Below are 70,485 nucleotides of genomic sequence, written 5' to 3'. Positions count from 1 at the left end.
CTTTGAATTTGGGAGCCTTATATCATGTAAATACATATGAAAGCCTATTAGCTCCTTTGATCATATTAACCTACTGCTGTTCACAATTAGTTTGAAATCTTTATCTGAAAAGCTCCATATTAGTGTAAGAGGAGGCACAGGGGAGGCATTCAGCCTGTCAGAAGAAACTGACTCTCGAGAAGATGAAAATTTTATATGCTTATGTGATTCAAACAGTAGTCTCACTAGTCCAACACGGAAAACAAATCCAACTGTAGCACAAAGAGCTCTAGGATGTGACTGAGCCCTCTGCAAGGCTTGTCTTGGGGCAAACACACTCTCTGGCTATGGGAGGACACAGCATATTAAATATTAGGGTGACAAATGACAACAGCACAGAAGAGAGGATGAGGTCAAGGTCTTGATATTAAACAATTTATGATCTAAATAGACAAAGGTTTTGGAGAAATAAGCGTAATGTTGTTCCCATTTTAAAAATCTTATCAGTAGCTGGTATAAAAAAATTTCCAGGGGAAATGCTGGGTTTCCAGCTCAATATCTTCCCTTATCTGTGAGATGATCATTCCCTCTCTGGAGAGACATGGTTTTGTGTTCTTCAAAAATTTGTTGATCAGCTCATCTGGTGTAAGACTTTGTATAGTGCAGTTTCACCTTGTCTGTTGACTGTATCAATTTCATTGCCTGGAATACCCTTCTCTGGAAATCCAAGCACTGCCTGACATCTTTCTTTGAGTAAGCTACTGGGGACGCTCACTATCCTTGTGAGATCTCTGCTGGAACCCATCTCCTCTGTCCCACGTAGACCATTCACCTGATAATTTATGATTTTTAGCCTCTTCAGTTAGGTGAAAGGATCAAGGATCAGTGACAGCATTGTTTCTCCTATACAAGGCATGGGAATTAGTGCTTCTGCTCATGGATTTCTGCGTCTGCCTTGGTCTTACTGCTTGAGGCAGCTGGAGCTGCAGCTTCCCAAAGGAAATATAAAAACCAGCCACTTCTCCACTGTGCAATAGCAGCAGTGTCTCTTATCTGCAAAGATCATATAAGTGGTAAAATACTCCATCTGAGCCAGGCACAGCCAGGTTTCCAGTTTAATTAAATGTGAGGATCAGATGTAGGGGGAAGGGAAGAAATCTAACCCTGTTCAATGAGGGTATTCCAGAGGGAGGTGGTTAAAGTTATCCATGAGGCTAATTAGGCATTTTATTTTCTTGTTATTTCTGTATCCTCTGCATGGTATCAGATGTTTATAGTGGCTATACTCCAATCACCAGCAAAAGGAGACAAAGAGCATCCTGTAAACACAACACTGGAAGAAAGTTTGCTGTACCACATCTTTGTCTGTGCAAGATCTGGGGAGATCAGCATCTTTACAGAGCTCCTTAGTCTGTCAGTGCTACCAAAATACAGTGATTCTCCAATTTCCATGTGTCTGGCAGTGCTGACACACTCTGGTATTCCTGGAAAAAGCCACACTGCTCCACACTGCTAGAAAAATCTGTTAAACTCCTTGTTCTGCACTCACCCTGCTGTCATCCCTTAGCTGACAGCCAGTCCACACAATTACAGTTAAGTGCTTTCTTTCTCAAGAGGGAGACAGAGGCAGACAAGAGAACTACACACGCTGCATGTTTTGTGTTTGCACACACGCTGATTTAGCCCTTGCAATGGTTTAAGCAGAGCAGCGAAGAGGCTCTTACGGTTGCTCTGAAGGACCTTGTTGGCAAAGGGACATGGCCTTATCGAGCCACCTATGTATTGTATGGGGCAGAAGTGCACCAAGGTGGTGAGAGGAGAGTGTGAGTCCACTTTCAAACCTAACTGGAGTTTGGGAAACCTTCGCCTGAATGTGACATCCTGGTTTGTATCAGACTACAAAATTTTGGCTTGTAATACCCCAGCCAAATATTTTGGTGCACAGAGCCAAACGTTCGGAAGTGGGAGGAACTGGACATACAGGTCATCGGTTACTTGGTACCTGGCTCTTTCAGGGGATATGGGATCTCATCGTAGGCAGAAAACATGCACGTTACAAATTAAACCCAGTTTCAGACCTGTTCTTGCCTTTCTAGATGAAAAACACAGTGTCACACCAGGCAGTGAGCAGCTGCAGGGACAGAGGAGATGGCTCCCCACAGTTGCACGCACTTTTGGCAAAAGCAGTGCCACTTTGTACGGACTGTGGAAAAGCTGTATTCCTTAGACAATTTGATAGAGGATGATAACAGGAATAATGATAGCATCTGAGCATTGCCATGCTTCTCTCCTAACTGAACTGAGTGACATGTACACTTTTTTGGCACTATGAAGGACTGCCTGCTAAATGAGACAACAGCCAGGTGTTTCCAGGCTTGTGATAATTTGGGGAATTATAAAGGAATAAGTTGTTTAGCAGTTGAATACAGAAAAGAGAGAAAGAGGGAATGCTAACACTTGAGATATCTCTTCTCTGCTCCCCTGTTAGTAATAATTCTCTGAGCAGTGATAATTCAGGAACAGCCCTTTACCTGATTGAGATGATTTTCCAATTAGCCAAACTTTCAGGTTGTCTCCTGTGAGCTCTGAGGAGAATTCACTGATGCATTTTACTGCCTGTCATTTCTACCCTTTCAACTCACCTTGCTTTCTGATCTTCAAAAACCAGAAGAGCCAGGAACAGGTTCATACCTGGACATGATCTGTATCCAGGAAAAGGCCAGAGAGCTGCTTAAAAACAATTGTGGCAATAAGGAAGAAATGAAGGTAAAGGAAACTCTGCTGGTCTCTCTGGGGTTTATCCTGAGTGTTGGACCCTTGCAAATGCTAATGGATCATTGCCAGTCTTAGGCACTGCTGCAGCAAAGGAGTCAGGTTCAGGGAGAGGATCTGCTTGTGTTCAAGCAAGGAGGCACCCACTGAGCTCAGCTGTCCCTTGAGCTCAATCAGCCCCTGCAGGGCTACACAGAAAACTTGGTGTCCAGTTGAAAACTAAAGAAACCCCCTGCCTCACTTCCCACAGCGATTCCTTGCTGTTGGATGCAAATCACCACAGCCTCATGGGTGGATCTTGCTCTGAGTACATCTGTTCTGTGAGTACCAACTTATCTAACACATTTTCTTCCCTGAATCTCAGAGGCTTACACATGGCTTTTCCAATGCAACCTGCAGGACCTTCTGCACCCACCAAAGTACCCTGGCTGAGCGGATTGAGGTCTCCATACAGGCTGAGTTAGTCTTGGAGCTGCAGGAGTGCCAGGACTTTTCAGGTTTGCAGATGTTCAACATCCTGAACACTGATGGGAAACCTCTCAAAAAATATAAGGTCCATTCAATCAGGAGTGCTCACTGGATTTCTGGGTGGAGCTGTCTGAACTGTGTAGTGCAGAATGTCAAAAGAAATTATCAGATTAACATTTCTAAACTTAAGAATTTACTAAAATCCCCTGCTTCTCTGTTGCTTGGCTTTCCCTGACCAAAGACCAAAATGCAGCCAGACTTTCTACTGCCATTTATCTTCCTGAGACTCAGAGAAATAAAATTCCAGGAACTGCCTTTCACTGTTTTTTTAAATAAGGACTCAAACTATCCCTTCCTTGGGGTCTGTGAGGATGCTCACTCTGGTGACCTGCCTGGGCAAAGGAGAGTGCTCAGGACAGGAAAAGAAATAACCATAAGGAGGCAAGTGTCACCCAGTGAAAAATTGCTCTGTTCTACCAACCTTTAACTTTCCAATGAAACAGTCATCTCTTGTGCCCTGCTGATGGGTGGCCCCCAGCCAGTCTCCCTCTGTCATGGGCTCATGGGGCTGGAGTGGAGATATTGCTTAGAATGTTATCACAGAGTTAGGATCTACTTGTGTGCTTGGTCTACAGCCTGTTTTCATCACTGCTGAGAGTTGACACGTGGCAGCAGCAGGGAGAGGAATGTGTCAGGGGTTCCTCTCCTTGGGCACTTCTGCTTGCCTGAAGATGTAGTCACGCAAAGTGGCCTCTCAGCATGAGGCATGTACCTGTTACTGAAGCACTTTGTTCTCATTATTTTCTGAGCCTGGCGATAGTGCTGTTTCTTCATCTGAGACTGTTTCTTGTGCTTCTGAGGAGCTGATAGGAGCCCACCCACTCTCATTTAGCAGGGAGAGCTCCTCAGTAAGCACCCTGAGGCTGAAGCACCAGCTCAGGGCCCAGCCTTACAGACCAGGATTGTATTCATAGCACCAATAAGCAACCATGTAAGGAGGATCTGGAGAATATCCTGGATACCTAATCATGGCTTGATCTGTGCCAAAGACAAGCTCACAGCCCACAGTAGCATCTCTAGCCCAGGCAGCCTTTACTAAATGGATACTGGAAGGCAAAAAAAGGTGGTAGAGAGAAGCTGGAGGCAGGGAAGGACTTCAACTATAAGATCAGAGCTGTCTTGGTATTTCCTTTAGGTATGGAAATTGTAATTAAACTTTTCTATTCGTCCATCGATGGGTTTTGGTCCGAACCCTCTAGGTCACTGCTGAAGAGACAGTGAGTAACAGACACTCAGAGAGTAATAGACACACAGACCTCAGAGAGTAAATGATGTCTCTGCTGGACTATTTGCTGTAGTGGCATTTAGTAACATTTCTCTCACTGTCAGACCCGTCAGTTGTGAAGAACATCACTGCACAAATACTGTAAATCCCACTGACCCTGGCAATGGGACTTTCAGGGTTGGGTGTATGCTATGGGAAACCAGAGTCTGAGAGAGACACTGGAAAGCCAGGCTGCAGGCTGCTGGTGTGCTAAAAGTCCCATTACTAAAACCTTTTTTTCTTGGGCATAATGGCATGCTTCCCAGTCATGATCCCTTATTTCCATTGGCTCCAGAGTTTTGAGCCATGCCAGGTACATCAAACGCTCTCAGATCTGCATACTGAAGTGTCTCAGAGATGAATTACCATGTGCAATTGCTGTGATGGATAACACAGCAAGGTATTGAATGGGGCCCTGGAGTCATTCAGGACCTACATTCGCCCCTTTTGTTCAGATTGAAAATGAAATGATTCTTAAAATAATAAATGTTCACCCTGGAGAGAAATACTCAGCTGCTCCCTCAAGAGGTGCTGTGCTGTTCTTGTGTTGAGCAAGGAATAACGAAGGTAATTGAAAAATTATTACTTTGGGGGCAAATTTATCTTGGCTTGTATCGCCTTGCAAATAGACTTGGTTGGTGAAGCAGTTCATGTACTGCAATGGGGGAACAGCCGTGCTTCAGAAAACCAGGCCATCACAACTGGGGGCAGATTTTGCATTGCCTTGTTCTTTGTGTGGTCACAAAGGTATTGACATAATCCCAAACCACGACAACTGGTTGTGCGGTGCTGCCTGATCCAACCAGAGCGAGACTGTGCAAGCTAACCAGTGCCATCTGGGCTGGGACAAAGACCAATGCAGGCCAGGTCACAGGGCAGAGCTCACTATGCTGCAGGCGACTGGTCAGGGAAACAGTGTGCTTGGATATAAACAGCAGGATAAGTTCTGTACAGGAGAGGTTGGCCCTGGTCAATCTGTTGGCGTTACTGAATCATGTCAAGGGAGACCACAAGGATTTGGCCATGCTTCCTCTTGCTGTTACCAGCCTTTCCATCTCTTCTATGTCATTTTGTCTTCTCTGTGGCCATAGCCAAATGGTGGATGTGAAAGCAGGATGAGAGGACTGGTGTGGGGAGGACTGGCTGGACCATCTGGCTCAAAGCCCAGTGAGCTGGAGAAAGCCTGTGAGAAGCCACTGAGATGGTGGAGGCAGATGTATGAGGTGGGGTGAAAGGGTTTAATTTGTTTGAGCCTGAAGATGAGAAGGATAAGGAGGATCTCACTGTTAGCTTCAGCTACTGATAACGGAATGGAAAGGATGTCCTCAGGGATGGACAGGAACAGGACAAGAGACCATGGGCATGTTGCCCCACAGGGGCAATACCACCGAGGTACAATGAAATGACACCTTCATAACATGCAGTGTGGTCCCAAGACAAGGCAGCAGTTGTGGGAATCTGTCTTTGGAGGTATTAAGAACTCAGTAGAATGAGACCCGAAGCAACATGATCTAACTTTGATATTGACTTCTTTGTGTTGGGGGGAGGACTAGAGACCTCCAGAGGACCCATCCTGCCTCAGTTGTGCTGTAATTTTGCTGCTGGTTTGAAAAGAAGAGGAAGTAAACCTTGCTAGTTCTGCAGAGGTGAAGAAGCTGTGGGAGCTGCACTCTGCCTCACTAGAGAGTTATGTCTAGCACTAAGGTATAGTTGATAAATACTTTATTGGTTGTTCTAAAGGTCTTGAAGGGTTTTTCTTGTCTCTTGGATGAGGAAATGACAGCAAATTTGTCCCCTGCAGCTCAGAGAAGGGTGGGAGTCTCCTACAGAATGTACATTGACTTCTTGAGATATTTTCAGTGATAGTGCAGCAGTGGCTGTCTGAGCATCCAGTGTGCAACTGGTCACCCCTGCCCTGCACACCCTGAAGAGAGAAAAGCAAGAGAAAAACAAAAGGGAAGATATGTCCCAGGTCTACCTGGGACCTGATCTGGCTGCAGGGAATTGGAAAGCAACACTTTAAAAAGGGACTTTTGCTTTTTAAAAATTTGTTTGCCTTTTCCTGTTTCTTTTTAAAAATTAATTCAAATGAAATTAAAGTTTTCACATAACAGTTTTCTGTTTTTAAAAAGAGCTCTCAAATAATTAGACTACTCAGAGTAAACAGTCTGTTCATGCTTTATTACCTGATTTGTGTTATGTCTCCATTAAAGCACTGTTGCACTTCTGCCATTTTCCGTATTTCAAAATGCTTTAAAGATGGGACTCAAATCATCAACATCAATTGCTAGCCAAACAGAAATGAACCTTCTAAAAGGGAAATAATTTTATAGTTCTAATTTGATTAAGTAGTAAAGCACATTGTTTCCATCTTAGGTGGACAGTATAAACATACGTAAAGTTAATATTTATTAATCTTAATGTGCAGGCCAGGTAATTACACAGCCCACAGCAGCGGTGAGGGCTGCGTGACTCTCACTTACTCTCTCCCAGTATGTTTGCACACCCTTCAGGTAAACAGGAAAGAGAGGGGGGTTTGGTGCTAATGAGATGAAATTCTCTTTCCAAACGGCTCTGGATTTTAATTGTGTTCTCAGGACTATGGATGCAGGTAGGTAATTTTTTGGTGACAATGGCCAAAACCCAGGAGTGGATGAGCAGCTCTGGAAGAAGCTGTGACTTACACACACAAAAGTACGTGTGTAGACATGCACACACCCACTCACCCACCCACACAGAGAGTCACACACATGCTCTCCCTGTGGAGTGGTCATTTCCCACACAGAAATTTTTCCACACTTCCAAAATAATTTTTTTTCCTGCTGTTTTTTAATTCTTGTCCCTTTCCTTGCAGTCTTCAAGCAAACCCAGCTGATATGAGCATCCTAATGCTGTGAGCAGGACCAGCACTGCACTGTCACCAGCATGAGCTGTGGGACAGACATACTGAGGCATTGCTGGAAGCTGAGACTTGAGTTCAGGAACTTTAGGGTCTGTTTCTGCCCTGCTGTGACTCTCCATGTGCAGATCATGACACAGGGACAGAGTGAAGGCAGGGTCAGGGCAGAGCCATGCATCCTGGCTGGCAAGGAGAAGAGGCTGTAGATCAGTAGAGCTTTAGCAGGCAGAGGAGGACTGCCTCTACATGGCTGTGGATTCAAACTCACCTCAGGACAGACGTGTCTGAAAGGATTTGCCTTCAGCAGTTTTACTTGCCACATATCTGTAATTCTGCTTGCTTCCATCACTGCAGCGAGCTCCTTGTCAGAACCTTGGCTGGTAGACACTGGGCTCTTCCATAGGAAAGAAGCTTTTATAGGGCAGGTGGAGTTACACGTGTGGGAGAAAGGCCATGACAGTTGCCCAGGGCAGATCAGACCCGTTGCTTTGCTAAGCCAGAATCATGCAAGGTGCAAAGAGCTTTCGTGTCTCTGACTTGCCTGTGCCTATATCAAGCCCACTCAAGCCATGTGGGCTTCACATGGCAAGCTGAGCGTTGCCTTCAGCCAAAACATCATGGCTGTTTTAATACCAAGCCTGGCTGGCACCTACCAAGCCAGGGCAAGGTTGGTCCCACGGCCCTGCAGGCCAAGCGAGTGACCTCTGGCTCAGCACTGACCCAGATTAACACGAGCTACTTCCAAGACCATTTGTGCTGGGCAGAAGAAGATGTAGAAATTTTCTAACCTCCTCTCAAGTGACTCAGTTGAGAAGAAAAGAGCCCCAGGACATCACAGGTCTAACATTTGATTTCCCCACCAAGCCTGCTCAGCATCTTGCAGGATTTGCCCTCCTGCATCCTGCCTTTTAATTGCTGACTGATTGTAATATAGGATTTTATTTTCCCTATAATGACTCTTGGGGCCCCCAGATGTTCTCCTCAAGTGTGGTTGCGTCAGCACTAGAGATTGAATGACTGATACCAGCAATTTTTACAGCTTGAAAGAAGAGAAATATGTGAAGGGGATTTAATTTAGCTCCAATATTGTGTCTTCATCTTCAAGACTCTACAAGAAAATGACACCAAAAGGTTATTTTACAATGAGAGGAGGGAGAATTAGCCCGAGAGAGGGAGAGATCACCAAGCTGGCTTTCTAATATCAGTTCATTACAGAGAACACATTTGCACAGCCACTTCACTGCTGCCGTTAATTTAAACCTGGATGATTAAAAGCTGTAATTGCACCATTTTAAATAAATGTCCACTATCTTGATTATTATATTTTTAATTAGTGTGGCTCTGTCGAATGTTTTTATCCCTCTGATTGATTTGTTTATACTGTATTTGTTTATAATTTCTTGATCTCCCTGACCCTGCTATCTCCTGAGCACACAGTCTGGCCGTGATTCCAGCAAATGGAAGAAAACTGAACAAGGAAAGAGCAAAAGGTACCAGGTCAGCTCTCCCTTATGAGTTCTTCGCAGTTCTCCTTCTTTGCCTCCTGACCCAGGTGCTCTTCTGCTCTTTGCTCTTCCCCAGGGCTGTGAGGGAGGATGAACAGCCTGGAGGACTGGCTGGCTGGGAGGCAGGAGTGGGGAAAATTGAATTACCATTCAGCAAAGCTCAGGCTGTGGTGCTGGCAGGAGCATCATCCTGTGTGTTAGGACCCATTCCTTAACTGTTGCTTCACAGGCAGGAACCTGCTTCTCTTTCTCTGGGGTAAGATCCAGAATAAGTACCTAGACCCACACTGGCCCATGATACCCCATTGCAGGCTGTTCTCTGCCAGGGGCAAGGAGGTGCAAGCAAGAATGGCTTGTAGATCATCATCTTGATGCTCAAGGAACTCCTGATTCCTGCTCAGGGGCTGTGCTGAGGGGCACAAGTGAGAACACGCTGAGAATATTCAGGAGGCCACATATTCCTGTAGGACTCCAAGGCACCTCTGCTGATGTACTTAGCTCCTGTCACATGTAATATCTGCAGGACAAGGACTATCACTTGCTCTGACTTTGTTTTGCACCCACTACAGGGGGCTTCTGACTGCTGACAAGGGATCTGAGGCACTCTGATAACATGATGCATCATGATGCCTAGACTGCCTGCCAGGCAAATATTGCAAAGCTTCTGAACACTTGACTTTCCCCTGTTTTCTACAGCCTCTGAAACCCTTAGGTAATGCATCGGGCCTTCAGCATTGTAGCAAAGGAGTCTCTCTGTGTCCCCTGGCTACAACAGAGTGTGTGGCCTCATCATGTCAGCTCTGTCTGCTAATTGATGGCTTTTCCTCTAGCAGTGAGCCAGATTTATCACTGCAGCCTCAGTGTGGGGCAGGAGGACAGCCTAGTGAGAGCACATGGCCAGAGAGGCTTTTGCAAGGGGAATGATATTGCTGGGCAAATTTCAGTGTGGACTGAGTGATTGTAAATGGACAGACTTCTCGGGTAACTGTACGTGAATGATGTTTGGGCATCTGTACAGAGCATTTCCAGGAGCAGCTGCTCACAGGGCCCTGGCTACCAACAAAAAACATTGTACAGCATTGAAGGAAACCTTCTGGAACAGCACATCCAGTTGCCTGACCTCACAGTTCAACAAGGATATGAATTTGCTTTTGGAAGACCACATAAAGGGCAGCCAATTATGTTGCATGTACGTGACACATCTTCACTTCAGTGTATGTCCTTTAGCACAAAAAGAGAGGGTGTCACAAGGACAGAGTGGGAAGGAATCAAACCTGTACCATCACCCATGTTTTCAAAATGAATCCTCCAGCTACAGAGCCAGAAAATAAGGCAGAAACCACACATGGCTGTATCGGAGTGTGATTTCATGGGTACTGGAGCAGCCCCTGGACAGGTACAGCACTGGATAAATGGGGTAGGGGAAGGGGTGGCCTTGGCTTTATAGCAGCATTAGAGAGAATTATAGTCTTCAACAAACAAGTCATTTTGGCCATTCAGAAAGGGTAATTACACTTTGAGAACTCAGGGTTGTAATTTTCTTGTTGGCTAGCAATCAGCCTGTGTGTTCCTTTTTTCTTATTTTAATTAAAAATATTGGTTTGCCATGTTCACCAGGCGGCTAACTCGCTCTGGCTGAGCACAAACGCTTAATAGCATTCAGTGATTGACTGAATTGTCTATTAGTAAAAAAGCCTTGTAATTTAGTAAGCATCGTTGAAGTACTTACTTTTATACCTGACACAAAGCTAAGGACTCCCACCTTAAGAACTTACAGACAACAGGGGTGTTAAAGACACATCAAGGCAATTGTACATGAGAACAGCAGCGTACTCCTTGGGAAAAGTGGAGCGGATGGAAGGGGCTTGAGGCATAGGCATTCTGCAGTTGTCCGTAGCAACTCTGCTCTCTCGAACTCTTTCAGTCTGACAAGTGGAAGTGGGTTTGAAAGTCTGTGTCTTATTGATTTTACCTAAGAGAAAACAGAAACTTGTACAAATCACTTTCCTTAATAAATTTCCTCTTGTAACCTTTGTCTTTGGCAGGCTCTCTGGGCAAAAAGAGGTAACTCGCACGGTTGTTCATGCTGGAGTTTATTCTTTATTAGTTCGTGGTTCACACCATTTGCCCACTGATGTGTGTGTGTGGAAGAGGCATGGATCATTCTGAGGTCCCAGTGCTATTTCTGCTGGTAGTTCCTCATGCCCCCAGTGACATCTCTGTGCAGCCCTGGAAAGGAGGGAGGAAGCACGACGTTGGCATCTTTCAAGGTGACCTGGCTGGCAGGGAGTCTGCTGTGGGCTGCCTTGCTCTCAAGTTTGTGTTGCTGCTACAGGTGAATGGCAGGTTCTCCAAGTGGCAGGATGGCATCAACTCCTTCCCCTTTAAGGATCCTCCTGGAATCTCTGCTGACCTAAGAGGATATTCCTTCATCTAAGGATATGTCCCCAAAGGAGGAGGAGGAAAAAGCTTCTCTGGTGTCTTGTTCTGTCTGGATGATGGCCAGGCTTTGCTTCACATAGCTCTGCAAGAAGAGGAAGAGGTTTTCTAGGAAAGATTCTAACTTCCTCCTGGCCATTTTTTCTTACATTCATGTAACTCCTCTAGACCTTCAAACTCCACTTGGAGCAAATTTTCTAGAAGATGATTTTTAAAACATCACCCGCCTTGTTTTTTGCAGCTCTGTGAGCTGCCCTGGGCACCTCCCCTCCTGCTCCTACAGCTTTTTCATTTGCCCTGTGCTTGGCAGTAGGACTGACTGTGTTTTGGAGGTAAGCTTCCACCTGGGAGCCAGCTGCATTCATAGTCAGGGTGAGGTCGTCCAGGATCCTCACTTCTTTCAGCTTGCACAAGTTATGAAGCAGTTTTCAGGGTCTGTAGTGGGAGTTTGTTTGTGTGCTACCTCAGTGCTTCCTTTGAGGAAGTCTTCACGAGCATGTGGGCATCCAACAGGATTTCATCCAGGTTGATGGTGTCGATGATGTTGATGGTGCCTGGGAGAAGACATGTAGTCCTCCACAGGTAATAGGCCAGCAGGTCAGAAAACTTACCTAGGCTGCCCTCAGCAGTCAGGCTGCCTTGGAGCATCCAGCAAGGCACAAAAAAAATCATCCTCTGGTCAGATTTTTCCAACACCCTCTTCACGAGGGCATTAATGGCTATATTAGCTTCTGATATTTCTCTAAGTCTCCATCCAGGAATTCTAGCAGTAAGGTAAAGAGATTGTTCATTACGTCCTTAAGCACTTCCACTAGGGCCTCTTGAGCCAGTTTCTTGTCCTGGAAGACACAGTTACGGGCCTGGATGACACAGTTACATCACAGAATAATTTGTTCCATCCTTCATTTCTTGTCTGTTTCCTGTTGCTGTTTGATAAACTTGACTGATTGAAAGCAGGCTACAAGGAACTCATTAATGTGCCCAGACATGGTTTCTGCTTTGTTCCTCTGTCTGAGGATCTCCTCAATTTCTTTTATTGCCTGGTTGCTGGTGTCAGTATCACCACTGCTAATGTGACAAATAAGGGAATTGATGGTGGAGGTGATGTTATGACATGTGTCATCATTGTCTGGGGAGATAAGCAGGGTTTGGAATTCAGGTTCCATATCTAGCTGAATGATATCCTTCAATCTACAGATGTGTATTTCCAGAGATCAGCCTGTTCACTTGCTCACCTACATGTGGAGGCAGTTTCTGGAAAGCCACATCTGCCACACTGAAATGTCCTCCTTGAGAGCAGGTGGGCCCTAGCTTCGAGGGTGCACCTCCTGCATGCTGGCAGGAGACTTCAGATACTGTGTTTGAATCATGCTGAGGTTTCTCACTGAAACACATTGTTGAAGAAACACTTGATCTGCCAGGTTCCTGTTTTGCAATATGACCCGGCATCCTCATATGTTCTTCAGGAAGAACTCCAACTGTTTTGAACAGGACACTTCCTTCCTCTGCCCCTGCCATTGCTACTTAGACTGTGAAGTTTCAGAAGAGCTGAGTGAATAAGAAGAGGATGAACAACAACAAAAAATACTGGGGGAAGAATGTTTGCATGGCAGCAGATTCTTGCAGGTTGCCATTAGTACAAAAGCCACTGCATTTAACCCTAGGTAGAACACTTAACCTACTTTCATACTATTTAACTTTCTTCTAACTCATTAAAAATTGACAACTCTGACATAAGAAGTGCTCTTTAGAAATTACGAGCAGCACTGCCTGCATTCTGACATGGTCTGGTCTACAAAAGTGCTGCTCCATGGAAAGCCCCTCTTTGCAGGACCCCTGACTCCGGCTCATCTCCCTGTGGTGAGGTCATAGTCAGAGCTTGGAGAGCCCCTGGCACAAAGGACCCACATCCTGAGCATCTGCTTTTGCAGACACAGACCATGAACTGGGCAATCTGTGCACTTTGGCTCTCTCTGCTGGCTGCAGCACACCCCGACCCTGGGCTTGTGCTCTGCACTGTCCCCTCACACTTCACCCTGAGAGGAACAGGCTGGCTTGGGGGGGCAGAGACACAGGTGAAGCAACATTGTGTTTAAGCCTCTGGGAAGAACCACAAACCCTGACAGTACAAGAAGTAAAACAGGGAAGAAAAGAGGTGCCAGAAAAGATTTATAAAAGAGCCTTGCAAATGTGACAACCTGTTTCCATGTGGATCCTTTTTCTTCCTAAACCTTGGTCCTGAGCAAGAAGAGATATTTTTCTTCAAGGCAGAGCACAGAACAGTGTAAGGGAGAAAATGCTCTACCTTGGGGCAGAGCAGCACCAGGCTTATTGCTGGGCCAGAAGAGGTTCACCAACTTTGGCTCTGTGCCCAGGACATCTCCTAACAGGACTTGAGGGATGAGCACGCAGGGCCTGAAGCATCTCTCAGCTCACCTCCTGGGAATGCTTTGCCAGGGCTGCAGGTCAGGAGCGTTTCATCCCTCTGCACATGCAGCACAGCAGTCTGTTGGCTGCAAGAGCCAGTTGTACAGGAGGAGGAGGGAGGCAGCGGAGAGCATCGGGAGGGAGGGATGCTCTGTTTCTGTACCCAGGACTACATCCCTCTGTCTCTGGTCCAACAACCAACCCAGGTGATGAACAAAGTCTGGATTTGCATTATTTTATGCTTTCTCAGGGAATTTCTTTGTAGGAAATGCTGGGGACCTTCGTTAAATTAATTTTGTTCATTAAATGACTAAGTGTATTTCTTTATCAGATCACGTTGGAAATAATAGGTCATGGCACAAACTGGCATTTGTACTATACGTATGAGGAAAACTGAACTTGGGGATTTTTTGGTGACATTGTTAATATTTTTTTGGTGTTCTACAAGTTGTTTATGGGGTAAGTTTCCTAAGACTGGGATTCAAAAAGTCTTCTGAGGTACTCACAGCATCTGGCCAAACAGCTATTCTCAGAAGTGGAATTAGGTGTTGGTAAAAAGTAACAAATAATTCCCTAATAAAGACAAAGGAGAAGAAAAAAGAAGAAAAGTGTGCTTTATTGCATTATTCTGGTGAGAAGCTGTCAAAGATTCAGAAGGTGTTCAGAGAGCAGAGAGTACAGTCTGTTCCTTTATCATAATAACTTTTATTGCCTAGGTATAACTTTTCTCACCCTGGTCAATAAACATCCTGCTGCTTTTCTTGCTGAGAATTAGGACTCAGTTGCAGCAGTGAATGCTTCTTTCCAAATCCCTGGTGCTGACACATACAGGGGCTGGGGATTGCTCTGGTGCTCCCCAGAGATGCTGGAGTTGAGTGGGATGAAAGGGAAGAAGATTCCTCTGGCGAGAACAGAGTTCTGGGAATCTGAGATGCTTTCAGTCACTGTGGTCAGAGTGCTGGTGTAATGCTAGGAGCCACAGAGGCAGAGTAAAGGCAAAGGCAGTGCAGAGCATCTTATGGGCTGTTCTGGGTGGAGGATAGTTGTGCCCATGGGTCCAGGCTCTTGGTCATTTCTGCGGAGCCAAAAGGAGTGAGCTGCTGCCAGAGTGGACCCAGGCTATGAAATCTGGGTCCCACAAGTATTTCCTCTGCACCACAGCAAGGATCACTTCAAGCTATAAGTCACAAACAAGCCTTCTGGACCAAGGCAGACTTGCCTTTTTTACCAATTTGGGCTGCACATAAAAAAAAAAATAAATCCCAGCCTGCTTGCTATACCAAGAGACACCTCCTGGCATCACTGGATGCTTTGCCTTTGGGGATGGCTGAGAAGCTCCTCACTGACTTCCAATAGAGGATGTGTGTTTCCAGGCCTTAAAAAACTTTTTCTGGTTTTCAATAAAAACAACTGTTCAGGCAGCAGATTCCAGCCTTTATGTGGTTCCTCACTGACATTTCTCTGCACTGACTCAGATGAATCACCAGGTTGAAGGTACCTGCTGGAGTGGGATTGCTCTGGGTCTGCCTGTGGCACCAAGTGCAGGAGGGGAGATGAATCAGCTGAGTGTGGATCATCGCAGCCCCTAACCTCCCCCAGACCCTTGCTGAGGCTGTTTCTCCATGGAGCCTCAGCTCTGACCTGCAGAGAATGTCACCTGAAAACCTCTTACAAGAATTGCTCTCGCCTTTGGCAGCTCTGGCCTGTAGAAGCTGACCATACCTATGTGCTCATCCTAGAGTCAGCCTTGCCCAGCAAGAGTGTTCCCAGCGTGGAACACTGTTCCATGACTGTGTGTCTAGGGATTAAATATAGCCATTTAATCTCTTTAGCCCATAACTCCCACCTATCAAGAAGAAACAATAAATCTTTGTCTTTCTAGTCTTTCTAGCTCAGCATGGCAAGGCCATCTCTTGCACTGTGTTTGTACAGCTCCCAGCACCTGGGATTGCTGGAGCTGCCACAGTACAATTACATGTAGTGATACTGTATTTAATGCCTTAGAAGCCACGTCTCCAGACTCCAGGAACTCCTGAGCTGACAGAAGGAGCAGGTTTGTCTTTCTGTCTCTGAACTGAGAACATTTGCATGTGGCTCCACCAGTATATCTTCATTAAGCTTCCCAGAAGCTGCCATGCCGTGTTGTGCCATCAGCTGTATTGAAACAGGCTGCTGTAGCATGTGAATCACCGTCTTTAATTCCTGCTTGTGCTTGAGGATCATCCTCATCCCTATTTGGGATGTTTCACTCCAGCAATTGGCAGGATTAAATTCCTTTCAGAAGCCCTGGTTGAGCATTATGAACAAGGGGAAAAGCCTCAGGCAAGTAGTGGTCTATTTATATCCTGTGAAAGATGGACTCAGTGCATAAGAATATTCAAGCCCCTGGCACCTCCACCCCCTTCCTGTTCCTGTAGCCTCTCTCTTGAGACTGTCTCAGCATCGAAAAATCAGCTGGTTTTTGAAAGCTAAAAGGAAGCTCAGTCAACAGAGGACTGAGCAGCCAGGGATGAGGAGGTGTCTCTTTACTAGATTCCCTAAAATCTGGTCCCTTGACACTACATAGCAGTGCAGGAATCAGATGTGAGCTAGGAGCTCTTCACACAGTCTGTCTCCACACTTTCAGATGGGGTCCTATTCTCACCCTATCTGCTTTTAGGGCTGAGAATTGATCTGCATTACCTACACTTCTCAAATGTCTTTTTGGAGGCTTTCCCCTGCACAGTGCCAGCCCTGTCCCTCTCCCAAGGGTGCGATAATCCTGCACCCTCCACAGCTGCACCAGCCACAGAAATCCCCCAGGGGGTGAAAAAGGGCAAGGTTCTCACTCTGTCCTCCTGAAGTGCCAGGAGGATCACTGTTCCCTGCCCAGTGTGCAATGCATCCAGCTCCAGTAGAGAGGGCAGAGCCCCTGACCCCACGGCACTGTGTGTAGGGCAGGGGAGGCTGAGGGCTGAGCATTTCCCCAGGTCACACCACAAAGCCTATCCCACTTACAGGGAAGGAGGAGAGGAGGCTCACAGGAGCTGGGGAGACACAGGATCATGTCACAGCAAGTCTTCTCTAGCAGATGCAGGATCTAGCAGTAGACCTTAGCCCAGCCTGCAGCACAGGCGACAGCCGCTGCTACCCTGTTCCAGGGAGGGAGGGCAGCATCCAATCCTGCCACTGGTTCCCTCAGGGTTGATACCAGCAGGTCCCCTCCCTGTGAACATTCTCGCTGCTCTCGCCTGTTGCTAGTCGGCTGCAGAGCAGCCCAACCAAGCTCTGCAGGGAGTGAGCATGGCAGGGCTGGGATTTCCTGCTGGCACTGCTATAGTTCCCAACAGCAAAGGATTCACCTTTCCCCCAGCTGGAGTCTAACAACCCCCTGCCCACAGGGAGAGGAGTGCAGACTAAGAATAAAAGCAATGGTCCATATGAGCCATCAAGAATGATGCCCCACGGAGAGCTACACTCAGTACAGACCAGAGACAATTTAACATGCATTCAGCTGGGCAATCCACCCCCACTGGGGTCCTGCTCAACCCTCCACCCATGAACATCTCTAAGATACCCCATTTTTCATCTTTCTTTCACATATGATGGCTACAAAATATTTGTTACCTTTAATCCTGAAGGATGAATTTCTCATCAAAGTGGCATTTGTCCCCTGTGCAGGATGTATGGCTCCAATTCACCTGAGTGCATGTCACAAACCAGCATGGCCAGAAAGCAAAGACTCTGCAAAAGCATGAAGAATTTCTCTTCCCTTAAGAGAAGAATACCATTCCTCTGATATCTCCTACCCTGCTGAACCTCTTAACATTGCCTTTAATGATGATGAGGTAGATAGAAAAACTGCCGTGACTAGTTTATCAGATGAAGAGGGGATGATGGCATAGGGTTAACATCTCAGCTTTACAGGGATGCAAAACCTCTCCCTGCACAGCAGAACAAAGAAAAACTTCCCTGAGGAATCCCAGAAGCAGTGTTTGTCAGAGATGCTGCAAGGAGTAATATATGCCAGATAAGAAAACCTTTCAGTGTTTGTGGCTGAGGAAGGAGTAAGATGTGTGGTGTAAATTTGTATGGTGAACCACTTTTATCATCCCTGTCACTTGGAATACACAACTGTGATTTATAGCGATGCCTCTGGTGATGGGTGTAAATCCTCTAGACTGACTAGGAGTGACAGTGATACAGACTTGATTCAGCCACAATTTCAGGGATTTGATATCTAAAATACCACTGTGACTCTAGATCCTTTAGTAAGACCACAGAAAAAATATCAGATTAAGAGATACCCTGTGTGTGTGCCTATGTGTGGATGTGGATGGTGTTTGCTGCTGCTGCCCTGAGACGGGCGGCATTTCAAAGATGAGAAGCCTGAGAGGTTACTTAGGTTTTCTCATTGACACTGAGCCTCAGCATCACCGTTTGAAACATAAACTTTATTGCAACAGAGAATTAAAAATAGTACATTTGAAAGAGTTGCGGAGTGCATGTCATTAAAGAACTAGTCAGAAATCACAACTCAAGCGTATCATGTACAATTGGAACAGAAAGTTTTATTAAAACAAGTGGAAATCAAATGCAAATTTTCCTTGTTTGTTTAATTTCACCATAACTGTGGATTGTGTATTTACAGTCTTCGCCTCTTATGGTGAAGGTTCTGCTCAGGGCAAGGGGCTAGGAAGAAGGCAGGGATGAATGGGGTGGAGAGGTGGGTTTCAAAAGCTAACAGGATGTGAAAGTTTTCCAGAAGAAGTTCTTGCAGCCTGCTTTGCGTTCCCGGGGTGCCAGAGCGGGGTTTGAGTTAGCCGAGCGCTCCAGCTCCAGTCTCACTTCATCCTGCTCAGCCCCTCGGGACAAGTCCTCAGACTCCAGGGCTTCATTTTCTGTCTGACTTGGCTCTGAGAGCAGTTCTGCCAAAAAGTACTTGGCCAGTTCCTTGGGAGACAAGAGAGAGAAAGGGAGAGGTAGAGAGACCACAATTACTCCTTGGTTTTTGAGGGCTCACTACTCTGTCCCCCTAAGACATCTTTGTGCCCAGATTAGAGACATTCAGGATGCTGGAGGAGAAGGGGAGCCCTGGTTTTCCAAAGAGCTCAGCCTGACAGCTGCTACGCAGCGGCTGCATCTGTGAAATAAAGCAGAGCAGAAGAGCACTGACATGTACCTGGTGTGGGGCAGAGACTGCTGCCCTGGCTGTGACAGGGAATGGACTCATCCAAGCTCCACATCACTTGCCCTTCCCTTCCCACTGCTCCATCACACAGTGCCCTACTCAGAAAGGATGCCATGGGGTTGCTGCTAAGGTAACACAGGAAAAGTCTTTGGGCGAGCTGACAGGGGAGGTTGAATTGAGTCACTGTCTCACTAGGACTTATTTTTCTTCTTGTCCCTCCAAGCCTTGGCTGTCCCCTGCCATGGATAAGGACATCCTCCTATGCACTGGGGCAGCTGCCTTAGTTCAGTGACCCAGAAAAACCCTGGAGAGCTTCAAGAGGGGCTCTGCCGCCTGCCCCAGCAGCATCAGCTCCTCATTCCCCACCAGCTCCCAGCTGGGCTGTCTCACTTCCCAGCCCCAGCTGCCCAGCCTGCCGCTGGGTCAGCCCCAGCGGGGAACCAGGAGATTTGTCAGGGAACCAGGATCTGCAGCAAGGAACTGGGCGTCTGAAACGGGGACACTGGGTAAATTGGTGAAGAACTGGAGGTCTGCACTGAGGGTACTGGGAGGTCTGGTGAGGAACTGGAGGGGGTCTGCAGCAGGGGTGCCAGGCGCTCTGCAGCGGGGAGTCAGGGGGTTCTCTGGAGGAGAAGTGGGAGTCTGCAGCAGGGCCGTCGGGGTGCCCAGCGGGGTGCCCGAGGGGTACCCGGAGTGTCCGTCCCGTCGCGGGGCTCTCACCTGCTTCCCGGCGGCAGCAGCCAGGGACTTCTGCAGGAACTGCCGGAGCCGGGGGTCCGAGGGGGCGGCCGAGACGGTGCCGAGGGCCAGGGCGATGGAGAGCAGGGCCAGGGCGCACTGGAGACGGCACGACAGCATCTCGTCGGCGGGTCGGACGCGGGAGGCGGCGGCGGGGAGGCGCTGGCGGCTCCGCTGCGGCTCGGCTCCGGCGTTGGGGATCTCCTCGCCGCCCGCCGCCTTTATAAACCCTTCTCCTGACGTCAAGGTGGGGGCGCCCCCCTCGCCCCACGCCACCGGGGGTGGATCTCTGCCCGGGACCGGGCGGGAGGGGGGGACGGGACTGGGGATGCTCCGCTCTGCCCGAGGCCGGCCCAAGCATCCACAATGCCCCTCGAATTCCAGCTCTCCGGCCGCCCCCCGGCCCCCGGCGCGTTTTGTCCCCTAATCACCACCCCTCCGGAACTCCCGACCCTGCTTGTCAGCTCCGTTCTCCCCAGACACGAGCCCCCCGTAGCGGCGGCGGTGGGTCCCGGCTGTGCATCGACCACCTCTGTGCCGAAGGTCTGAGCCCCTCAGCAGTCCCTCTACCAAAGCCCCTCACCCCAGCGTCCCGCCCCGTCGGGTAAGAAAGGGCTGCAGAGTCCGGGGAGCTGGAAAGAATCCCCTTAAGTGTGGATTGCCCCCGGCTCTTGCAGGGAATGGCGCGGACTGAGGTGCTCCCGAGGGTCCTTTCAGTCTCCTCGGCCCCTGAGGGTCTCTCTGGCTATCGGTCCTTGCCCAGACTCTCTCCGACGGGCAGCTCCGGAGGCAGCGGGAGCCTCCCGGAGAGTGCCCCGGCTGTGCCATGGCTCTGCAGCTCGGGGAAGCGATGATAAATCGGTGCCTCGGTCGGGGCGTGCTGTTCCCTGGCTGAGCCTGCGGGGACCCGTGTGTCTACCTCAGGGTCATTGGACCTGCTGGTCCCGTGAGGAATGCACCTGTCCCGTTGGGATGGCCAGTCTCCCCCACTCCTCCAACTTTTCCCCTTTAGCTGGCTGGTACCCACACCGGGAAAAGCTGCTTCAAACCCCCCAGCTGGCAGGAATAGAAGCAGGATGTGCAAGGAAGGGGCTCTACTACTAACCAAAAAAGGGATATCAGGATTTCTCCTATCTCAGTATCCAGCTGAGGAAAGTCAAAGATTTGTGGGGGCAAGAATTTAGGTGCTGCACAAAGATCTCCAGAAATCTCCAAAATGACATTTTGTTTCATGTTGAATTAATGTGTCCCCCGCTCTTCCTTCAACCCTGGTGTTGCTGGCTGGGTTTGCTGAGGCTGACCTGGGAGCATGAAGTATAAACCAAGGTGTTCCTTCTCTGCTTTACAGTCAGACAAGAGGAATTGGTGCTGGTTGCTGGTTCCAGACCAGGCAGAACTCTGGGCTGGACTGCCACTGCCCTCCCTGGATAGTGCCTCCCTTCCTTTGTGCAGACATCTGCAGCCACACATAGCCTTCATCCTCTGCATCCTTCCCAAATCAAGGAGCAAAATTAATGAGAACCATGAGAGAATAAGCCTTCATTTGTATCCCAGGAGACCCTGAGTATTGGGTTTACCTGTGCTGCTTTTACAGCCAGTTTTTCCACGGCTGCCTGACTCTACAAGGCCAAGCTCTGCACTCCTAGGACACTGTCTTCTAGCACTGGTCTTGCTCTGGGGAAATGGGTAGAGAAGAATCAGCCCTTGCTCTGGTTCAGACACATTCTCTTGCTTTGGGCACAGGACACAGGCTCCTGCCAAGTCTAAAGGGAGTGATTTGGACAAAAAAAGAGCAGATTATCCCAAGGGCCATGAGTCCCAGAGCTTTTCTATCCATGATGTCCCTGTGTTAGCAGCTGGACCAGCATCTCTCTCCTCCTGCAGTCAAAGTAGCAGAACCAGTCCTGGTCATGGCAAATGGCCAAGGCAGCAGATGCCAGGGCATCAAACCTATCCTGGCCCTCTTGCCTGCCTTGCAGAGAGGTTTCCTAGGAAAGGTTTCTGCCAGCAACAGTAATTTCCCCACTTTTCCCAAATGTGCCAGTAGCAGTAAGCTGAGCTCTCTCCATTTTTTTTTTTTTTTTTTTTTTTTTTTTTTTGCGCTGGGAATAGACTTCTTTTGTAGCCCCTAGGCTCTCCTCCTTGGTACAACACAACCCAGCTGTTCCACACTGCAATGCAAGCCTGGACCAGCTCTGGTAAAGGCTCTGACTCCCCACCAGATCATCCCAGCTCCCACAGCCCAGGTCAATGCAGTCTTCTTGGGTTCAATATTGGAAAGGAGCAGAGATGGAAATGGGAGGCAGCATTGGGTTATTTCAGATGCCCTTGTGGCTACTGGAAGCTGTTACCTAATGACCCCTTGCCACTCTAAACAGCAGGCAACTGTCCAACCTGGCACCGCTTTTGTATTCAGCTTGTCACCTCAAAGGCGTGGGGGTGCTGGGATCCCCCATCACTCCTGAGTGGGAAGGAATGGCTACCAGCTCCTTAGGCTGCCACAGCTATGGATCTGCCCTGATGTGCCACAGGGATCAGTTCAGCATCTGTATTTCCCAGGGCATTGCAATGGGCTGGAGTGCAGCCTTGGACTGCTGCATAGGATGGAAAACTGTGCTACATTTCAGCACCCTTAGAACCCACCTGTACACCAACATGGAGATGAGAACTGTAGGAGCTGGTACAGTGCAGGAACAACCTCCTTGGTAAGCTCTCCATTTTTCTTGTTTCTTGACAATTTCGTGTGTGGCCATCAGGACTTAGACACATTTAATGGGATTTTGCAGAGTTGCAAAGCTTAATCTGAGATGGGTGGCTTCCAGGCAGGCCGGCAGGGATGATTTTAGGAAGTTGGTATGGTCATGCTGTCATAAAATGGGGGAAGATATCAGACTTGAGTACTTAAGGGGTTTTGAGAGGTCATTCTTGATGTCCTGCCCAACCCCAGGCTGCTCACAACCCCATTCTTCTCCTGCTGCCTGCTGCACCTGTGTCCATGAGATCAGCCCGATTAAAGACTTTCAGCCCAGAGCTGTTTCTTCCTAGTCCCTGTCTTCACCCACACTTTGTTTTTCATTTTTGCATCTATCCACCCCTGCCCTGCACTACCAACCCTCCCTGGCCATCTGGCTGTGCAGGGCATCCTGCAGCAGAGCAATAATGCCCAACAGATCTTTGGGCTAGGAGCAATGTTACTGGAGTTGTTATGCTCCCTACAGTCTAGTTCCAAGCAAGCACACACCCTCGATCACACTGAGCTTTGATGTTCACTGGCTACTATGGCTCTTCCAGTCACAAGGGGACAAGATTTGGAAGACCAGGTTGGCTATGACTCCACTCCTCCATACAGCACTGGAGCTGGGTGGCTGTCCCCCTGTTCCCCCATCTGCCTGGGGAGGCTGGGGGAATTACACCAGTGTCCTCTAGCAAAAGGGAAAATATTACTACAGAGAAATGTCTTGGGTTTGTCCCACTGAATTTCAGAAGCTCAGCTGAGGGAAGCAAGGGTGTGCTTGTTTTCTGCTCTCTGATCCTGTGCCTTACCAGGAAATGACTTGGCTCCTGAGCAGGAGCAGCATCAGGAAGTTCTGACATCTACCTCAACTGTTTTTTTCTGTTTTGGGGATTTGGCTGAGATTATGAGGCTACTGGAGGCAGGACGAGAGACAAGGCTCTGGTGGGAATGTTCCTTTAGAAACATCTCAGCCTGTTTAAAGAAGAGAAATTGAACTCCCATTATGTCTGAGCCCTGTTGATAGAATGTTGAATGGACCAAAGCTCTCAGGTAGTGATTTCAAGAATCACTCCGATGTTCTCCATTTGAAAAGTTTTTAGGTTCCATTTCAAAGAAAATCCAGAAGAAAAATACCGCAAGCTTTGGCTCAGAAAACCACCTTGTGCTGACCTGAAGGAACCAGCAGTGAGGTAGTGGAAAAGGGAAGTCCATCTGGTCCATGTAACTTCAGATTTTTCTCCCACGGAGGACTCCTGGGGAAGGGGTAAGGGCAGACCTCCAGATGTTTTATGACTCTGCTGCAGGTATGGTGCGGCAAGTAAGTTGCAGATTGACTTATCGGTTCCCTCTCCCCCAGATGCTCTGTGGGATCAGTGTACTCTGAATTTTTGTACATTCATTCCCCAGCCAGATAAATCCATCATCCACTTGGCTGTGGTGAAAGCAGTTCTGTTCCTTTCTTTCTGCCGCAGTACTGTGGGGCATGTGGTTTTGCAGACGCTTAAATTGCATTGAATTCCTGTGACTGATTCCTTGCCCCCATGTTTCCAGATTGCTCCACAGGTCCAGAGTAGTCCAACAATGCCCTGGACTGTGTGCACAGGCTGTGTGCTCAGCACTGTACCAGCAAAGTGTGCCCTCTGCTGTCACTGCAACCGCCAGCCTGGCTCCCATCGAACCTCACCTCCCTCGCTATCACCTAGAAAATGCTCTCCACACTCTCTCAGCTCAGCTTTCACAAGCAGGACAGTTTTGTCACAGAACACTATCTTGCCAGCAGGGAAAACCTGTTTTCCTTATATTCTAGCACTTTAACTGGTATAGCTGAGCTGTGATCTGGGAGCCAGGACAATGACATGCCTCATTCTGGCTCTGGACATGCAGCTGGTAAGGCAGGGCAATGCTGAAGCTGTCACAGCCCCATAGCTCTATCAGCTTGCTGAAAACCTAATAGAGAGGTTCCTGCTTGCTTAGGGGTGATGCTGCCCCAGGAGATACAGATGAGTGGAGGAAGAGTCATGACTGAGCAATAATGAAAAACAAGAGCTCAGTAAGGGAGAGAGACTCACACTGTGTACCATGTGTCCCTGGAACGGGCAGTGCTTAGAGCAGCTATGTTGGTATTGTACAGGGACTTGCAACAACCTGAGAGGTTTCTGTTTTTAGAATAAAACTTGGGAGCACAAATTGAAAAGAATTTGACTCTCCATTAATTGCAGGCCTCTGGGATTTCTGCTCCAGGTAGCAAAGAGAGATGGGAGTCAGTCTGTGGACGTTCACAGAGGAGGGATCCTACTATCTAATTTTTGAAATGTGTCTGCCTAAGAGCCCAAGCTGTATTCAGGATTTCTGATGCTGCTACCTGAGATTCATTCCCAGTCTCAGGCACCTAGGATACTTCCATGGTGTCTGTAGGGCTGAGAGAGGGAAAGGGGAAAGGAGAAGAGAAGGAGAAGGGAAGCAGAAAGGCAAAGACAAGGAAACAATCAGGACAAACATGTTCAGAAGCAGAGTTGAACAGGCTGATCTAAGAGTTAAATACCGGGGTATTTACCTGTACTACTGCAGTGGTTTCCAGGAGTCATGGTGGGGCTGTCAGGGACTGCACAGACAGGTGCTGCCCGTGCTGTAAGGAGTTAGAAGCTTAAGGCAAGAGATGATGGGTAAAGATGGGTGAGTTCACAAAATCATGAAATCAAGAAATAACACTGGAATCTGCTTTATCTCTGAGTATAGCTGTCTTCTATAAACACCACTCTGTTCAGCCCGAAGAAGAGAAGGCTCTGGTGAGAATTTAGGGCACCTTCCAGTAACTAAAAGGGATTACAGAAAGTTGGAGAGGGACTTTTTTACAAGGACGTGTAGTGATAGAATAAAGGGGAATGGATTTAAACTGAAAAAGGGTTAATTTAGATTAGATACTGGGAAGATGTTCTTTACTGTGAAAGTGGTAATACACTAGAATAGGTTGCCCAGAGAAGCTGTGGATACTCCATCGCTGGAAGTGTTCAAGGCCAGGCTGGATGAGTCTTTGAGCAAACTGATCTAGTGAAAGGTGTCCCTGCGACAGAGGGGTTCTAACTGAATGATCTTTAAGGTCCCTTCCAATCCAAATAATTCCGTAATTCCAGGTCTCTTTGCTTAAACTCCGTCTTCCACTGCCCTCCTGTGGAGACTCGGCAGAATGCAGCGGAACGACCCGGCCCAGGCCCTGGCCGAGGCCCCGAGGGGTCACAGACTCACAGAAGTTGGAAGGCACCCACAAGGATCAGGTCCAACTCTTAAGTATATGGCCCATACAGGGACTGAACCCACAACCCTGACATTATCAGCACCAGACTCTAACCAGCCGAGCTAGTCTCAAGGGGCTCATCCATCAATGCTGCCAAAAGAAATAAAGCATCCCCTCCTTGAGCCCTGCTCAGTCCCCTGAAGTTTGAATGCCCATTTCCCTTCTGGGCCTTTCTGGCAACCAGCTATTTCATGGATTTGGTGACGACCTCCCCTCTAAGGGCTGTCAGGACCCTGCCTCTGGAGCTGATTTTTCCAAGGGCAAACAACCCCGCAATACTGACATGGGCAGGGCTGAGCTGTTTGATGTTTGTGGGTATAAAGCAGGCATAAAACAGGTGTAGGGCAGTTGTGGATGTGATGGCTCCCTTGGCTCTTCACACACCATCCGTGTCAGATGCCTCCAGGTCTTTGACCCCACAGATTGCTATCGCTTCAGCTGAAGTGCATGGAAAAGCCATGACATCACTGTTTAAAAAAAACTAAGATCTGTCACGAGGAGGAAACTATGGTCCAGGAAAAGACAGTATTTATTTTGCAAATGCAGCTGAGTAAGTCAATGGGAAGTAGAGGTCATGGCTACACAGCTGCTTGTCTGGGGCAAGCGGGGCTGTCAGCCCAGCCCAGCCGCTTCCAGAAGTGACAACTGCGGTAACCAGAGAGGTAGTGAGCTCAAAGGCAAGCAGCTCCTGACAGAGAGGGGAGAAATATGTGTGTCAAATGAGAGCAGTATGTGTGTCAAAACCCCATCGTGAGGACAGCCACCTTTACTAAACATTAAAAACCCCACCAGTGAGAGGTGGAGAGAGGAAGCAAGAGAGGGAGCAAGGTGGGAAAGCAAGTTTTGCTATTCTCAATGCTTAGGTAATGCCCCGTTTGTGGTCATTTTTCCACCACTCTTTGTCTAACACAAAAAACCTGGTGAGGACTCGTGCTGGGCTCTGCCTGTGGGGTGAGCAATAGGCTCCTGCCCAGAAGGATGCTTGGGAAGACCTCACTCCATGAAAAGCCTGCCCCAGAGCAGGCAGGCGCTTGCTGCAGGCTGCCAGGTAGCCATCCTGCCTGGCCAAATCAAACAGCAGGAGGGAGAGGCTGGCTCCAGCTCAGTGCTCAGCCCTTGCCTTTCTGGGGGGCTCATGTGCCAGCAGAACTGGTCTACTGGGAGACAAGCCAGAGGAGCTGGGGGTCATAAAATCATGTAATGTTTTAGTTTGGAAGGCACGTTAAAGATCATCTGGTTCCAACTCCTTGCCATGGGGCAGAGATACCTTCCACTAGTCCAGGTTACTCATCCAGCGTGGCCTTGAACACTTCCAGGGATGGAGCATCCACAGCTTTTCTGGGCAACCTGTTCCAGTGTCTCACTACCCTTACAGAATAGAGTTTCTTCCTAATAGCTAAGCTAAATCTACCCTCCTTCAGCTTAAGGCCATTTTCCCCTTGTGCTATCACTACATGCCGTTGTGGAAAGTCCCTCTCCAGATCTCTTGTGGGCACCCTTTAGATACTGGAAGGTGCCATAAGGTCTCCCTGGAGCCTCCTCTTCTCCAGGCTGAACAGCCCCAACTCTCTCAGCCTGTCTTCACAGGAGAGGTATTCCAGCCCTGTGATCGGCTTAAGTGTCTCTCCTCTGGATTCATTCCAACAGGTCAATGTCTTTCATTCTGTGTGGGGGCCGCAGAGCTGGATGAACACAAGGGACCCACAGGTGGGGGTCTCACAAGAGCAGAGTAGAAGGGATTTTAATTTTCTGCCTAAAGCAACATGTTTATTTAGAGGCAAACAGAAGGCAATTGCTTTGCCTTCAGATGAGCACCTAAAGCAAGAGCTCGAAGATGTCCATGATAAAAAAGACCAAGTAGACCCAAAAGTAGCAAGCTCACAAATATGATGACCAGCCACTCTATCCAGGTCAGCAGCCTGTCCAGATCCAGAGGCTATGTTAAGCAAGACAGTCCTTTAGGAGAAACATCTTTAGGAACATCATCGCTGTTATTGGTCATCACGATCCCACCCATGGGGTCCAAAAGCATCTTCATAGCTTTTGGTCCTAAACATGTTCAGATAATTCCAGCAATAGTCATCTCTTCCCCCTGCAACCTCCAGAAGGCTGAGTCAGAGCAGAGAGGGTCCTGCAAAGCAGCACTGCCAATTGGCTCCCCCTCTTCCTGGCATTTCCCTACCATGCAGGCCTGCTTTGGTTGTCTCACGTCCACCTCTGTCCCACGGTGTGTTGAAAAACTCATCCTCCTCTTCATCTCCAGCTCCTCCTTACTGCAGCCCCTCCTGACTCTGAAAGCAGCCAGGCCCTTCCCTTCCTGCTGGTGCTTCCAAGTTCCCCCATTGTAAATAATCACCCTAGCCCTGCACCAAAATTATCCATGAATTAATGAAACTAAAAATGAACCCAGCCCTATGCAGCTCAGACCCCACTCCAGGCCATGCTGAGCTGTGGCCAGGCTCCATACACTGGTTCCAGCCAGTCCTGCCTGTGTAATTCAGAGAAACTTTTTGCATGAGGCTCTTTGGTTTTCTGAAACTTGCAATCCTTCACCAGCACAGGACTTCTGGGTTGCCTGCACAGAGAACAAGGCCTGGTCACTCTGTGGCTTCACCCAGCTCTGCACAGGCATGCAAATGGAGCAAAGCAGCTCCTTTCCTACTGAGGGCGAGCGAGGGACTCCCTCAAGCTGGGCTTTCTCATGTCTGGCCCAAAGCCAGCATACAATGGCTGGAAGCCCAGAGATGCTACCAGCCAGTGAGTTCCTGGGGGGGGAGTTACAGACCCTGCTCCACTGAACTGTCTCACAAGGCAGGCAGAACAGCAGCCCCCCACCATCCCAGGCACTGGAAAGAGAGAGGAGCAGCAGGCAGTCATCATCCCTGAGCAATTCTGGCAAGTGCATTGGTTTCCAGGAAATATAAATAACTACTCAGCCATCTGTAACTGGCCCTGGGCTGGTCAGCAAAGGTCTTTCCCAGGCTCTGCACAGTTTCTGCTGGCTAGTTGGTGCCAATGCAGAAAGTACCAAGGAGGTGGCACAGTCCCCATCAGGACGCAGAGCAGCAAGCTTGAATCTTGCTCAGACCTCATACCAGAGACCATCTTCACTCAATGCTGGAACAATCTCCTGCCTTCAACACAGCGCCAAGGCTGCACCAAGCCAAGAACTCATCCCAGGGCTTGGGATGCTCAGTCCCTTCCCAGGCACCAGCCAGTCTTCAAGCTGTTCAGGGAGAAGGACAGGCAAGAATAGACCTCTCACTCCATCATACATCACTTTTCTTCATTTTATTTTTTTATTTGTACAGCTATATTTTACAGAACGCATTAATGCAGTTTAGACACAGCCCAAACCCTGTCTCCCGAGATTGTTTATAACACAAGCATGTAAAATAAGACAAAAAAAAAAAAAAATCCAAAACCAAAAAAAAATAAAACATTCCTCCACTAGAGAGTTCCACCAAATCTCCTTTTGCAACATCAGGCTGTACCTTGAAGAAACTGAGCTCAATATAGTCCATACATTGAAAACTTCCATTGAAAAGAAAGGCACCGTGCGAAACCACATTTTACATATATACAGACTGAGAACTAGAACAAAAAAATTACACTTTATTATTATTTTAAATTCCTTCTGCAGCTTTGTTGGTTTAATACACACTTTTTTGTAAATTGTAAACCTTCACTTGCAAAAAAATACAAATACACTGATGCATTTAGACAAAATATTTTCTTACTTGTACAGATGCAATACTTTAAAATATCTCCTTAAGTGCTCTATCATAATAAAGATTCTCAGAGTGGCTTCTGCCTGCAGAGTCCAACTGAGCCTTTAATGCATTTTATATATTTTTAATATAGCTTTTTTAAAGGTCTATATATATTTATTTTATATATATATTTATATATTTATATCTATATATATTTACAACTCTGCCATAGATTCCTTCACCTTTGGTTAAAAAAGTTAAAGCCCTCTCTTTAATAGCATACTTTCTCTTTAAAAGAACACACATTTTGCATACAAAAGAAAAAAATCTGTTCCCATAAATCAACATTACATTCCTCATCTTCAAACGGCAAAGGCTGTGAAGGTTAGACTCCAGAGTTTATCAACACTCCACTGCACAGACATTTAAAATGACTATTTTTATTTTTTTAATGTTTTATATACAGTAAGATCTGAATAATTTTATTTTTTCCTTTTGTTTCACATAACTGGGAAAAATAAAACCCGTGTATTTGTAATTTTTTTTTTTTAATTTCTAATGTTTTTCCACCTATCTGTACTATGGGTTTAGAGGCACTCCATCATGTGACAAATTTTTTTTCCTTTCTTTTTTTATTTTTTTTTTTTCCTTTTAAAGTGTTGCAAGTATCCTTTGGACAGCTCCTCCCCCTCTGGCCCCCCAAGACGACCTCCTCCTGGGAAATCCTGTGCCTTCAGCAGGCCTTGGGGAGCTCCGGAGGCACCTCGCTCGCCGAGATGCGGTACTGCACCTTGGTGTTGGTGATGGCCCCGTGCTTCTGCCGGAGGTGGAGCCGCAGCTGGCTTTTGTGGCGGAAATGCAGGTTGCACTTCTCACACTGCGGGGAAAGAGGCAAAGGTAGAGGGTGTGAAACGTGACAGCAGGGGACACGTCCTTCCCTTTGGGGCTAGGGGTCCACGCCAAATGCCTGTCCCCCCACCAGTGATCCCAGAATGCTGCACCCATTATACAGGTGGACGAGGGGAAAAGTGGGAACGTGGTGGGAGGAGCAGCACCTGACGGCACCCCATCCCAGGCTTTCAGCAGCATATATAGGTTTATGGGGTGAACAAAGGCCAAAGTCCCTTGAGAGAAGACCCTGGCTTTCATGGACATAGAGCCAAGCTCCATATCTAGATGATCAAACCAACTACAGGGCTATTTCAGGAGTTGCTTTTGACCCCTGCCCAGCTGGATGGTTCCAGAGGGATGTTTGGATGACAATCACTGCTTTGATTCCCTCTCCAGCAGATGGTGAAAGCAAGGAAAGCCCCAGCAAATAACTGGGAGCCCACAGGGCTGCAAGCAAGGCCTGGCAGGCTGCTCACTGGGTGCAGGTTATCACCAGCAAAGGGGAGCTCAGGCCAGGCTGTCTGCTCCTTTCCCCCATCCCTGCACGCTGCAGGCAGCTGTAATTTAAGCCACAGCTATTTGAAGAAGTGTGACCTTCTTCCAGATGGGGTGGAAGAAAAGAGCAGCTAAGATGCACCCAGCCTGGGCTGCATGTCAGTGTTTCCAACACAGCCACTCCTGACAAACTACTGTATCGGCATCAGTTAACACAGGAGAGGGAGATGGGGCATGAGGAGCAGGGATGTGACCTTGGCCTGGGGCCTCATGAGGCTGGTGAAGGGCACTGGGGTGGTGCAACCAGCCCATGTGAATGCCCTCCTGCCTTCCCAGCACCCCAGGTTTGGCAGCATCCTCCCCTAGTCCTAGCTGAGGCTCTCCCTCCCCCCCAGAAAAAGCAGGGCCACTCACATGATACGGTTTCTCTCCTGTGTGGATTCGAAGGTGACTTTTGAGGGTCTGCAGGTGCCGGAAGCGTGTGCCACAGATCTCGCAGGGATATGGCTTCTCCCCGGTGTGGATGAGCACGTGAGCACGGAGGTGGGCCACCTGGAGAGAGCAGCTCTGGATCAGGACAGCACCGGGGATCAAGGGCATCCCCATGGGAACGGGAGTTCTGCCCAAATGTCTTTCTTTAGTCTATAAGGTTCTAGTTGGCAATTAGGGCCACATGTGTCTGAGGTCTGGTATCTCCAATCCTTAAGAGCAAATGGAGCAGAGTAGCTACAACCAACAGTCAGGCTTCCTACTAAGCCAAACTGTCCCCCATGGACCTTAAGTTCCACACTTACCCCAAAACACCATGGGAAGAGCTGCCCAAGGTAGTGAGCTGGGTCATTATCAGCCTCCTCCCTGCCATGAGGCATCACCGGTCTTGGGCAGAAGATCCAGCCACATCCCACCTCCCCAGAACCGCAGATCCCAGAGGCCACACGCACCTGGACAAATCTGGCCCCGCAAGTCTCACACTTGTAGGGTTTCTCTCCAGAGTGGATGCGTGTGTGGGTTTTCAGGTTGGCTGGTCGGTTGAACTGTGCCCCGCAGATGTTGCAGCGGTACGGCTTTTCTCCTGTAGAGCCCAAAAGAAAGGGTGAGGGCTTAAGTAGAGGTATGCTCAGCACCCAGGACCCATAGTGCTCCCCAGAGCTAAGTCCCTTCAGGTGCTGGACTCCACGGCATGAAGCACGAGCCCTGACTCCTGTCCCTTTTGGAGATGGCTGTGGACAAGCAGCATTGGTTAGGACAGCTTGGGGTGTCTCCAGAGCAGGGTGAGCTCAGGAGACCTTTCTTTTTTGGACTTGGAGCTGCAGCCTTCAGGGCAAGACAAAGTCAGGCAGCTCTGCCAGCAAGGATTAACAGCATCATTGCTCCTGGCCATGGGATAGTGGCTGGCACCTACATCTCCCTACAGCTGTCAGTAAGCACCCTCGAACCCTGCCCTGGCACTTGTGTTGTCTCATCCACCTGTGCAGCGCTCCTGCAGCTCAGCTGAGACTGCAGGAATTTAGGTCTAATTTAGTGCAGCAGTACTGAGTCGTCAGCCCAGATTTCCCTTCCCCACCTAGTGAACTGGCTGTTGACAAGTAAAGCATTAATAAAAGTATGAAATAAAATAAGCCTTGGGTTTGTCAGCAAATGACTAAACCCTTAATATCCCCTTCCTTTCTCAGCTTTCATTGTGCTGATTCACAGAGTCCATTCATTCACAGATTTTCCCATCAGCAGAGTTTATGCCAAGCTAGATATGACCTGGATTTCTAGGATGTAAAAATAAATCTGAGACTTCTCCCTAAATGTCCTTTTGACTATTTTAAAATTTTTTTTTGCTTAAGTTTACCACAAAGTTACCTGGAGGCCACACATCTGCTCCCAGTCATTCATTTTGTGGGACACCTTTAGAAACAGTGGTGCCCACTGCTTTACAGCAAAGAAGCTTGAGCTCCATCCCTACTGCAGGGCAGGTATCTCCCCCATTCCCAGGTTTGGCGCTATGTCCAAGGGCTCCCTGGCAGTGCTGAGAAAAGCACCTCGCTCTTCCCATCAGGAATGCTTGTGACACAGAGGATGCTGCACCCTGGGACAAACCCAGCCATAAATGCCTGCACAGCCACCAACACACAGCCTCCTCAGTCAGTTGTCCCCACGGTAAACACTGTACCTGTGTGGACGGTTTTGTGGCTGGCGAGGTTCCCCTTGTAGCGAAAGGAGGCCTGGCAGCGGTCACACTTGTAGGGCTTGTCACTGTGGACTTGCAGAGAGTGTCTCTTGAGAGAGGCCTCCTCGGAGAACCGGCAGTCACACTCATTGCAGAAGAAGGCTCCATTCTCTGGGAGGGCAGAGAGGAGAGCAATGAGAAGGGCAATGCATGGGCCACCTCTCTGATGGGTCACGGGATGGATTTTGGATGGAGGGGAGGGGCAGACAGGGCAAGTGGTGGAATAAGCAGCCAAGTGCAGATGTTCACAGACAGTGGTGCTCGCACTGTGCTGTCACCTCCTGACCTTGTGCACACAGCAACAACGTGCATGGTTTGAACGAGCAAAGTCATCATGAGCTCTCTCTCTCCTTTAGCGCCACACAAGCTGCTTCCAGGAAGCCAGCATGTCACCTGGACATCTTTCAGAGAGGTCCATGAAAGCACCCAAGTTATCAGGCATCCTCCAAAGGATGCTCAGCTCTGGAGCAACTCCAGCACATTTAGAGGTCTTAAACCTTTACATGTAGAGAGGTCTGCCTTGAGTATGGGAAGAAAATCATCACCCAAATCACAAGGTAGGTACCCTCAGTAGGAGGGTGCCCAACTCTTAAATACTGTGTGTAGCTCTGAGCGTCACCACAGAGGGGTTCCCTCTGTGGATCTCTGCCCACACTACAGGCGGCAATCCTGCATTCCCCCTCACTGAGCTACAGGCAGATGAGTTCAGAGATACCTGTTTCTGGGCTTGTGGGGTTTTGCAACAAGATTGCAAGCCTCATTATCTGCATTTCTCCAGATGTGTGCACTGGGCTCCCCGATAATAAAGATACCATGACAGATGCGTGAGACATGCCATCTTGCCCAATCCCCATTAGGGTCATTACATCTGTAAAGCTTGTTCTCCTGTGGTTCTGGTGGGGTGGGGTGCACTTGTTTCCTGTCCTTAGCTGCCAGGTTTGCAGCAGGTGACTAACTCCCTGCACAAAGTATCTGGATGGTGCTGGAGAAAGGGAGGAAGGAAGTAATTCCAATGCGCATGTGTCCCCCACATGCATGCACACAGCTGGTCAGAGAGTTAAGAGGGGACTTTAAAGCACTGTGGAATCCATCAGCATAAGGATAGGTCTGCCTGCCTGTTTGGTCACAGAGCACTGGGCAATGGGCCCCTAGATTGTACAGCCCCTGACTGCTGGCTGAGGAAGACGACCAGGGATGCAAGACTCACCGCAGCTGGAGTCAGAGTATTCAGACTGGGTTTCCCCCATCTCTTCTCCGAAGTTTGAGCCAGGGGTATGAAGGCACATCTCAGTATGTTGCGGGGACTGGCAGCCACAGGAGCTGCACTTTGACGAATGCATGTACAGTGGGGACTGCCCTTCACTGCTCCGAGGGGACCCATCCCGGGACCTGCGGAAGGACAGCAACATTGAGAAGGCTCTTGCTGTGCTTGAGCTACAGGACCCTTATTTGCACCCCTCCAGACACAAGGGACAGACATGTTTTATAGGGACACATCTGTGGCGAGATGCACAGCATAGCCCTGATCAACAACAGGTCCTTGAGCCTCAATCCTTCAGGTGCCCATCACCAAATGACCTCAAAGCTCTCTAGGAACATTCAGGTCCAGATGATTTTGTTCCTTGATACTTTCGCCACTCCAATGCTTACAGCCAGCCAAAAGCTCAAGGCACGGGGAGTCTGGTGGAAACCAGGGTAGGTAAATCCAGGCTCCAAAGAAATCATCTGGAGCTGCCAGAGCCAGAGATTCACAACCCAATATTCCCATAGCCATTGCCAGTCCCCAATACAGTGGGGACAGTAGGTACCCAGCCAATGTCACTAGCAGCACTCCACCAAATGCAGAGGCTTCCATCTGCTCAGGACTGGACTTCCCATACCAATGCTACAGATATTTCACAACTTCCAAACCCTCTTCAGCAACTCAGGAATACCTGTTTCTCAGGGGAGGGGAGGGGGTAAAAATATTCTCACCTGTTAACAATATTGTTGAGTCTGCTCGCTTGAGGGATAGTAGAGTCTTCTCCATTCACACTTATCTTGGTGGGGGATTGCACATTGAGATGCTCTGGCTCCATGGACTGCTGGCAGGTGGACATGGGCACGTAGGTGCGAGGAGAGAGGGTCCCCATTTCGTTCTGGTCAGTACTGTCTTGCTTGGTGCTCTGATTGAGAGAGTTGAGGACGATGAACTTGTACTTCTTCCAGTTGCAGGCTTTGGGGTCTGTGGGGCTCTTGGTGAAAAGGGAGCTGGAGTTCTGACCGATACGGGCATTCTTGCTGCTGCTGGACTCAGTTGGTGAGTTGGGCTGACAGTCTGACTTCTGTGGGCTCTGGGGGCTGATGAGTCCCTTGCGGTCCAGGGAGGTGTTGGTGGGCTCAAAGTGCTGGCTGATCTCATCCTCTGAAGAGGTCCGCTCCTCCTCTTTGGCCACTTTGTCGCAAGGGAAATAGGGATTGTTTCGGACTGAAGGGATGACAGGTTTGGGGCCAGAGGCTACGCTGTAGTGCATGTCACTCCTGGCTTCTTCAGCAGCACCTTCTTTTGGAGCATAGATGGTAGCGTGGCACATGTTGGCAGAGATGTCGGTGATGGTTCTTACGTACTCGGTGGGGATTGTCCTGGAGCTGTCACATGGCAGGATCCTCTCCTTGGGGAAGGCACCTGCCCTTGAGAGTTCAGAAAGAGGCATCCTCATCTCCCGCAATTCATCATCCACAAGGAAGCTATTTAGAGGGAGAGGGCTGTATCCATGGTAGGAAATGGGGGATCCAGACAAACTGTTGATCAAGCCAGGTGCAAAGGCCCTCCCATTGCAGAGGGATCCATTTTGGAGAGGCATGCCGTTCTCTGAGACATCTCTGCTCCGATAAGCCATCACCTCTGGGTGGCCCAGCATCCGTCCAGCCAAAAACTCTTCCCTTGGAGTCTTCATAGCAGACACCATCTCTGCTTCACTGGAATCAGGGAAAAAAAGGAGGGAGACACAGTCACTTTCAGCCCGTAAGAGCACATTTGCAGATACTGTTAGTTCTTCCTCTGCCCACCCAAACACCCCCAAAGTTCACCCATGGCACTCACCTAGACTTCACAAACCTTCGGCAGGTATCAACCACATGTTCCATCTGCAGGTAGAGTGCTGTGGCCATCACAGCCATGATATTGTTCTCCCTCAAGTTCAGGCGGGATGTATACATGAAGTCCAAGAGGATGCAAAACCCCTCAGGGTTAATTTCAGGGTCCAGGTTGATGACATTCAAGTTGCACTTGAGCTGGTCAGTGAAGATGCTGTAGAAGAGGCCACTGCAGAGAGGAGACAGTAGAGAATACAAGTGTTATGACAATTCAGAGGAAGAAAGAATTTGTCTGAAATCCCTGAGCACAGAGGGGTTCATGAATGGGAAGGGAGGAGGAGGCAATTACAGAATTCCCTGAGCTTCCCCCTTATTATCAAGCTTGGTTTCTCAGCTTAGTAAGTGTCTTCTGCACTGCACTTTTCCCAACTGGAACATCCTGCTTTTAGATCTCACCTGCTCAACAACTCCCCACTACCTCCATTTAGAAATTCCCCCTTTCTTTTTTTTTTCCATTGTTGTTCTTACCACCATCCCCTTCCCACTGTGACTCATTTCTTTCACAAGTCTCTTGGGGCAGCCATGCTCACTCTTAAAACAGAAAAATTAAAAAAAAGGGAAATGTTGGCAAAACATTTTTCAGATGTTTCAATAGTCAAAGCTTGGTTTTTTCAAATCTTTATACCTTGTCAGCAAGAGACCCTGAAAGGCATTTGCCATAATTCAACTGGGAAATGGTGGGATATTAACTAGTGTTCAATAGGAAGCAATTCCAGCAATCCTAGGAGCTGCAAAGGGATTTCAGACCCCATCAGGTTTTGGAAAAAAAAAAATCAACAAAGGTGGGAGCAGGCAGCAGTCTGAGAGCCAGGGAGTAATAGCTCTAAAAATAGCAGTGGCAGGGGACACCTCAGTCACAGAGGACTCTCTCACCCCAGTGAGCATTCAGCCCTCCCTCTCCTCACCTCTCAGGGATGTGCCTCACATTTGCTGCACTCCTATTTGCCTCCATGGGCTGTCTGTGGGCAGATGTGGGCATAGAAGGAGAGAGGTGAGGGCAGTGTGCTGGAGGGAAAAGGTCTCAGCTCTGGTGTGCTGGAGGGAAAAGGTCTCAGCTCTAATCCTACTACAGGTACAAATTTCTGGGCATCCTCTTTCAGTTCTGCTTCTCTGTCTCTGCTTCCCTGTCTGTGAACCCCATGAGCCCTCTTAGGACTGCAGCAGTGCTGCTGACAGCCAAAGGCTGAGGGAGCAAGGAAAGAGGCAGGGAAGGACCCTGCTCTCACCTGCAGGCCATCAGGACTGTTTTGTGGGCTCTGAACTGCTCCCGGTTCACAATGATGACAACATCAGTCAGGATATCCCGGCTTCTAAGGCGGTTGAGATTGAGGAGGACATCGCTCGCGTGGCGGGTGAACTGGATGCAGCTGTCTGCCGGCGAGGCCATCTTGAGTCTGCCTGGAACAGAAGCAGAAGGAAGATGAGAATGGAGGAACAGCCAGGCAAGTACTCTAAACCCAGTGAAGAGACAGCTGCTGCTCTGGGACAGGCTTAGATGGCCAACTGCCCCTTGTAGGGGCAGCACCAGCTCCTTGGTCCCAAAGCAATCAGCCCTGCACCACACCACACTCCTGCCAGTCTTTCTAGTGAGGTCCCCTGGCTGACAGCAAGACCTGGCATGTCTCATCCCGCTCTGCAAGCTGGTGAGCAAAGGTGGACAGACCCTTCTGAGAATTAGCTCACTGTCTCCTCTTTCCCCCTGCCTCGCCCATGGTGGCCCAGCCCACTCCTCCCATTCAGGTTCATCTCCACGAAGGTCTGAACACAGCTCCTAGCCCTCAGATCTTCCTCGGGAGCCATTCCCCTCACCTGTCTGATGTCTGGCTGTAAATTCAGCCACAGAATTCAAAACAAGCCTTAAGGTCCCAACTGAAGCTGAATGATTTCAACATTTGGAAAAAATCCAGCCCATAGTGGAGCAACAGCCCTCACCCACAGGAAACTACCTTCCTACTCCCAAGTGGTGGCCACTCTGGAGAAGACCTGTCCACAGTTTCCCAATGAACTGGTGAGAAGTAGAACTCATCTAACCTGCTGGGCTGCTACCCACACCATAGCCCAGTCTCTCCCAGTGAGCAAGGCTTGGGTTAGTCGAGGAACCTGAAGCCTTCTCCAAACACCTGTTGTCCCATCTCAGGTGTCCTGCCAACTAGCGCCCAAGATGGCCCATATCTTCCTGCCTGAAGTTTGGGCTGGAACGTGCACCTTCAGCATGAAATTCCTCCATGATCAACCTCCTCTCATAATCCTGACTCCTCCTCCCACCCCAGCAACATATGAATGTACAGTATTTTCTACAGAGCAGCTGCTCTCCTGAAAACAAATTCCAGCTGGTTCTAATGAAACATTTCATTCCACATGTTTAAAGGGAAGGGGGAGGGAGGTTAGGAGGGAAAGCACAAAATTTAAATTTACATACCCAATGCCTCAATTCACAGTCCAAAAGTTTCTTTCAAACCTACAAATAAAGCACAAGAAAACAAACGCCGCATTAGCTGGTAATTATGAATTGGCCATGGCAGGACACAAACTGGCTGTTTTGTTTGAGTATCAGTTGGATAAAAGCTAGAGATAACCTTATTGGAGAGTAGAAGGTTTGTCAACATTTGTTTCTTCCGGTACAGTACGTTCTTATCACAACCACAGGCTTTGAGAATCCAATCATAGCTTCTTCCACACCCTCTAGGCCAAACCATGGGCGTATGCCAAGGAGATTTTCATTTCCATGACTCAGGAACTTAAAGGCAGGTGGGGAAGGGAAGTCAAGCGAGAATTTTCTCACCACTTCTTTCAGAGATAACTCTTCTCATGCCAAGACTGAATTCCTGTCCAGTGCCACATTCAAGACCCATGCCATTTTCCCAGCACCCTGTTAACAGGTATGACATGTACACAAACATCTGTTGCCACTCTGCTCAGAAGCCTGGAAAGAGCCTGAATACAGTCCTCCAAAACACCTTCTGCCCTTGTCAAAATACCCACATGCCCCAGCTGGTGCAAATGCCCTAAGATGGGATTGCTGAACAGATTCGGGAGGATATAGGTATCAAGTATCAAAGTGACTTGGCCAGGACTGCATAGGAAGCCAGTGGTGGAGACAGATGAGGACCCAGAAGAAATGTCTTCCTCTTGCTGCTGCAAAAGCCTTCCCCTAAAACCACAAGCTGTGTCTCCAGCCACTGGCTTCACAGGCAATGTAGCTGGGGCAGAACAGCAAGGAAACCTAGGAGTTAACTGCCTTCCAGAACTTGTACTATTCCTCCCAAATTTACTTAAAACCAAAGACAATTGATCTGCCACCAATGCAGAAAAAAAGGTCCTCAGGCAGTCACCCCAGCAGGTAGAAGCCAAATGAATAAGTGAACAAACAAACCCCATCACACTACTTTGAGGACCAACCCCCAGACACTGGATGGAGACTCTAAGACTGCCAGCACTTGCAGAAAGCCCATCCATCCCTGTGAGGACAAGTGTCTTCTCCCCTCTCCCTTGTGGGAGATGTGCAGATCTGGAGCTCAAGCTCCCCTAACATCCCCAGAGACACCAGGATGAAGAGATGAGATTTAAGGCAAGGTATTACACACAAACCCCAGAAGGGTGTCTTACAGCCTCATTCCAGCCATCAAACGCAAATCTTCAGAGCCGCCGTGAGCTTGGCCAGCTTAAAAACTTTACACACATACAAAAAGTGACTCATTTCCCAAACACTGCAGACTCTGACCTTTCTGTACATGCTCACTGCCAGCCACTCACTATCATCAGTTGCAAGCCAAGAGACTCACGCCGTTCTGCAAGGAGCCCAGCACACACCCATATGCATCCATATGAGCAGATGCATGCATTTGGGGCAGCCGGGTGGCATCCCAACCTTGGCTACATTGGCAACTGTAATCTCCCAGGCTCCAGGGAGCCATCTCAGTGTCACAGACATGAGGAGGTGACCCATCTGTAAACCAACAGTTACAAACTGCGAGACGAACTCTGCACCCGCGAGCATCACGTGAGAAGCTGCTGCTGTCATCAAATTCCCTTACCCACAGCGAAGCCACAGCACTGCCCGGGGAGACACCCGGCTTCTCTCCCAGAGCTGGAACCCCCAGCACAGCTGCCCCCGCCCCCAAATTATCCCTCCCAGCGCAGTGCTGCTGAAACGCCCAAAGCCCCGGGAGTCAGGCAGGTGCATCCCAAGCAGCTCCGGGCTGCAGGATGTGGGCATGCAGGGGGAAAGGGGCTTTCCTTCCCCTCAGTGTGCTGAGTCGCCTTAACCCTGCCCCTCCTAGTCTCTGCACAGCACCAGCTCTGTACCCCAACAGGGGAGGATGCTTAGACCAGAGATCAGAAGAAAAAGGGACGGAAAGGAGCAGAAATATGACAGGAAGCAGGAAAAACCGCTGCAGCCAAGTATGGATTTTGCCATCCACACCCCCCTCAACGCCCACGAGGCTCCCTCAGGCTCAGCTGGGGACAGAGCACCATCCCATGCCCCCCCCCCTCCAGTTTTCCTGCCCAGTACCTTGTAGGTGTGGGCTCTCTAGCAGTGCTCGAGGCTGCACACCAGGGCTTGCTGTACCCATAGAGGAAGGTTTGGATTAGGCAAAGAGCCCATCTTGGGGGTGGTCTCATGGGACTGTCACTGCTGCTGCCTTCCAGGAAGGCAATGGGTCTGCCCCAGCGGTTCAGGGAACAGCCCTTCCCTGCCGGCACCTCCCCGAGAAAACCCATTCCTGGAAAAGAGCCCAGGGCTGGCTCTGCCTTCCCTGCAGCCAGCTCAGTGAGCATGGGGAGGGTGCACCTTCCTGTAGGGGAACCCCTTTCAGTTCAACCTCATGCAAAGGGGAGACCCTCTCAGCTCCCTCACCCCAGGGGCAAAGGGGAGAAACAGGGACTTCCTCCCCAGTTAATCTTTCCACCATGCCTCCCCATCCATCCACTCTCGCAGTTATAGAGAATTCCTTTTCATCCATCCTCCTCCCACTCTGCACACAGCAGGGAACTCCTTGCTCCCCTATCCTTCTTTGGATAGGGGATCCCCTGTGGTCTTAACCCTTCTCCCACCCCCATGCACATAGCCAGGAGGAGGGCACCAATCACTCCCCTGCCCTGGGCCCCAATCTCCTACCCCTCCAGAGCCTGCAGCGCCGACTCACACCACCTTGAAGGGGCGGTTGGGTGAAGTCTTCCTTCCCCACAGCCTCATCCCACACAGTGCGCCGAAACTGCCCGCCCAGGGGAAGCTCCATCCTGCTCCCCCTCCTCTCCAGTCCCCGCACCCTGCAGGGTCCCAGCCCCATGAGAACATCCCCTCTGCCCAGGGCACAGCGCCAGCTGCCTCTCCACCCTGCCAAGGAATGCCTGGTTTCTGCTGAACAGGGAGCAGGGGGACAACCAAGAAAACGGGGTGGGGTGTGGGTGGCTTCCCTCCCCTCCCCACCATCAGGAGTCATGGGTGCTACATGCCATGGTGAAGAAGACGCTTTTGGTTGGGAGTGTGCAAGCACTCGGCTCAGCTTTCCTGATACCATGCAATCTGGGGGCACTAAACGTCCTTTAGCTGTCACAGCAGAGTTTTATTAATTTAGTAGCTTCTGGTTGGTGTCTAGGCCAAAACGTGGCTGGGTTAATAATAACCCAAGAGGAGACCGAGAGAAGTCCTAGTGCACAGCGTCAGCACAGATCAAAAGCAGCATCACTAGTGCAAGCCCTGTTGTATTTTCCACCGTACCCTTTCCGTGAGTGGATTGCACTCGCTCTATCGAGCGGTCTCAATCTGATCCAATTTCCTGCCAGCAAACAAATGTTTCTAGGAAATGCAATACATTATCTGGACGGGTTTATTATCAGCATTTGGAACCAGGAAAACCACATATTTTCTCGAGCACTGCAGGAAACTTTAGTTTGTACTTCAAAAGAGGGTTTAAAGGATTGCCCTTGAAAGCTGGCCCGGCTCAAGTCTCCACATTGTTTTGGTCTTTGCAGAAGAAAATGCAGAGGAGGGAGGGGGTAAGCATGCTAAAACTGCCTCCAATGTTTTCCTACTAAAAAGGACTCCCCTGCCCTCTACAGAGCCAAGCTCTGGCTGTGAGGCAGAGGCAGCGCGTGCCCTTGGGAAGCGAGGACTCCAGCCTTCCTCAGCATTTCAAACGACCCCAAGCAATTTGGCACATTAATTTTTCAAGGGAAGGCAGGAACCACGTCCCGGCTGAAATTGAGGGAGCTACTCCAGAGAACAGGAGACAGACTCCATGCCCTGTCAACACTGAGCCCTGCACCAAGATGCCAACCCGACAGCGGGGTGCAGCTGGAGCCCAGTGTCCCCAGCAGCTGAGCCAGATCCCTGGCCCCGCTGGGCTCCAAGGAGGCTCCATCATTCATACCCCACACCAGGGCAGAAAATCACCAGCCAGCACCAGCCCGACCCTCCCTGTTTCTATTCTCCTGGGGCTGAGGGTGGCACAGCTCATTTTGGCAGTAAGGAACTGCTTTGGCATCCCGCCTGGATGGGATGAGACACATACACAGCTTGGGGTGCCTTGGCCACGGGAGAGATATCCCCTCGCCCCTATATTTAACTAAGCGGATTTGAGGAGGCCCATTTTAGAGGGTGCCTGGTCCTACAGGACACCTTCTTCAGGACCCACTGTTCCACAGCACCCTTGTCCCAAGCTTTCCCCTCCATAAACAAGGGTCTGACATTCCTCGTGGGTACGCAGTGCACAGCCCAAGGGCATCAACTGACTGGGAGAAAAAGAGGGAGGAAAATGATATAGACCAAAAATTTCCTACCCCTCTCTCACTGCCCTTAGTTCTCCCTCCGATTTAGATGTGAAGCTCCACTGAGATTACCGGGGTTTTAAAGCAGTCCTGAAGACTACATGCTTGCTCTGATTTAGGGGTGTGTGTCTTTTGGCTGCCAGCATCCTGCAGCGATGAGATCTAGCATGGATTTAAAAAAAAAAAAAAAAAAAAAAGGACTACAATTGTAGTCTAAATTTGCAGTCTGAAGGAGTTTACTGGTCAGATCCTGACTTTTGGATACTGATCTAACCAAACTGCAAACTGTGAACTCCTGAGGTTTGCCAATGCCTGCTGTAAACATGGAAACCAAGTGTCACTTTTTGCCAAACAGAAGAATGGTTTAAAAATAGATCTAGAGAAGAATACAGGCACTCGGCATACAAGGCTCCCGTTTATAGACTCCCATGCTACTATAAAATGGAACAGAGGTTATGAGCACACAGGCAACTTTTCACCAAATTTAGATTTTACCAACTTCTCAGAAACCTGAAAACAACATTTCAGGCTCCAACTGAACCAGTAAAAGCTCTTTGAGTGAAGTTCACAGCCCAGATATTACAGTACATAGACTAAAGCAGGCATGAAATGGCTCTTCAACCTTAACACCATAAATATATGAAGGTAGATAAGCTGCACACTGAGAAATGCACCTACTGGTTAGATCTTCATTTTATTAATCTGTAGACTTTCTAAGAAGGTTTTCTTTCTCATGGAGTACGCACATAAAATGAGAGGACAGTCCTACAACACGGGACTGTCTCACAAAGTTTTACCACCTGTATTTATAATGGAATTTTGAGGATAACATTGCTGTTTACTATGGAAAAAAAAAAAGTAATCCAAACCCAAAAACTGTTCTTACAAATTAATATTGGACTGCTGCCATTAGAGGCTGAAAGCTTTCACTGACCAAAATAAAAAAGATTAAAAAAAAAAAAAAGAAAAAGAAAAGAAAGAGCATAGATTTACGATGCATCCTAAATTAGGCAGAAATTCAAGGGCAGATTAGCACCACAACTCGGAAAGATTTTCACATGTGATTTCATGACTAGACCCAGAGAGAACTCCATATGGAAATGTCAGTGACTTTAATAAGCACTCGGTTGTTTCCAATTAGGCTCCTTAAGTAAGTTCAGTGGCATCCAGAGTTTCCTTCGCCACCTTCCTCCTAGCTGGCAAGCACTTTTTTTTCTTTTTTTAATAAGCAGTTAATAAACATGTTCCCACTCTCCCGAGGCTGCCGGCCCCGCCAGCCCCGCGCGGAGCGGCGAGAAATGACACTAGATGGCACCAGTTCGCTTTGCTGCAGGAGCAATTTTTCCCCTTGGAAAATAAAACACCCCAACCAAACCTGGAAAACATATAATTTTGTCGATGTAATTCTGTTCCTCTTAAAACGCGTCTGAGCAACATTATTTTTATGAGCTTTTCCAGCCTTGTTTTGAAAAACTTAATGTTTCTGCTAGGTTTATTTTTGTCTCATCCGACAGCCGGCTGAATCCTCCCTGCGCTGCAAACAGGGTTGTCTAAAAAGTGTCACAAAGACTTTTGACGGATTTTTTCCCCCCCTTTTTTTTTTTTTTTGTTTTTGGGGTGGGATTTGTAAGAACCACTTCTCATTCTGACTTCTTCCTTCACAATAATAACTAACCAGTTAACCTCCACTTCCTCTCCCAATATTGACTCAGACAGTCAGAACTGAGGAGGATTGGAAATTGGAATTTAAATGCATCTCGAGAGATCCTTGATCTGTTTTGCCAGTCAAAACTGAATGCTGAGAAATGAACTCTTTTCTTACTGGAACAATGCAATTATCCATTCTCCTGGAAAATTGCTAGACACCCTTTGAATATTTTAATGGCTTGGTGATTTGTTTCATGGGGCAACATTTGCCATTTATAATGCAAGTTTTTAAATCTGCGATCCTACCCTTAGGAGAAAAATAACAATCTCAGGTTCCACCCCCCCCCACGTATATATAAGGAGAGCTTTTCCCTAAAATATTTTTAAGCAATTTTTGAACTGCAACCCCCTCAAGGACTGCAGGAAGAAGTCTGTATTTGCTCCGAAAGCTTACATCCTTTAAACCCTTGAAACAATACCCCAAACAATAATTTTTAAAGCATTTAAAAGTTTGAGAGAGGAATCAATAAGCATCCCCAGATCAAATAATGGCCTGTTCCAAACCCAGCCCTGCTGACACGTCCACTGGCACAGGTATGAATTTGGCTCCAAACAGAGATGTCGGACCAATGCAACACTTCTCACTGAGCCTCATCCATCTGGCCTCAACCTCCCTTCGCGCTGATCCTGCACCTACTGAAGTCAGTGGAAAAAACTAAACGGGGCCGCGTTTGCTTTTGTTGATTTTGACTCATGATTTTAAGCCCAGATTTGCTTCTTCCCTGGAAATGCAACAGGGGGGTCAAAGGCAGCTTTTTAGGCACATCTGAGAGGCCGCCGTGGATTTTTCTAAACAAACGCCTCGCTTTCTGTTTCCCTCCTTCCCAAGAGGCGATTTCATAACATTTCATACTGTGACTTTGCAAACTACAGGCGGGGGGGAGGATAGCGGGGGGCGGGAGGGGGGCGGCCGGGAGAGGTCGCTGCCGCCCGACCACGAAAAGTTTTCATAACAAAGTTGGGTTTTTTCGGTTTTGTTTTGCCCTTTATTTTTAAAGGGGGGGTGTGTGTGCGTGTGCAAAAAAATAATACACACACGCACACAAGAACGCGCACCTAACAACAACAACAGCAAAAACAACCCAAACCAAACAGCCCTCTCCCTTCCTTGCCCGCTTTTGGCGGGTTTGGGGGCGCGGGGGGTGCAGCGGCGCGGGGCGGGGGTTGCGCGGCTCCCCGCGCCGCTCGCTCCAGGAATAGCGTGTGGCCGGGGGCCAGCCCCGCCGCTGCCGGCGGCAGATTTACGAGCGCCTGTCTCCGCGCCAAGTCCGCCGCGGTAGTAAACACAGGGGAAGGGCTGCGATGGGGGCAGCGGGGGGCTCCCCCCGCATCGCGCCACAGACCCCATCCCTCGCACGGCCGCGCTCCGCTTGCCCCGCCGGCTGCCTTCCTCCCGGCAGGGCACTCCCTCTCCTCCCCGCGGGTGTTGTTGTTGTTATTATTATTTTTATTATCATCATCGTTATTATTATTATTATTATTATTATTATTATTATTTTCAACCCTCCTCGTCATATTCAGAGTCGTTGCACACACTTTTACCCCCTTCCCGAGTTTTGCATCGCCGTTTGTTCCCCAGCCGGCAGCAGCACGCCCCGCACGCCCCGTCGAGGCGAGCGCGGTTCTCCGCCGCCCCGGGCCGGCGCTCCGCCGTGCTCCGGGGCCGGCAGCCGGCGGCGGCCGAGCCTCCCCGCGGGCTCCCCCCTTCCCCGGGCAGGGAAATGCCGCAAGTCTTCTCCATCACCGCTCGCTCTTAGCCCGGGGCTTGACAGACCGCGGCGCAGCCCCGCCACAGGTTGCAAAACGCACCAGCCCTTTCGCGGTTGCACCGGGGAGGGGAATAACAATAATAATCATTTAATAATAGAAATAGAGAGGGAGGGAGGACGATGCGGAAAGGCCGGTGCCCGGTGCCGCCGAGCCCCCGCGCTGCCGCCAGCCCCGCTCCGCTCCGCGGCGGCTTCGTGCGGTGGCGAAACGACAACAGCGACACAACACGCACCAAAAAAAAAAATTAAAATTAAAAAAAAAAAAAAGGACGAGGGAAAAAAAAAGGAAAAGAAAAATAACACACCCCGACCAAGGGATCCAGCCATTGAGAGCGGACCCCGAGTCACGCCACAAGCCCAGCGGCCGCCAGCGCTCGCCGCCGTCCTGCGCCCGCGGGGCGGCTGCAGGTGCAGAGAGGAGCCGCCACCGTCCCCCCCGTCCCCACCCGGCCGTCACGCGTGTGGGAAAGCCAATAATCCCAGATAACCGATAATCCCCGGGAGAGGACAGCGAGGGGAGACACCCCCACCTCCCCCCCGCTCCCCTCCCCTTATACACGCTCCCAGCGTTAGAAACATGCAGGCACCCCTATTTCCCTAATTTTTTTCTCCCCTGACAGCGGGCAAGGAAAGAAGGGGGGGATGTGTGTGTGAATTAAATAAATAAATAAAGCAAGGAAAAAATTTTAAATTGAGGAGATGACAATAATAATAATAATAAAATAAAGGGCACCTGCAGCGGGAAAGGGGGGGGAAGGAAAGAGGAGGGAGAGAAAAAAAAATGGGTAGAAATATATAGAGGCGGCTCCGCGCCAAGCGTCGGAGCGGGGCAGGGAGGGAAAGAGGAGGGAAAAAAAATGGAGAGAAAAAAAAAAAAAAGCGAGCGAGAGAATTAAAGGGTAAAATCGGCCGCGGCAATAGAAGCAGCAATCACCTGGTCTCCGGGCTTTCCTAGAAACTCCTTGCATCACCACTTCTAAGAACCCCAGTTCTAAGAATCAACAGAGCCCAATTCTCGGAATTTGAGCTGCGGACTCTACCACTGCGCTCAGCACGGGGAGGGCCACGGACCTCCCTCCTCCGCGCCTTCCCTGCCGCCGCGGCCCTCCCGGGGTGCGCTGCCCCTCCGCGCCGCCCCCATCGGGCGCCCAGCGCGGTGGGCGCGCACCCCATGAGGGCGGTGGCGGCGGCGGGGGTCCCTCCGTGCCGCCCCCCGCCCGTCCCCCCGCCCGCGCCCCCCCTCCCGCGGTGGTCGCGCCCGGCCGGCGGGGTCACGTGGCGGCGGGTGCCGCCGGTGACGTGGGGGGCGCGCGGGCGCGGAGCAGCGCGCGCGGCGCGGACCGAGCGGCGGCGGCGGCGGCAGGAACGGGAACGGGAACGGGAACGGGGGGTCCCGGGGAGCAGCTCCGGGCGGTGCAAACACACATCTCACCCCCCAACTCCCCGCTTCTCTCTCTTTTTTTTTTTGTAATTTTTTTTTTTTATCCCACTCCTCTCCGAAAAAGAGCGAAGGGATCTGACTAGAAAAACACCCCCCAAAAATGCGCCTTTAATTTTTTTTATATATTTTTAACTATTTTAATTTTTTATTTTTTTTATTTATTTTGGGGCAGAGGGTCACTTTCGCGTTTCTAAAACACCCTCCCACTCCCCCCCAAAAAACCCCAAACCAAACCAACCAAACAACCCAGCGAGCAAAGCCAGGAGCCTGCTGCATTGCAATGGATTTTTACTTCTTTTCTTTTAATTATTTTTTCCCCTCAATCAGTTGGAGGTTTTTTAATAATTTTTCACAAACAGCCACACTCGGCTCAGGGTCTCCAGTGGGATTTACTCTTGGGGAAAGAAGCTTTTTCTTTAAAGACCGTCCCTCAAGAGCTTCCCATATTCCTTTTTGGGGTTATTTTTATTTTTTTTTATTTATTTATTTATTTGCCAGGATTCTACAGACAAAAAAAAGATGATTTTGATGATTTCTTCTTCTTTTTCTTCTTTTATTTTTTTTTCCCCATCCGTTTTCTCTTTTCCTTTCCAGGACTCTGGAGTGGTGGGTTAATCCTGTGTAGCTGTTGTTGTTATTGTTGCAAAATAACCTGTAAGTCTATAAATATTCTGCTTGTATGGAAGTGTCGAACTGTGCTGGGGATGGAAAATCGCTATGGCTTTTCTGGAAGAAGGTTTTATTTCTGCACTTTTTGCTTATTGCTGGGCAAAGGCCTTTACTGGGAGGTGGGGGGGGGGGAATAATGCAAAACCTTGGCAATCTGTATTTCGAGTGCGTTTTGCAGGGGATGCAGAGGGAGGGGACCTGTCACCCCAACCTTCTCCGCTTCTGTATGGAAATGTATTGCCCTGTATGTAAATCTGTGGAGATTTCTGCCCCTGTCTCCCAGCCTTGCGTATTTATTTCGAGGGGGCCTGCTGCGAGGGTATGGTTTGGGGGTGGTTCAGATCGCTCAGTTTTCTTTCCTAGTCGGGTATTGGGGCTGCGAGGGGCTGGTCGGGGTTGTGGGGAGCAGGGGAGAGTACTCTCCAGGCTGCGATGGCATTCCCGGGCCCTGGTGATTAATAGAAATTTGTTTACGAGAACAACCACCGCAGGTCACGGTGCCCTCGGTCCACTCGTGCAATTGCTCGGAGCTACTGATTCCACCACCGACGAGCCCACGGAGCGGCCACCGTGGACACAGAGTCCCCGGGTGCTGCCTTTATTTTGATTTCTCAGCTGAGCTCTTGAACCGAAACGCTTTAAAGCAAGGGCGGGGGGGGGGGGGGGGGGAGAATAAATTAGGAAGAAAGCCCTTCTGCTAATACGACTCGTCATTAAAAATAGCCCGGTGGCAACACAGGGATGGTACTCCCGAGACACTTGCGGTGGTACAGATATGCTGGAGAGACGGCTTTCCTGTAGTTAAAACGCACTATGTAATTCCCAGGGAGTGAGCGCAGCTGGAGCTGAGTGACTTGTGCGACTCCGATCCCGGCCCCGGGTAGGGAAGGGGCTCCCGGGTCTGCAAGTGGCCAAAGGAGAGACAAACCCAAGAGTACCGACTCTGCTCCGGGATTTTGATTTTCGTTTTTCCTCAGCCATGAAATTCAAAGGAAGGGGGTTGCTGGGGGAGGCAGATCTGTGCTGTTTGCCATTTCTCTGCAGTGTGTGACGCTTTCGCTTTAGCCGGAGCCCAGCGAGCCCAGCGCCCGCGGGACGCTCGGGAGCAGCGAGAGCGCTGCCGCTTGGGGGATTTTTGCTGGAGACCCGAGGTCGAGCACGGCTTCCGTTCAAGTAGCACTTTCACAGGAGAGATTTCTCACCCTGCCTGGTCACAGCCAAGCCGGGCTTGCATCAGAGTTTCCATTCTAACTCCCCTCGTTACAGGGACATAAAGAGCAACCAGCAGCATCCCCTTCGGGCTGGGAACTGGGCGGCCTGGGCGCCTTTGCTGGGTTTTTGGCCTTTCTCCTCTGGTTTCATACCTTCTCCTACTCCCTCTCTGTCACTCACGGCCTGGCTGCAGCTACCTTGGGGCTCCTACCACCTGCCTGCGCTTCCCATTTCTTCCTGCTGTACCCAAAAGCAGCAGTGGTTCCTGTGGGGTCTTGCTGGGGACTTTAGGGTGCTGGGGATGGGGTTGTTTCCCTTGGATCCCTCTCACCCCCTCAGCCAGAGGGATTATTGCCGAGTGAGGCCTTGTCATCCTCTTCCCTTGCCTGTCCCATCTGAGTCCCAGCTCTGGGGGCCTGCATGGCAGCCAGTGGCAGTGGTGGTGGCTGCCAGAGCAGCAATGTCCCGGCAACAGCCTCCCTTGCCTCCACTAGCTGACAGCAAGCGGCTTCACCCTGGGGGGAAAGGTGGCCTCACGGTGGGGAGTGTCACTGAAGGGAGTGTGGGAAACCACCAGCAGCCCTTGTGCTGGCTGTGGGATGTTCCTCACCGGCCTGGGGCTCGGGGTGGCTCCTGCACACCCACGAGGTGCCTGTGTAGCACATGGAGGAGCAGCAGCTCGGCCCTGCTTTTGGGGTGCTGTGGCAACCCCACTGAGGGGGGGCCAGCCCCACACACTCCTCTCCCAAAAACACCCTCCACACTGCAGAGAGCTCCTCACCCAAGCAAGGGTTTGAACCCTTGTGTGCCGCCCTGCAAAGTGGTGGCAATACTGGAACAGGGGCAATGCTGCTGGGAAATGGTCCCCTTGGAGTTGGCAGGAGTATTTCTGGTCACACTGGAGCAGCTCCAAGGAGCAGGAGCGGAGGCAGGAGCAGTGCTGGGCATCGCCACAGGTGCCTTCCACCCCTCCGCGGGCTGTCCCTCTCCAGCCTCTCCATGCCCCCGCCGGCAAAGCTCCTGGGATGAAAAGCAACCCCTCTGCCTGCGTGCTGGCGTGCAGGGCATGAAGTGGCGTGAAATTATTCAGCTGCCTCTGAGAGCTGCAGTTGGATGTTGAAGGCCCTTGGAGCTGGAGGTGCTGCTTGGCAGCAAGGGGAGCTCCTGGGTTTGGGTCATTCTCCCCATCCCCCAGGGGACACAGAACAGGTTTTTAAGGTATATCGAGGCCAGTACGTATTTTTCCCAGGTGAATTGCACCCCTGGAAAGAAGTGTGTCGTCTTTTACAAAACACTGCTTAAATAAACAGTACCCAACTGTAATTTTTTTCTTTTAAATTAACTCCTTCAGGCCATGAGGCTTCCCCATCCCCACACAACTGCCAGGACTTTTTAAGGAACAAAAATGTGTCTGGGAGAGAAAAGTTTAGCCTGACAGAAGAGAGCCTGTGAACCTCTCCCCTTCTCCATGGCCCTCGAGGATGGGTTTTGGGAACAGCCTGCCCATTTTGGAGCTTGGTGCTGCCACATGAATGTTACTTAAAAGGAGTTTTGTGCATATTAATGCATGTGCAGTGAGGCCAGGCTGCACACTGTGCGGGGACAGCCGATTCCCTGCCTGAATTCAACTATCTTGTTTTCTAATCTAACCTACTTTTTTTCTTTTGCCTTTTTTTTTTTTTTTTGTCAGAGGCCAGTGCTTTGCAGGAACCTGTTCTCAGTGCAATCTCAGAGCTTTTTGTGGGTGTCTGATTTCTGTAACACGTTTTGGTTTCCAGTATGAATGTAATGTACAGAGAACATCATGACACTGCTCTAGGTGAATGTGATCTTATCTACCTGACATTTAGGGTTTTTTTAACCGTCCAATTCACCTGATTTGCATAAAAATCACATGATTTTACTTTTTTTCCTCCTTTTTTTTCATGCATCATCATAACAAACTACTTGGGTTTATCAGGCTGCTTTCTGCCTATCAGCATGAACACAGGGCCTGTCTCTCTCCCCTTCATTCCTTCCCGATGGAGGTTGGGGATGTTAAAGGTGGCACTTCTGATCTCAGGCAGCCACTGAAATCCTTAATAAGCAAATGTGTACAGTTTAACTTCCAAGAAAACAAAGCAGCTGAGCATGCATGCCATCAGGTTCCTGTTAATTTAAATAGATGAGACTTCTTTTTATCGATAAGGAAACTCCCCCGGAACAACCCCCTGGATCCCAGCAGGCTCCCCCTGCCACAGCCGTCCTCATTACAAAACAAGGCCGCAATTAAAATAAACTCCAAGAGCTAAACAAACTGCTGCCTCTCGCTGGTCATGTGTTAGCTTTAGCCTTTAATGCAGAACAAAACATTTTCTTGGGTATCGGAAGAGGCATGGGTTCCAGCTGGGAGGAGAAGAGGGAGCAGCAGCCGGGTGTATGGGAATGGCAGGGTGCTGTGATGCTCATCGGGGCTCCTTTCTCTTGCTTTCTTTTCTTTGTTTTTCTTGTTTTAATTTGAGTGTTTGTGATCTGACTCGGTCTTTACTGCAAGGGAAAAGGCTGGAAGTGGAAAAACTTGAATGTCATGGTAAAGCCTGGCTGTCCCAGCACGCCCTGGGCACACCTGACCATACCTCACCCCCGCCCAGCCTGGCTCCCACTCAGCCCACCATCCACTTGCCCATCCACAAGCCCCCAGCCCAATTTGTGTTACTGCCATCACACCTCGTCGTGCAGAGGCTTTAGGTGTCCGTAGATGCCACTCGGCATCTGGAGCTGGACTGGTATTGGGAGGGGGAGCACAGGGTGACCAGGACAGGACCAGAGGGATGGTGAGATGGCTGGAGGGAGGGAGAGCCAAAGGCTGCAGTGGGGTGTGCGGCCGGCCCGCAGTGCCTCCGTGTCACAACGTGGCTCTTTGAACCGCTGGAGAGCATGTTGTCATCTCCTGCCATGTGCAGACACCCCGTTTGGGGTAATGAATCGCGCTTAGACCAACACCCCACAAGAAGAACTGCTCCGATGATGGGGGGGTGTGCATCCACGCCGTGTGCAGATCAACCCCCAGGATAATATTCCTGCAAAATTGCCCAAATAACTGGCATATCTGCTTGGTGCTTGGTGCCAGGAGACAGTGCAGACTTGCCTGTCAAAAATGACTTTCCTCCCACATAGGAGCAAAATATCTGCCTGTCTGCCTGCCTGATCTCCCAAACACTGGCTGTGCATAAACATCAGTTACCGGGAGGTGGGTAAGGACCGTCCCCATCCCACTGAGCACCGACAGCCCGATGTCAGTCCTGCCCCATCTTTGATTTAAAAGGGAAACTTCATCCAGAAGTTTTCCAGCTGCAGATAATTACCTCTCACCCCTCCCTGGTCCCAATCAATTTTTAACCAGTTATGGACCAAAGCCCGTCCGTGCCTCGGTGAAGCTGTTCTGGGTGGGAAGCCTTCTGGCAGGACACATGAACCTTCACCCTGTCAGCATCCCCAGCCCACTCCCTTACTTGTCCCCAAATCTTGTCATCCTTGGCACCCTCAAAGCTATGAAGCATGTGACCTGTGGAAGCTGAAAATCCCTGGCCCGTGGCTGAGCAGCACCACTGACCTCCTTCCTTTTCAACAGATCTGTCAGCTCTCAGCTGTGAAGATTAAAAAAAACTCACTAACCCATACAGATACTTTTCTGATAAGGAGTTATGCTGAGGTATTTCAAACCTAATGTGTAAGTTGCTTTGTTGGGGAAAAAATAATAGAAAGAATAAAAGGTAGTGCTTGCTTTGGTTGGTTTATAGTATTCTTTATTACTCTTATGCCTCAGAGAATCTTGCAGATCCCTGATATTAAAAAGCAGCGGAGAGCCTAAGAAGGATGATGCCTCAAACTTTTACAGGCATGAGCACATTATAATTAAAAGAGGGATTTGCATTGATCCTGATCATTTTCGAAAAGGCCTCTAAAGTTCAGGCTAAACTAGCCTGGGTTTTTTTTGTTGTTGTTTTTTAATAAGTCCCTGGACGTCTCAGCCAGTAGAGTGCTATGCGAATTTCAATTTCTCTCTTTAAATAAAACATCGATGTAATTTTTATATTCTTTGAAATGATCTGTGCAATTTTGTTCGCAGAAACTCTTTGATTTAGACTTAAAGGATTTAGTGACTGGATAGGAGGGTATCCGGAAGTAATGGTGAAAATGGTAATTATTTGTTTTACTGCCTTCTGAAATTCTTTTATTTCTCTGCACTATCTCTAAAAGCATGTCTGGCAATAACAAACTGTCTCTGAAAAGAATTCAATTAAATGTATTGCCAACAGAATATTTTATAATTTTTTATACCAGTAGTTGGAGTGTTAAATAATATATTAGTAGATTTATAGACTACATTTAGGTCCAACTATGAATAGCTACAGTAAAAACTCAGAATATTCATGTGAAAAAGGAGGAGGGGAAGTTTGGATTCTGGGTTTTAAGATTTTTTTCTCCTCATTCTTCTTACTTGAGTTTCAGTTTTAAAACTTAAAAAGAATTAGATTTTCATATCTTTTTTCTGTTATTCTCAAATGACAAGCATAAGTTAGCTATTTTTTGAGACAAAAATTCCCATGAGATTTCTCCTTGTTTTAAATAATTAAATATTAAAGGAGTAAGAAAGAAGCAGGCAGATCCTATGATATGGACATGAATCAAATGAGATATTTATTTGCATAGGTACATGGCAAATAGGAAAGGATCGATCACGAAGCTGTATGAAATTGCCAGTTACTCCATTACAGTGTTACAAATAGATTATTACCCATAAGAACGTAACTCTTAATGTCCTAAAAATAATTTAATGCTAGGATTATTTTTATTTAATCTGGTAAATGACAAATATATTTTTGATTCCTATAAAGCAGAAATGAAAGGTCTCCAGGAGCTGGGAACTAAACCCAACTGCTCCCCCCCCCCTTATTTTTTTATTGACATTTCTTTCTTTTTTTTTCTTCTTTTCTTCTTTCCTTTTTTTTCTTTCCAAAATCTCATCAGCTCTTCTGAATTTTGCAATTTATTTCTCCTTCTTTCTCCCTCAAGAAAAACACTTTTCATCAGAAAACACGATACTTTTTCCTTCCGAGACTCCCTGCAAATTGCCTCTCTCCCTCCAGACAAGTTTTGAGGATCAACAAGTTAACCTTCAGAAAGATTACAAAGGTACAAGTGGGCTGCTTAAGAGGTGAATCATTAAACATAAGGTGAAGTGTACGACTGCAGAAGGTTTCAATTAAAGTGACAGTCGAGGCAGCCTTTGCCTGCCCGGGAAGGTTTGCTTTTATTGTCAGAGTCGTGCTGGGAGCTGCGTCCATCCCAGGCAGGGAGAGTTGGTTCCCACCGGCTTCATTCTGCATTCCCAAGGCTGCTGCTGCTACACTCCTCACTCCTGCAAACAACTCCACCGGTTTCAGCATGATAAATTCAACCGTGACAGCATTAAATTTGGGAAAGGAGCCAGATCTCCTTTATGTCCCATCCAGGCTGAGATCAAGGAGCCCGCCTTGGACCTGCCTTCAGCCTCATTACCCTGGCCTGAGGAAGAGCAGGATCAGGCCCACAACCTTCCCCTTTACCTTCCCAAATCCTACTCACTCCTACATTTTTTTCTTTTTTTTTTTTAAGGTGGCTTTGTTTTAATATTACAACATATTTAATAAGCAGCCTCAGGGTGGAGGGAGAAATGTCAGATCCTTGCTGAGCAGTGGAAATCCCATCTGAGTGCTACCTTGTCCCCACATCCCCATGTCTGCTTGTCATGGGGCACCTCTAGCCCTCTTGCCAAATTTCCCATGGGTGCCCAGGGGCTGTTTGCACTGACACAGAGTCTATATCAATGCACAAAGGGTAATGCATGGACAATGACCGGTCCACAGGCAACTGCCTCGCACAGAGGTCCCGCATACTTGGAAGGAGTATGTGCAATTTTGGGCTTTTTTTTCCTGGCTTTGTGGAGTACAGGCAGTACTGTAGTGAGGTAGGAGGTAGAAAGGGGTCAGGATAGATATTCCCCTGTCATGGAATAACGTTATGACATTTTTTGGCACTTACCTTATTTAAATTTTAAGTATTTTTATATATTTTGCCCTGGCACATTCCCGTGTGTCAGTCCTGAGTGTGGATGAGATCCTCTCCACAAGGATGCTCCAGCGACTGGGTTAATTCCCTCCTGCTAATTCCTTACATAATCATGTGGGCTCAGATCCTCAAAAGTATTTGTGTGCCTGCCTCCCTTGGAAATCAGAGAGTTTAATTGTCTGCTAAAATTATTGTGTTTTGTTTTGAAAGCAGAGCAGGAAATAACAAACTTGGGGTTTATGAGATTTGTTTGCTTCTCTGTGGTCACAGAGCATTTTATCTACCTTTGCAAATAAATTTCCAGTTACACAGTGTAGTGCCCAGATTACAGATGGATTTTTAGAGAGTGACCAGCGGAAACCTGGGTGCCAGCATAGGTTGGGGAATCTGGGTCTTCTCCTCTTGATGCTTCTGGTCCCAATTGGTAAAATTCGTGTAGGACAAAGTCACAATCTCAAAAAGATGCTGGAGGGAAGAATCCATTAAAGCCTGTGAGATGCTGAGATAGGAGGATAATAGAGATCACGTCAGTGAGAGATGCCATCTATTACAGATAACGATTGCACAGCTGACTGCATCTCCCCCTCTGGAAATGGCTCCTTTTTTAGTTTCATTTTTGGCTATACAACCCAAAAGAATTCTTCTCACTCCTTGGCATTTGTCCCCTTCAGATATTTCATGCAATACGGAAGACGGAGGAATCAAAATACCATGACATTGAAGTTTATTGCCGATTCTGCTCACGTCGGTTGAAATCAGTCACTAAAACCTCAGCCTGCAGGACCCCGTGCTCTGTATTTTTCTTGTCTAGGTAATCACGATGGCAGCAGGGGGAGGTAAGTAGAAGGAAAAAGGACTGATTTTATTAAGTGTTAGAAGAGCTTATTAGAAAACGGGGGAAAAAAAGCAATAAAATTATGAAGACAGGAATTAAAACAAGTGATGACTCCCTGCTGACTGCAAGGGGACACTTCTCACGCACCCTTTCTTGGTTTGGAAGATGCCCAGGCATTGATAAACATTTTACGAGAATTCGACTCCACAGCAGCAAGCGGCAGCGAATACCAGGAGAAAACATACTCGTGTGCCAGGATCAGCGAAGCAGCTTCAGAGGCAGCATTTAACCTGCTGCCTCGCAGCCTCTGGGCCCTGTTTGGGTCTGTTGTCAGCCAGTAATTTGGATCTGCAGTATACCTGGGTTATATTTAGGCCAATTAAATTAATTGCTGGAACAGACAACCCTTTTTAGACCCAAGGCACTTTTTGCCCCCCTTCTCGATACTGTAGGGCTGATGTAGTGATTTTGGAGCTTTGGTTTGGCAGTCAGAGAATGTGTGTATTTTACATAAGAAACAGCGGCAGGGATGGATGCTGCTAGACAAATATTTGGTTAATTTTTTGTAATTATTAGTAATAACAATACTCTGCTCTCTCAAGCACCTTTCATCTCTGAGCATTTTTGAAACACTGGTACAGCCAAGCAATGCAGCTCTGCTCTAGGGGCTGTAATTAGCTTTAGCTCCACGTTGTAGATGTGGAAAGTGAGGTCGAGGGAGGTGGGAGGATCAGAGGTGCAGCAGAGTTGGGGAGCAGTGCCCTGAGCAGCAGCCAACAAGGGCTACCAGAAGTAAAGCTCTGGCCACTGCGAGCCTCATGGCTGACCTGTCCTGTGAGGCAAACTCATCTCATCATGCCGTGATGATAATCAGGCCAGCTTCTGAGCCAGGAGCCTGAACTTTCCCTCCTAGGAGATTCAAATACCCCCTGTCCAGGAGGATATCCCTTGGCCACCAGCCCATGTCATCTCCCCTCATTGTCAGAGGTGATGGGACAAGATGGTTTCATGTGGTTCCCCTTCCCAGCCCTCCTAGTGACTGGGGTCCCAGTCACCCATGCATTAGATGAGAAGGGTCCCTCAGTGACCAAGAACAAGAGGGACCTGCTGGGCTTTGGAGCCTGTTCCCCACAGCCCTGGGCTACCACATCCTCTTTGGCCAGGTTGGCTTTTTGCCTCTGTCTGCCAGCTGCAGGACCTCTTTCCACAACCCACTGGAGGGTCCTTCCTCCAGGTTCCACCCTCTGTGTGTTCACAGCCCATTGGTCCTCCACCATGCTTAGGTCAGCTCTGTACCAGCTCTGCCCTCCAGCTGCAGTATGCTCTAGGTCTCTTGGACATCTCCTCCTCCTCCAGGCTGTGTTTGTCTTGCTTTGAAATGGGTAGCAAACTCAAGAATTTGGGAATATGCCTTAGAAAATTCAGCCTCTCATTCCAAAATGATTTAATAGATCTCTGCCCACTTCTGACTGACTGATCCTTGTCCCTATTTTTGGCTCTGGAGCAAAGGTAGCAGAATGCACCATATATCCTGCAACCTGGCCACCAACCAGGCAGCCTGACCCATGCCTTTATCGCCAGCCCCTTCTGCAGTTAGTACTTGGGGCTTTGGTTCATGACCCTGATTGGATAAAGGTGTGGTGCCTGGAGAGGTTGCTATTCCACACTGTGACTCATGGATGTATGCAGAGGACACAGATCTCTCAGGAGAGAACCCTCTGAGATTTCAGGATGTGGACCATGATTTGCATGGGCTCTTCCAGTCTGCACCTTCCTTTAGTAAGGAATGTCATGCCATGTTAGCCAGGAACTAGGTCTAAAACTAAGATGGATAAGTCCTAGATCAAACCTTGAGTGAAAAGAAAAAAAACACAAAGAGAAAAAAAAAGAAAAAAAAGAAAAAAGGAATTAATGATCTATCATTTCTATTCTATTTCATTCTATTCTGTTCCATTTTGACCCATCCCAAATGTGTCTTCCCAGCAAGTTCCAGGGTTTAGGCCTTAAGTGCCAGCACAGAGATCCTGGCTGTAATGCTGAAATTAGTTGAGCCCAGCAGATCGTCTCAGCTTTAACTCGACACAAGGATTCAATCACCTAAGTATATTTCAACTCCCAGTTGACCTGGTACTTCTCTCTGTTATTATCCGTGCACAATCTCTCCTGCTGTGCCAAGATTCCTGTGTTCTTCATTTCTCTTCCGTCTCTGATGCCACAAAGTCAGGTGAATGTCTTCAAGGAAATCTCAGTAATAAAACTATTTCCTCTTCCCAGATGCAAAGAGAAAGCAGAGTAATAGTTTCTTTATCCATCAGGGACCGGTTAATGCCTCGCTCCTCATCATCACCAAATGCAACTAATAAAGGAGTAAAGGAGATTTGGCAGTTTAATGCAGCAGCTAATTTTGTGCCTGCTGCCCTGCCAGAAAGTATTTTCACTTTTGGGTGATGCCAGAACAGCAGAGCTGATTAATTAGCCTTCTCTTGAGCAGGAAGAGCTCAGCTAAGATGCCTGCAGCCCCCAGACATCCCTGGCATTGGCTAACCTTGTAGTAGCCGGCATTCCCAGTATCTCAAAGGTTCATCGGTCTGTCTGTCTGGGTAAGGCAAAAAGACGACAGTGCAGAGTTTTCCCTTGGGAGGGAGCAGGTCTGTTATACAGATCAGGTCTAGCTCTGTCAGTGAGAGAACTGGCCAGGGAATGCTCATAGCATGAAGATGCTGTCCAGGCACCACCGACATGGTGGCTCACAGCGGGTCACTGCAGAGCCCAGTGCTGCGTTTAAGGGAGGCAGTGCACAGACTTGAAAGTCCTTCTGCAGATCCAGCTTTGGAGGGGTCAGCACTGCACGCACACTGCATGCAGGTGTGGAGCTCTATGGAAAATGACTATCAGGAACAGTAATATTTTTGTGCAATGATCAGAAATGCAAAACAAGGAAACTCCAGCCTTGATGGGGAGTGTCTCAGCAGAGACATTCAGACTCATTCATTGATTTCAAACAGTTGAATACATGGGAGACATCAGCCACGTTTGAGGGCAGCCCACAGAGCAGCATGTGGCCACAGGACCACAACAGGCAGAGCCCCTGTGCCAGCTCAGTAGTGCTCTTTGCGGGGCATTAACTCCTCCTCAGCTCTCCCTGTCCTGCCTTCATCTTCCATAAGGTGTTTCAGAACAGCTTAAGCCCATGGATGTATTAATTAAACTTGGGGACAGGAACAGGCTGTTTCTGTAGGGCCTGGTCATCTTCCTTTACATATAATTTCTCAGAGGTAATGCCTGAAAGAGTTTGCAAGACCAGGAACTTAGTGAGCATGTTTGTAGGCAGAGAAACTCCCTCGAAGCATGTGATATGTAGGATCCTGCAAAACAAGTCCTTTGGTCTTGGTGGGTCAGTCTAGATGCTGTGACAGTAATGATAACACTGAGAATTTGAGTCTGGAGACCTGAACAGCTTCTGCAGTCTAAAAGTTGCTGAGGGGATGAGCAGCTGCAAAGAGCAGAGCAAGTGAATGGTGGGATGTACTTCTCCTCTGGACCTGCTGGGCTGTAGTGTGAACCTGGGCAGGTACCCCAGCATGAGCATCTTCATCGGGGCAGGATAACTGTTCTGCTTTTGTAATGGGTGCAGAAAAACAGATGCTCCAAAGAGGTCCCTCAACTCATTCCTAAGGAGCAGCCTATGGTAGGCTGGTAGTGCCCTCTAAGTTCCCCTACAGACCACCCAGGTGGCTACCTCAGGTGTGAACACCAGCCTTGCAGGAGTTCAAACACTACTCCCATTTGGGGGTTTTCTGGCTATTCCTGCCTCCTTGGGCTTTCTGAGCATCACTTCTGTCAGCCCCATGTGTCGAGCTGAATTTTCTGACTCAGGTGCTTACTCAGGGAGACACAGGTTTATCCGTCGGGAAGCTTGAACATATCTTTAGTAGGAAGCAAGGGCTTATACCCTACTGCAGGTAGGTGAGGTTTAAATCAGTCTGTAAAGCAATCCTGTCAGAGGGAAGCACAGTGTCCCTTGGTCAGAGACTCAGAACAGCTGGTGATGGTTGAAACCCACGTTTCAATGCGCCAAACAGCTAAACTGCAACACAGGCAGGGGAGACCTTGATCCAACGAAGAAGATAAGGTGTTTCAACTGGTACAAAGTAGCCAGTACAAAATTAGACCAGAAACACAGAGAAAGCTGGATCTATGAAGTGGCGGTGCAGCCTGGTGATGGGGTACAGCCTTCAGGCACAGCATGACATCACGTATTACCGAGATAAGGGACAACAAGCACACAGAGAAAAAAATGGAAGGAGTATCAATTTTGCATTTTTCCGCAGTGAAACACTTTTTCATGTAAAATGTATTATGCAGATGTTTCCTTCGCACTGTATCCAACTTCATGATGAGAGGAAAGAAGTTGCTTTTCTTCCACAATCCAGCTTTGACATGGTTACTGCAGCTGGTGTAAGACCCTCGTGATTTCTTAGTAGATGCAATGGCAACACAGTTAGAAAGGGTGGCCTTGGCCCTTCCCAGGCATGGTGGTATCTGTGCATGATGAGAGCTAGATGAGGCTAAGCATCCCCCTGACTTCGCAGGGCAGCCCCCCTGTTCCTGATGAGCTGTGTGCCCAATTCGGCTGTAGAGGGGTGGGTGCTGTGTCGGTGTTCTCAGCACATGGCACAGACAGAGCTGCAGGGGCCATGCACTTCCTGCGAGCTTCACAGAGATTGACAAATCAACTCACCTTGATTTATCCTACTTTCCCAGATGATATCTTGAAATGTCTCAATCCTGTTGCTCCAGCCCAACCTGGCAGATAACAGACATCTTGTGCACCGCTGGGACAGGTTTTAGGCAGTGGGTGAGTCCAGCTGGCAGGAAGCTCATTGCCTGACTGCAAGGGGACAAATCTTTCTTCTGTGGCAGTCACGAGATCAAGAAAAGCTTTTTCCTCAGAAGAACTTGTTGATTTTAAAAATAAAACAGCCATGGCCTATGCTCGCAGGAATGTCTGGGATCAGGAAAATGGAAATCCATTTTTCTGTTTCTAGTGCGATTTGCACTGTAAAACCTAAACAACGTTTGTTCCTCTGGACGTCCCCAGCTCCACGCTTCTGTGGCATTTATCAACACAATATTTTGGTGAGTGACTTTCCTCTAGTTAACTAGCATGACTTAAGTGGCATGGTGACAGTGCCGAATTCTGATATCTGACAGCTTCCTTCTTCTTTCCCATAGCAGTCAAGTGGATCTAAGGATTGCTCCACTCATGGAGCAAACAGCCTGACCTGAAGGTATCTTTGGACCAAACCAAGGCCCAAACCTGTAAAAACTTGTACACCTGTTCAGATTTGAGAGCATGAGTAATCTCAAAGACTGAACATATTATTGCTATCATTTATTCATATGCACTATTTCTATGGCTTTTTCCCCCCTATTATCTCAGTAAACATTAATGAATGGTTCTCAGGTGCCAGCACACTGCTTCATTGTTAGGGTGGCAGGTCACAGGGAATGATTAAAATGATGGAAAAAAATGGAAGGTTGGATTTAAAAATGCCTGGTTTTATTAAAGTTCCTTTGCGTAGGTTCTGGAGCATAGGAAATTCAGGATACCCTAATGGTGGGTTTTGAGATATTTCAGAAAATAGGAACCATTTCCCAAGCTGCTTTGTTTCCTCCTCTTCTGAAAGGTTCATGAAAACCATTAGAGGTGTCTCCAAACCTTGCTGCCACTTAAGAGTTAATGCACATGGCTAAAACCCAGACTTTCACATCATTTTGGATGAAAAACCATTTCTTCTCATTTAACTTACCTCTGAGAAAAATGTTGCTCCTAAATTTGGCTGCCTGATTTTATTAACCACTGCTGTTTTCACTGGGACCTAAGGACTTGCTAAGGTCCAGCCAGGCTTAGATGTGTGACCACATGCCCTGGGAGGGTGCTCATCCCCTCCAGCCCTGGATGCTGGTGCAGGGAAGTGGCTTCTGTGTCCTCCATTAGGAAGAGGAATTTCATCAGGGGACAAAGCCCGAAGGGTTGGTTTCCTGCAGCCATGCTTGTGAGACAGGGACCTAATGCTGGGTGCTTGGGAGTGACAAGTGTCTCTGGATCCATGACCTGGTTGCTGAGGGGTTGGGACAGGTTGTCTCAGTGTGGGATCAAGATTTGGGGTAGGTTCTCTGACCTTCACACCTGGGACTGGCCTTGTACTGTCTGCCATTGTGGGAAGGAGAGTGACCGTCACAAACTCAGCCAAGAGCTGGAGAACCTCCACCTGCTGCTTGATCACTCTCTGGGGAAAACCTTGCCAAAATGTTTAAAGGACACAACTGGCCAAACATTCAAAGCCTGGTCTGGAGATGATTCCTCAGCAGTGAGAGGTTTGGTGCGAATGTCCAGTTGAGTTAGTTCATGCAATGGCAAAGGGCTGGGAGATATCCTCAATTCCCAGGCTCGGAGCTGGGGATGCGTGAAATTGTTTCACCTGAAACTTCCCTTGTGTGAAAAATGCAAATTTGGTGACAAATAGTTTTGAACATTATTGCTGGTTGAACTAAATTGTTTGTCCTGAGAAAAAAATTCCAAGAAAGTACATTTGCAATGTTTATTTCAGTTTGAAATTCCCCTCCATTTTACTTGTAAATAGCTCCAAATCAAAGCACAGCATTTTCTCCTCACCTTTTACGTTTTCTGTAATTTAAATTAATAGTCCTAGTTGCAATCTGAACTAATTCCCTCCTTCCTGACTTTTCAGAACTGCTCATGAAACAAAACAACTCCAAATTCATTTTTTCAGACAGCTCTCCTCAGAATCATTAGACATATTAACATCCACCACATAAATGAAACCACAGGCTATCAATGTTTTGAGACAGCTGTATTTCCCACCATAAATTTGCATAGCATCACCTTTGTAGCACTCTGAATTACTCTACCAATATATTTTTTGGGAAAAATGCAACTTACTGGTACTGGATCTAAAATTAGGAGACTAAAAGTCCCCAGGCAAAACCCCAGCCATGCTCTCATCCACCAGTCCCAGGTTTCTCTTCCTGCCTATGTCTACTACTGGACAACTTCATTCCTTCTCCAACTCTCCTCATTGTGTCTGTTCCTAAGAAAGTGGCATCGTCCTGTTTTCTTAACCCGTTTCTTTCTTCTTTTGCAAAGCCATGCCACTGAAATATCTGGTCCAAGGAAAGATTTTAAACTCCTTTTCATCAGCAAAGCATGACCTTTCAGAGGGTTCCAGCATCTATCTCTGGAAAATTTCCATTTTTGCCACCACTTAAGGTTTTCATCAAACTCCCATCTAACAAAGTGTAGTTCTCAGCAACTGGAAGCAGAAGCAATTCAGCCCTCTGGGCAGTGATATTTGTCTGCATCAAGAAAATTCTCCTGATTAGACAGAAAATGGATATTTCTTCCCCCGTAATATATACTTTTAGTGAAATCCCCCAGCTCAGTTCCCCTCCCCCCCTCCAAAAAATAATAAGAGCAGAAACAGAAAATAATGAAACAAAAAAATGCTTTTCCTGCAGAAAGCACCGTTTCCTGGTGAGCTCTGCCACCAGGTCCTGCTCTGTCTCTTGGGAGGCAGTGGTTGAGAAGGTGCAGGAAGGCAGCAGTTCGGCCCGGTAGTTTGTATGCAGTTCCTGCCAGCTTTCTGCCTCCCACACCCCCAGCTGTCCCATGGAAGTGCAAGGTTTTGCTTTCCCTGGTGTGGGAACATAAGAAGATGAGCCTTTTGGGGAGGGATTTGTTTCCCACAGTTAACTGGAGATGAGGGTAATGGTGGGGCTGATGCTTTGCTCTCTGGTGAGCTGTGTCTTCTCATCAGGGATACTGATGGAAGTGGCCCAGCTCCCTCCACCCAAGGTCATGCTGGGATGTGCAGCAGGGCTGGAAGCTGAGGATTGTGTCCCTGGGTGGAGGGGATTGGTGCAGACTCTTCAGGTTCCATGTCTTCCACTGGATGGAGGAGACTGGCTCTGCATGGCCCTGGGGCTGCCATGCAGTGCTCAGCACACTGAGCTCACCCCACTGCCTGCACCCAGGTAGAGATTAGGCAACATTTAAGGAAAAAAAATATGGGGGTGGAAAAAAGGGAAATGAGAAAGAAAAAGAAACACGAAGGAGATGATGATGAAATGTTAGCCCTGCCTACCAGGGCAGGGGCAATGAGAGCAGCACTAGCAAAACACGCTCACGCTGCCCCAGAAACAGCCTGTGGAAAGATGTGGGTCAGTTAAGATGGGTGTACTCAGGAGGCCCATGCCCAGAAATGCCACCTGCAGTAGGAGCCCTGCTAGGCAAGTGCCAGGGAGCTGTTGTTACATGGCCATTGCAAAGATGTGCTGCCAGGGCTGGAGAGGTGGAGGAGGAGGAGGAGGAGGAAGAGGGAAGGAAGGCTTGGGGAGTTTCTCATGTCACTGCCATGATTTCTGGCAGCCCAGCTCACCTCCTGTTGCCTTGGGAAGTTTGAGTCTCGTCTTGCCAGGTTGTGCTGGAGCAACCGAGTGAGGAAGGTCCTGAGCAACAGAGTCTGTGCTGGGTCCAAGCTCCCTTGCTCCATCCTCTCCTCTAGCATTTGAGTTTGGGGCTGGAGCTGCTGAGCAGTTGAATTGTTAACCTCGGACCTGTCTCCCCAGGGCTCCCTGCAGGGACTTTGGGCCTTTTTCAGCCCACGAAATGTTGCCCAGGAGAGCTGGGTCCTTGCAGAGCTCATTTACAAACCCTCATGACAGGTTACTTCGCAGAGCAATCCTCTGCAGAGCTCTCTCTTCTGGGAACAAAACTTTCTGAGGACAGGTCTCCTGAGAGGGGCCTTGAGCTGGTACTGGGTTGTCGTTATCAAGCAGGGACAGTATTTTGCATAGAAAAACTTCCTCTAAGAGAGCTCAGACTTTCTGCAGCAGCATCTCCCAAAGGTGTTGGAGGCTCTGGTTTACCACTTCTCCTGTGTCATGCTTCACGGGTAGGAGCCTGCATCCAGTCCCATGTGCAGTACCGTGGCAAATCCAGCACAAATAGCTAGAGACAGTGTTCGGAAATGTGTGTGTCTCTTACAGCAGCAGAGCAGGGAGCTGGCAATGGTTTGGCTGTCCCTGCCAGGCACCATTTTCTTCCTCCACAGCTGGCAAATGCTTTGGCACCTGCAGCTGCTTCCCGAGAGACTCCTAGGAGTGAAGGAGCTGTCGCCTGCTTGCAAAGCCCGGCATGGCAGATTTGTGGAACAAATCAGGATGAAAGTGTTGCATATGAGTAATTGGGTTTTAGAGATGCAGCTAAAGAAACCATGTACCCACCGTTGGGTACCACCTGTTATTGCTTTCCCCAGGCCATTTGTTTGGGCTCCACAGAGATGTGCTGGATACTTAGAAACTCTCAAGTTCTAAAACTTTCTGCTCATATCATGGGAGTAATGAAAATCCAACTCGAGTGATGAGGTTCTCAAATTTAATCACTTTAAAACACATCGGCATTAATCCCAGGCCCTGTGAATACTTTATGACATCAGATACGTGTTGACACTTTGAAGTCAGGTATTTTAAGGGATTGTTCAGGTCTTTTATAATTAAAAGGATTAAAAAATATAGGAATGTATTAATTTTTCTTCTAGTTTCTGTCTCCTCCTCCTCTGAACAAGCCAATGAAGTCATAAAAAGCAGATGTAATGGAAAACAAACCCAGAAGTCTCCCTGCTGAGAAATGTTGCCGAGCAATGTTTTTTTTTATTTCAGCAGGAGGAAATGGTGACATCAAAATGATATTGTAACATAGTTGGCACTAAACAAGTATAAAGTGTTCTAGATGACAGCACATCATCTCACATGCCTTCTATGCTCTAGGTATTGAAAATAAACCACCTGACACGTAGACCATAAATATATCTCAGAGACTGAGTGAGATCCAGGAACACCAGATATTGCAGCTATCCTGGATGACTGGCTGCACTGAACTTCCCTCTCCCTGTGAGGCATTTCAGAAGCATCCCAGTGGCCCCAGTGGTCCCAGTGGTGAAAACCCACATCCCAACCCAGGATGGAGCACCAAGTCTGTGGAAAATGTTCTTGACCTTGTGCTGTCATCTACACTAGGGTTTTGCTGTGGCAATCATACCGTAGTTAGTCCCCTGGACATCCTCACCAGGAGGCAAAGGATGAGCCTGTGGGCTTGCTGAGCAACTGTCTCACTTGTTTGACATCCAGTGGTGTCCCACCCATTGCTTAGGACATCTCCACCTGCCTCTCAGCTGCAGCTATGAGCCAGGTTCCAACTCCTGAGCTGTATTTTAACTTCTGTCCCTTGCTTTTCAGAGCCAGACCCTGGGCAGAACAGTTGTTGTCCTTTGCATCCAGGGCCTGTGGCCTTGGAATTGATTTTGTGAGACTTCCATCCCCATGGGCCATGGAAAACAGGAGGGAAAAGGGAGGCAAGACTTGGACTCTGTCCTTTGGAGAAGATTTGATCAGACATCTTTCCACTTCCCAGACCCTTCATGTGGTGCCAGCAGCCTGGTTCCCAGGGCACAGAGCAGTAGCCTCTGACCACCTTCTTGTGCCAGCAGCTGAAAATGGTCACAGCAACATCAACAGCAGCATCCCACCACTCAGGTGCTGCATTTTGCTTCCTCATATGCGCTTTACCCACCGATTCTCTGAGTCCTGCTTTAGGTACAAACTCTCCCTGCCAGGAAGTTTATTCAGCATGGCCAAGTGTTTGGCTCCCACAGGACTCGCAGTGAGACCAGCCAGAGGTGGTCATACAATGATGACAGGGTCTGACAACAGTACAGGGAGAAGATTCAGTACTGGAGGAGGCCAGCTGAGGAATTTGTCTTGCATCATGACTGGAATCTGATTGAAATACCCAGGTGGTTTGGTTTGAGGTTACCTCTCTCCATCCCGCTGACCCCAACCCTCACCTCATTCCTTCCCACGTCAGAGCTCACTCAGTTCTTGCCAATCTCGTATTCATCTTTTCACCACTGGTCCCCTTCTCCCGCTTGCTGTTCTGCAGGTCTTCCTTGCTGGGTCACCACTTGATTCCTCTGTTTGCATGGCAAGGACATGGGCTAGCCACACTTTCCTCTCCTCCTTCCCTTCTGCCCCTAGCAGGTTGGAGGGAACCAGCTGAGGAGGAACTAGGTAGCTCCCTCTTCAGCCTAGCAGAGCCAGCTGACTTCCTGCAATGTCCCTCTTTTTGGAAGGAACAGAGAAGTCGTTGTTGCTGTGTTTTGCCAGTTCCTAGGATAATGTACAGCATGACAAAGAGGAAAGAAACCCAACTGCTTATTTGTAGACTCCAGGACCTTCATGACTGACTCAATTTGGTCTTCGTGTTCAAGTGGGGAATGATTGAGCAAGAACTTGATTTTATCAGAAGGAGGTTGTCCATTCTCTATTCCAGCAGGGATTTCTCTGGTTATTATCTATTCACGCATTTAATTTCTTTAGAAACAGCATCTGTCCAAAAGCTCTGGGCAGTCTGCCATTCCTCTGATGTACAAAGTGTACTTGTTATTGAACCTGGGAATGCATTAGCTACTGATCAGGCCTTGGTCTTGCAACGCCTTTTCCATATGCTTAATGCTATATGTACAGGAGATATTCAGAGGAACAAAGCAAAGCTTGCTGTTTCTCTTTGTGTTGCTGGAGTTACACTGAGTCACATTCTGACCACTTTTAGATGCTGTTTCATTTTTCCCTTTTCCTGAAAGACGTAAGATCCCATCCCACATGGACATGTGGAATGCAGTGATCCTTTCCTATTTATGAAATTATGTTAAATAACTTGCATTTTCAGCAGGTGTTACTCACTATTTAATTCTCTAGAAAGATATCAAATAGAGTAATTCTTCTTAGTTGCAGTCATATGGTCTTGTTGTCACTCTCAGGAGGACTGGATGAGTCCACCAAGTGTCCGAGACTTCCACCTGGAGACTGATTTAAAACAAGCACCTGCCTCTGACTGCACAGATCACAGGTCAGTAGAGCTACTCCAGCACTTTACACAGCTCCAGTGAAGTGACATACAACCTCCTCCCATCACTTCCTGCACAAATGCAAACATTCCCCTTTGCACAAGTGTTTCTGACAGCAAAAGTATCCAGAAGAAAGAGGATTCCAGAGGACCCTAAATCTAGAAAAGGGCAATTTTCTTGGAAAAAATACACAAATGCCTCTGGGAAAATTTCCAGCTGCAGTAACTACCAATAAAGACTATTTTATACCTTTGTGACCAACTGAACTTACGCAATCAATCTGCTTCTTACATAACGCTGGCAAAAAGCCACCCCCTCCCTGTTCTGGAAGAACCAAACTGGTGTGCTGGGAGAACATGATTGGAAAGGCTGGCCTGGGCCATTACTTTGCTGGAGCACTTAAAGGACATGTGGAATATACTCAAGGTGCCATGAAATAATAGCCCATGTCAAACTAGTTCCAGGTCTCCTAATGAGCCTTGATCTGGCCACTGAACACACCTGTTCCCAAACTGGGGTGACATGTTGCTCCTTCTTTGGGAGAGCATGGGTGGACCCAGACGTGTCCTCCTCTGCCCCACCCAGCTCAAGTGGGTGGGTGAATCCAAGAAGGAACCGTGGCAGGAATTAATCACGTGGGGAAACCTGTGATGTTGCCATCCTCCACCACCCTCACCAGTAGCTCGTTTACAATCAGTCCCTGATGAGTAGCAAAGCGCACACCAGTTCCCTGGGTAGTACCAGTTCCACCTCCTAAGTAGAAAGGAAGTCTCCACTCCTGGTTAATGATGGGCCCTTCACTCCACTGCTGTAAGGACCCTGGTCAAAGTCACTGCTGCTGAGGATGTTCTCCCTCAGCTCATGTGGTTGAGTGAAATTTTGTGGGAAGGGGTAGCAGAGATGCTGTCATGCTTGGGTTTGATGGATGAGGAGAACTGCATTCCTGTGAGCAATGTTCCTTCTGGCCCTACTGTGGAAGCGTAAGGGAATACTGGCAGTTCAAAAATAAATGAAAAAGTGCAAAAGCTGCTAAGAACCTTTAATCCATTTTGTGGACATATAAAAAACCCCCAACCCTAAACCAGCTTCTGCAACTGCAGCAGCAAAGAGGAGCACAAGCATGTGCAGCTGGGGACCATCACACTTTCCATTTGCCTCAGAGCTCTTTGTCTCATGATCACTTGGATCTAGTGCAAGGTCCATGGAGGGGTGGCCAGCGCTGAAGGGTGCCAGACCCTGTCACTGCCCACGTCACTGGGGAGCAGAGTGTGCCGGGGGCCCGCTGGGTGCAGAAGCCAGGGCGCAGTTTCAGTCTGTGCTGGAGTGAGTGCTTCGGTGTAAACACCCGGGGTGGGGAAGGCGTCTGGGCTGGGCAGGCTCAGACCTGTGCAGCACTGGCAGCCCAGATCATTCCGTGGGGTTTCTGATTTCAGGAGCAAAGGTGTTCTGAGAAAGCGCCCGCACTGGGCACAGCGAGCCATCACCAGACTAGGCTGTGGTCATCTTCAGCCCCTTTCTTTGCCTCTCTGCAGCAGCTCTTCTGTTGTACGGATAGAGTTATGGGCATGGACTTTTAATAGAATAAATAGTTTGAGTAAAAATAAAATTATTGTGTGGTTATTGCCCTCTTAAATCTACTCATAAAGGGTTACAACAGGCAAGGAAGGAAATTACTGCTGACCTGCAGCTGGGCAGCTTCAGTGAGGGCTCCATCCAAGCTTGGCATTTCACACTTAGCTTTTCAAGGTGTCATCTCATGAAATTTTACAAGCTCAGTGGGAGCAGACGAGGTCAGCGCCTAATGT

The 70,485-nt window shown here is 48.6% G+C and overlaps 2 protein-coding genes across 3 annotated transcripts; both read right to left on the bottom strand.

Annotated features, from left to right (window-relative positions):
* Nucleotides 1-18,225: 18,225 nt before the first annotated feature.
* Nucleotides 18,226-19,911, bottom strand: SST (somatostatin). The gene is made up of 2 exons (XM_027751102.2): nt 19,704-19,911; nt 18,226-18,745 (listed from the first exon to the last, which is right to left on the bottom strand). Exons 1-2 carry the CDS (start codon nt 19,839-19,841, stop codon nt 18,533-18,535), a joined length of 351 nt encoding a protein of 116 aa, XP_027606903.1. The 5' UTR covers nt 19,842-19,911; the 3' UTR covers nt 18,226-18,532.
* A 9,108-nt stretch (nt 19,912-29,019) lies between these two features.
* Nucleotides 29,020-47,458, bottom strand: BCL6 (BCL6 transcription repressor). 2 transcript variants are annotated; one of them, XM_039378036.1, is made up of 10 exons: nt 47,381-47,440; nt 38,619-38,657; nt 37,426-37,597; nt 36,147-36,368; nt 35,039-36,022; nt 34,272-34,453; nt 33,008-33,175; nt 31,788-31,918; nt 31,261-31,398; nt 29,020-30,337 (listed from the first exon to the last, which is right to left on the bottom strand). In XM_039378036.1, exons 3-10 carry the CDS (start codon nt 37,584-37,586, stop codon nt 30,194-30,196), a joined length of 2,130 nt encoding a protein of 709 aa, XP_039233970.1. In that variant the 5' UTR covers nt 37,587-37,597; nt 38,619-38,657; nt 47,381-47,440; the 3' UTR covers nt 29,020-30,193. The 2 variants fall into 2 exon arrangements, with proteins under 2 accessions (XP_039233970.1, XP_039233971.1); XM_039378037.1 differs by having other exon boundaries at nt 30,102-30,337; nt 37,426-37,593; nt 47,381-47,458.
* Nucleotides 47,459-70,485: the final 23,027 nt, after the last annotated feature.

Source organism: Pipra filicauda, unplaced genomic scaffold (genome assembly GCF_003945595.2).
Source record: "Pipra filicauda isolate LSUMZ 115617 unplaced genomic scaffold, ASM394559v2 scaffold98_size3848907_pilon, whole genome shotgun sequence".
Lineage (NCBI taxonomy): Eukaryota > Metazoa > Chordata > Aves > Passeriformes > Pipridae > Pipra > Pipra filicauda.
The sequence above is the reverse complement of the archived record's forward strand: the minus strand, read 5'-3'. Positions and strand labels throughout refer to the sequence as shown.

What these genes read in the sequence shown, in the direction of transcription:
- SST (XM_027751102.2), bottom strand. Translation starts at nt 19,841, where the DNA reads ATGCTGTCGTGCCGTCTCCAGTGCGCCCTGGCCCTGCTCTCCATCGCC. An exon ending in CTGCTGCCGCCGGGAAGCAG is followed by an intron (nt 18,746 to 19,703) that starts GTGAGAGCCCCG and finishes TTGTCTCCCAAG; the next exon opens with GAACTGGCCAAGTACTTTTT.
- BCL6 (XM_039378037.1), bottom strand. Translation starts at nt 37,586, where the DNA reads ATGGCCTCGCCGGCAGACAGCTGCATCCAGTTCACCCGCCACGCGAGC. An exon ending in CTCAACAATATTGTTAACAG is followed by an intron (nt 34,454 to 35,038) that starts GTGAGAATATTT and finishes GTCCTTCCGCAG; the next exon opens with GTCCCGGGATGGGTCCCCTC. An exon ending in ATACTCTGACTCCAGCTGCG is followed by an intron (nt 33,176 to 34,271) that starts GTGAGTCTTGCA and finishes CTGCCCTCCCAG; the next exon opens with AGAATGGAGCCTTCTTCTGC.